Below are 72089 nucleotides of genomic sequence, written 5' to 3'. Positions count from 1 at the left end.
CTGGACTCCAAGCCTCTCGCGGCAAGCCATCGACGAAGCTTTGACCAGATCTTGGCCCGCAATTTTTTGTGTGTGGCGAATAGCAAAGCTTTGACCAGTTCCTCTCGGGATGCAGCACGCCGGTGAGCTTGCACGGTTGCCATGAGCACTTTCCGGCGGAACTTCCTCTTCAGCGCCCTCAAGCCGCTGCTGCGAGACAGCACGCAGTGCCTCGAGGTGGACGGAATTCTGGATCTTAGGGCGGGGGGTCTGCATCGTCCGGGAACGATCTCCAGCGGGTTAACGAGGACATGCATGGCGGCCAGGGGATTTGTTTTTTTTTTTGGTTTGAGCTTGGGATTTGGGGTTTTTTTGGATAGGGGAGGAGGAACCGAGGAAGAGGAAGGAACAGCCGCGTGCTTGGCGCGTGGCGGTGTGCTTGAATTTCGAATTTTTGTGAAATGTTTCATTTCCCCGCTACAATTCGGGGGTTTCTTGACGCGCCAATGCGTCCCGCCGGGCAGCTTCAAGTGAATTTGGGGTGCCACGCTATGGGCCCTAGTTTCAGTGAGACATGTAATGACTAGTCACATCAGTAAGTTCACTATGTAATAAAATACGTTACCCCTGCCCTTTATGTAGCACCCCTTCTCTCCCGATCGAGTGCCGATTGCCGACGGATGCAAGCCGCTAGCTCGATCCCCTCCTTTCGCCTCCACCGTCCAGGCATCCAGCTTGGAGGGGCAAGCTGCATCTAGACCAAGCGGATTAGGTAGGACTAGTAATGTTCTTTCCTTTCTCGAGATCGGTTCTTTTTTCCTCTCCTCGATATCTTGCGCATCTCTTTCCTATTCTCGGGCGAAGGGGTGTCTTTCTCGGTCACCCTCGAGCTGGGAGTGATTGATGGGGGTGGGGGCGGGGGCTACCTTTGCTTGGATTGGGGTGTTCTTCCTTTATTTGTCGACATTTGCAACCTTTGTAGTTTCGCTGATCCTCACCGTATCTTTTGTCGCCTTGTACAGAAAGGTAAGACCTCGGCGGTGGGGGCAATGGAGCGTAAGGCCACCACGCATGTGGGCAGCTGGCTGAGCCTCGAGCTGCGTCCCCAGCCCCGCGGCTGTGTACTCCGTTTGCTTATCCACTCTTTACCTTTTAAGTGTCTCTCTCGCATCCTCAATCTGTTCCTGTTCCGGAATATGCTTAAAGTAGCACATGTCTTCGTGTGTTTGTGCGTAAAGCCTCTGTGACACCATGCTCTATATTCTCTCGTATCAGGTTGGTACCTCCAGGTTCCGTGGCCGAGGCTATGGGGAACGAGAATAGCGCCCCACCTGCCTGCAGGAGCATGGCCCGATCTGCAGCACAAGAAGCGAAATGCCATCGCCGAGCTGGGCGGGGACCGCCCGGGGGTAATTTTTTTAAACCAACTTACCATGATGTAGTCCGAATCTGATACTCCCTCGCATCCAAATTAATTGACTCAACTATCTCAGAGATACGGATGTATCTAGATGTGTTTTAGCTCTAGATACTACTGCCTCCATCCCAAAGCTTTGGGCTTATATTATTTTTAGAAAGTCAAACTATACCATGTTTGACTAAGCTTTTACCAAAAATCAGTAACATGCAAAATACAAAATTAATATCATTAAATAGATAATAAAATATATTTTCCTACGGTATCTACACGTATTATATTTGTTGATAGAATGTTCTAAAATTTTGGTCAAACTTTGCTTGTTTTGATTTCTCAAAAATAAATAAGGCTTAAGCTTTTGGATGGTGGTAGTACATTCATATCTAGACAAAGCTGAGTTAACTAGTTTTTTGTCTGTCCATAGCTAGTGTTCACGCTGCAAAAGGCTAAGAGCATCCACTATATGCATCACTATCTCATACAGTAATTCAATATCACCGCCGAGGTCTGCCTTTTGTTTTGCTATTCATATGCAGACTGAAACTTTAGGGCCTTTACTCAAAAGGAAGATCAAAACTGCGGCTGATCAGGCTGCCGCATGTTGATGCCGCCCCATCTTCCAAATGCCTCTACAAGCACAAGGCCACGCGCCACTGGGTGGTGATCTTTTAATGAATATGGTATATTTTCTTAATCCACAAAACATGCCTTGATTTTTCTCTGTTTATTGTCGGTTTTTTCTATGCTTGCCAAAAGTTTACAACAACAACAACAACCAAGCCTTTCAGTCCCAAACAAGTTGGGGTAGGCTAGAGTTGAAACCCATAAGATCTCGAAGCCAAAAGTTTAGAAACACCAAATTCGTTTGCTTACAATCATCATACAGGAATGTTCATCTACTCCAGTTCCCCTAACCCAACAAAAAATGATGTTAATTACGATTTTTAGATTAAAAGAGCACCATTAGGCGCTGTTAATTACGACTTTGAGATTAAAATATCATTTGCAATTGTTAATTACAATTTTGAGACAAATGGTTAGTTTAACCTCGATCTCTTCTGCTCTCCATTTATCCCAACCGAACAAAAATTTAACCATTCCATTCCTATGAAATGGAACCATTCCATTCCATTCCACGCGGTTTCGTAACCGAACACACCCTTGCATTGTTGTGAACTGTTGTCCATACACGGCCATACCCTTCCACTTACATCCAAAGACTATATGCATCGATCTGTCTCAGAGTCATTCAATATCACTGCTGAGATCTGTTCCCATTCTTATGCAGGCTGAAACTGCTGCGCCTTTACTCAAGTGGATGCAAAATGTGGCTAATGAGGCTGCTGTGAGGACGATGGTGCCGGCACCATCTTCCGAAAACCTCTACAAGCACGAGGCCATGGGCCAGCTGGGTGGTGACCTTTTAATGAATCTGGTATATTTTCTTAATCCACATACATGATTTCATTATTATATGTTTAATTACTGTTGGCTTTGTCTAATGCTTACCAAAAGTTCAGAAACACTGCGTTTGCTTACAATCATCATACACTAATTTTTCACTTTTCAGTCTGTCTCATCCAGTATATAAACTGTTGATTTCCATTGGCTTCTTTTGTAATCATTTGCATTGTTGTCAACTGTTCTCTATGCACAACCCTATTCTTCCACTTACACCCGCACTATTTGCATCAGTCTATCTCATAGATTTATTAAATATCAATGATGAGTTCTGTTGCTATTCATATGCAGGATGAAACTTCTGTGCCTCTACTCAAATGGATAAAAATGATCCTGATGAGGCTGCTGTGAAGACGATGGTGCCGCCACCATCTTCTGAAAACCTCCTCAAGCACAAGGCCACGGGCCACTGGTGGTACCCTTTTCAAGCAGGTATATTTTCTTAATCCTCATACATGATTTGATTTTTGTCTGTTTATTGCCGGCTTTGTCTAATGCTTACCAATAGTTCGTAAACACACACACCTATTCTTACACTTACATCCAGCACTATATGCATCGTTGTCTCATAGATTCATTTTATATATCACCGCTGATGTCCGTTGCTCTTCAATTTTCATATGCAGATCAAACTGCTAACCCTTCATTGGTCAAAAGGATTGCAACTGCTGCTGATGAGGCATCTGCAGAGGCTGCCACCAAGTTACTATCAGCCCCACCTTCTGGATGCTTATATAAGCTCAAGTCCAAGGACCAGCAGGGCCGTAACCATCCAAGGGTTCGGGTATATTTTCTTAAGCCACATATACATTCCATGATTTATGTCTGATATTATCACCGGCTCTGTCTAATGCTTTTTGGAATTCGGAAACACCAAATTAGCATACTTATATTCATCATACACTAATTTTTCACTGTTCAGTTTGTAACATAGTGTTATGCACTCGCTTGTCAACATTTGCATTGCTCTGAACTATGCACTTTACACAACCTAATTCTTCCACTTACATTCAGCGCTACGCACCAGTAGTACCTCCCATGTTTCCTTCACCATCCCGATGCCGAGCTTGCGGGAATATGGTGGGCCCATGTACATACCCCGCATATAACACCTCCTATGGCTCTATCTACCTTTCTAGTAGCTCCTTCACAGAGTTACAGGTATGTATTCTCAGTGGTTTAGCATGAATTGGCATATAGTAAAGTCTTGTTTTTAGTCTTCCTGCTTCTTACATTTGTATCAATTTTCACATGCAGACTGTACCTTGTGAACTTCGTCCAATGATTAACCAGATGTGTCCGCATGAAGGGTCTTTCACTATGCATGGCAATGGCAAATTGATGAACACCTACACGGTCTATGAGGTGTATGTCTACAAGACGCAGGCCATCACATATTTGTATGGACATGATTGGAGAAAGTTTGCTTTTGACTACGGTCTGAAGAAGGGCGACGAGCTGAGGATCAGAAACTCAAACGGGCAGATATACGTAACTTCTTACAGAGTTGGAGACACTTCCAAATATCTAATATGTAACTTTTTTCTACTCATATCTTTTGATAACTGTTCTGAGCAGTTGTTCTAAACCATTCCCTCTGTTCTAGCTTGCTGGGTTTAACATGATCAAAGCTGCAGATCCCCCGATGGAACATGAGCGGATGTCACAAAGGGCAACCACACCAGCACCGGCACCGGCTTCCCACTCTCCCTGCATCAGCACCGGTTCCCGTACCAGCTCCGTTCTTGCATCTACCCAGCAGTCCCCTACATCAAGATTGGTTCCTGTAGAGGCCCCATATACTACACCTGCCCAGAGCTCCTGCATCAGCACCGGTTCCTCTAGCTGCACCATTTACTCGCACCTCGCCTCCAACAGTCTCGTATCAGACCGGTTCCTCTAGAGGCACCGTTTATCGCACCTCGCCCAGCAGTCTCCTCGCATCGGCACTCACTCGTGTACCAGCTCGGGCTCTGCACCTGCCCAGCCAGATCACCGAGGTCTCAGCTCATTGCCGTGGCCACCCGTGTGGTGACCAGACGCATCTGAAGGCTATGTTCGTGAGTATATGATTATGACAGCATAACTGCTCTTATCTTGATGTCTTCTCTGCTCAAAGTCTCACATGGTTTAGTGCATTGGTGCCATTGACTAATTTTTGGTGGTATCTCTTGCTTTGAATCAGAAATTGCCTAAAAGTATCTCCAAGGATCTCAATGCTGGCCGAAGGGGCAAGATATCCCTCGTCATGGAGAGTGAAGGTCTCACCGTGGAGGGACGGTACTCCGTCAGTCCCACAGATGGCCGCTTGGCTGTTACTTCCAGGTGGAAAAAGTTCATTGACGGTGCCAAACTTCGCATTGGATCAAAGTTGAAGGTCAAGATCTTTCGATGCCGCCTGTGACATGCTGGTCATAAAGTTCGCGGTTGTCTAGTTCGTTGCCCCATGAGCCCTTAGCAAATGCATTTGTAGTTATACTTATATAAGGTTATCTTATCTCGAATCGCTAATTAATTGTATGGGTGGTAAAACTCTAGCAAGCTTTTGCTCTTAGCAAGTATTTATGTATGATCAGCTATTATGATAACTAATGTTTGTGTTCATCTTAATTTGCATTTCCGTTTTAGAAAAAAACTTAATTTCTATTTTGGCTGACCTGTTAGAGAACTATCGTATTGAACCCACAACATGATTCAAATAGATTCATTACACCGAGCCACATGTCTTGACCTTGCTATACACTACTTCCATTAATCAGTGCAAGAAGGCTTACCTGAGCTGCCTGAACCATGGCAGATTCGAATCCACCTTATCTATCTAGAAATACAACCTTTGCGTAAAGAGGATTTGCAAAGATGGGGAGGCTGACATTGGGGACCCATGAGCCAGCAGCGTCGTCAACGTTTTAAAGGTGGCAGGAGATCGAAAGAAAAAATAAGCCAAAAATCAGTTGGTAAACAAATTCAAGAAAAGAAACATTTACCTTTCTGAGAGGATGACATGCAGGACCCATGAGGCAGCAGCATCCTCAACTATTTCAAGGCGGCAGGGGATCAAAAGAAAAAAGGAAATAGCCAGAAATTAATTAGGGTCAAAAATAAATCCATCAAAGGAAACTTTTATTGTTCATAGAGGATGACATGTGGGACCGACTTGCCAGCTGCGTCGTCATCGTTTCAAAGGGGGCATGGGATCAAAAGAAAAAGGCAAATAGCCAGAAATTAGGGGAAAAAAATAAATCCAACAAAGGAAACTTTTATTGTTCATAGAGGATGATATGCGGGACCCATGAGCCAGCAGCTTCCTCAACGTTTCAAAGTCGGCATGAGATTGAAAGAAAAAGGCAAGTGACATAATATCAGGAGCCAAAAATAATCCAAGAAAAGAAACTTTATTGTACATAGAGGATGACATGCGGGTCCCATTTTGTAGCAGCGGTCTCAACGCTTCCAAGGCGGCACAGACCGAAAGAAAAATGAAGTAGCCGTAAATCGTGGTGTGAAAAAAAATCCAAGAAAAGAAAGATTTCAATTGGGCTGTATCTCGGACATCCGGGCCTTCGAACTATCCCGCCGGGCCTTTTGACTCGTACAATTTCAGCCCACTCCAAAATAGGAAAGGTCGGATTTTTCTCAAAAAAAAAACAGAAAGTCCTATGCTTCGCAAAAACAAAAACAAGGAGATTCAACATATAAGTTTGTTTATGTAGATATAAAGATTTAATTTATCCGTTTGCAATAGCTCGCAGTGAAATACAACGTTTATTGTCCGCAAAATAAAATATCACATGTTTCTTGTACGAGGCTGACATCGGGGACCCATGAGCTAGCAGCGTCGTCAACGTTTCAAAGGCGGCAGGGATCGAAAATAAAAAAAGCCAAAAATCAGTTGGTAAAAAAATACAAGAAAAGAAAACATTTATCGTTCGAGAGGATGACATGCGGGACCCATGGGGCAGCAGCATCCTCAACGTTTCAAAGTCGGCATGAGATCGAAAGAAAAAGCCAAGTGACATAATATCAGAGCCAAAAATAATCCAAGAAAAGAAACTTTATTGTACATAGAGGATGACATGCGGGTCCCATTTTGTAGCAGCGGTCTCAACGTTTCCAAGGCGGCACAGACCAAAAGAAAAATGAGGCAAGCAGCATTCTCAACAATTCCAAGGCGGCAGGGATCAAAAGAAAAAAGGAAATAGCCGTAAATTAATTAGGGGTCAAAAATAAATCCACCAAAGGAAACTTTTATTGTTCATAGAGGATGACATGTGGGACCGACCTACCAACAATGTCCTCATCGTTTCAAAGGGGGCAGGGATCAAAAGAAAAAGGCAAATAGCCGTAAATTAGGGTCAAAAATAACTCCAAGAAAGGAAACTTTTATTGTTCGTAGAGGATGACATGCGGGACCCATGAGCCAGCAGGTTCCTCAACGTTTCAAACGTGGCATGAGATCGAAAGAAAAAGGCAAGTGACCAAATATCGTGAGCCAAAAATAATCCAAGATTTATTGTACATAGAGGATGACATGTGGGTCCCATTTTGCAGCAGCGGTCTCAATGTTTGTAATGCGGCTTGAGATCAAAAGAAAAAGAAAGTAGCTAGTAATTAGGGGGTGAAAAAAATCCAAGAAAAGAAAGTTGATGGACATAGAGGATGACATGCGGGTCCCATTAGCCAACAGCTTACTCAACGTTTGAGAGGCGGCAGGGGATCGAAAGAAAAAGGCAAGCCACAAAACAGAGGGTGAAAAAATCCAACAAAGGAAACTTTTATAGCACATAGAGGATGACATGCGGGTCCCATGAGCCAGCAGGTTCCTCAACGTTTCAAACGTGGCATGAGATCGAAAGAAAAAGGCAAGTGACCAAATATGAGGTGCCAAAAAAACTCCAAGAAAAGAAAGTTGATTGCTCATAGAGGATGACATGCGGGTCCCATTTAGCAGCAGCGGTCTCACGGTTTGAGAGGCGGCAGGGGATCGAAAGAAAAAGGCAAGTGACCAAATTACGTGGGACAAAAATAATACAACAAATGAAAGTTTTATAGACCATAGAGGATGACATGCGGGTCCCATTTAGCAAAGCAGCGGTATCACCGTTTGAGAGGCGGCAGGGATCGAAAGAAAAAGGCAAGTGACCAAATATGAGGTGCCAAAAAAAATCCAAGAAAAGAAAGTTTTATAGTACATAGAGGATGACATGCGGGTCCCATTTAGCAGCAGCGGTATCACCGTTTGAGAGGCGGCAGGGGATCGAAAGAAAAAGGCAAGTGACCAAATATGAGGTGCCAAAAAAATCCAAGAAAAGAAAGTTTTATAGTACATAGAGGATGACATGCGGGTCCCATTTAGCAGCAGCGGTATCACCGTTTGAGAGGCGGAAGGGGATCGAAAAAAAAGGCAAGTGACCAAATATGAGGTGCCAAAAAAAACTCCAAGAAAAGAAAGTTGATTGCACATAGAGGATGACATGCGGGTCCCATTTAGCAGCAGCGGTCTCAACGTTTCCAAGGCGGCAAGGGATCAAAAGAAAAAGGAAGTAGCCGTAAATCGTGGGTCAAAAAATCCAAGAATAGAAAGAATTTTGGTTCATAGAGGATGACATGCGGGACCCATGATCCAGCAGCGTAAACGGCTCGATCGGAGAACGTTGAACGAGATGGCGCGATCTAGAAAAAAAACAATGCCAGAGAGGCTGCCATCTGGGCCCTACATCCCTCGGCGGTGCGGATTTGCGTTGACTCGGCCGGCGAACCCGAGATTTCGAGATGCACCACGTCCCGGGCCACCATACGCGACGTTTTGGCCGCTTTCGTCGGGCTAGGTGGCCTCAAAAACGAGAAAAAAAAAGTTTTGACATGCACCACGGAGGGACCCAAAATCGTCGGCCATGGTACACCAGCAACCACGGCGCGACTTCAACTTCGTCGGCCATGGCAACTTTTCTTGTAGTGAGTCTACCGCAGTCGCTTCAGCTGCAGTATCGTCCACCCCACCGGAGCCGCTTCGCCGGATCCGTCGTGCACCGCATCGGATCTTGCTCACCGACACCGCTGTGCATGAATCGGATCTGCTTCACCGGCGCCGTGCATGATCTAAACTCTTCTACTGTCGCTTTTCTATTGCTTGCCTGCAAGTTCTTGTTTAATCTTGCGGGAACCTGTCTGTGCTAACGACGCGCTGTTACGTTTTTGCAGATGAGATGAGTAACCATGAAGTGTAATGGCCGTCTCTCCAACCCCAAGTAGCACATGTAGCGTACTTCATCACCGGATCTATCAACCCCAGGAAGATCTGCTGTGACTCCCACAGAGTGCTTCTCCTAATGTAAGTCCCTTGTTTTAGCGCCATGTTCTGGGTTCAGATGCTTGTTTGTCTGAAGCTCTTTTAGTTCATTCCTAGCTATGACCGTAACACCTTGCTATTTTCTAGTTCATTGCTAACTTTAAGCGATTGAACATTTTGGTTTGCATTCCCTGCTCTGTAGATGTAGCCATCATAACATCTATCTTGCTCAGTCGTTGTTACAAAAATTATAGGTATTATAGTAACATCCTGCTATTATTTAGTTCATGGCCAATTTTAAGTAATTGCACATGTTGCTTCGCATTCCCTGCTCTATAGCTTTTGGCATCGTAACTTCTATATTTGGTTTACATTCCCTGCTATGTAGATCTAGCCATCATAACTTTATCTTGCTCAGTCGTTGTTACAAAACTTATGGCCTGCTACTATGTTGTTTGCGCCAATTTTTTACTCCATGAACATGTTGGCTTGCATTCCCTGTACTACAGGTGATGCCATTGTTTTGTATCTAGTTCATTGTAAGCTAACAAAGTAAGGACTTAGTTTGGCATGCTATCACTCTGCTATCTAGCCTGTAGTACAAATAAACTTGTCATACTACTAGATAATAATTTTGCGTGCCATCTTGTTCTTCAAAAGCTGCATTATTGACTTGTTTCTCTGACTTGGCATGATGCTCACATATGGAATGCTGAACATATTGGTTTGCATTCCCTCTTATACAAGTTCACAGGTGATCCCACTATATTCTCAGATCCGGTCCATCCTAAGCTCCAGCATTAACTATCCTCTATGTGTTACTCATTACAAGTTTATATCCCGAAACATCTTGATTTGCATCCCCTTCACTATAAGTTCAGGAGTATTATTTAGTTCACGGCCAAAATGAAGTAATTACACTTGGCACATGTTGGTTCACATTCCCTCCTCTTTAGCTTTTGCCATCGTAACTTCTATTTTTGGTTTACATTCCCTGCTCTGTAGATGTAGCCATCATAACTTCATCTTGCTCAGTCGTTGTTACAAAATTTATAGCCTGCTACTATGTTGTTCATGCCAATTTTGTACTCCCTGAACATGTTGGTTTGCATGGGATTCGACAGTAGTAAGTCTGCTGTTTCATTCTAACATGCTCTGTTATATTGGCTGTTGGTATGCGGCATGCACTCTTTGTTTGCTTATTGTGCGCATTACAATGATCTTGTTATTACGAAGAAATGATGAGTTCCAAATTCTTTGGCAAACAATATTGTAGTGTCTTTGCCTTTCCATTGTTGCTGTCTTAACTTGTAATGTCTTTGTTTCAGATATAGGTGCTGCATGGACAACTTAAAAGATTGCCGGATCGCTTCATTATATTGCTAGGTTTAATTACCATTCAATTTCCCTGGGTTCTGTAATATTTTTTCAAAGCCGTGCAGCTGATGTAATATTTAGTTAGTTTTTATAGTTCTTTCGCGCATTTTTTCTTTGTTGCTTGTGGTAAGTGAGGCTATCCGACAGAAATCATTGTTGCGTAATTATTCTCAGTATCTAAAACACGAATTCCCATCCCTTAAACGGCCAATTAACCGAAATCACATATGTGCCGGCCCGCAAAATCCTAAAGCGCCTATTATGCCAGCATATAAACAACAACTAAACGGGCTGGCCCACTTACTTATTGGGCCAGCCCACTTGATTTACCGTGGACCCCACACGCTAATTGGGCCGGCCCATTTGCTTTAAGGTGGACCCCACCCACTACTGGGTCGGCCCACTAACTAGCTGGGCCAGCCCAATTGCTTTTGAGGTGGACCCCACATACTAAATAGGCCGACCTTTTAAGTGGAAAGTGGGACCCACCTGTATTTTTGGCCCGGCCCACTTGCTATATGGTGGACCCCACATACTAAATGGGCTGGCCCTTTAAGAGGAAAGTGGGACCCACCTGTGCTTTTGGCCCGGCCCACTATCTTGTTGGGCCGGCCCACTTGCTATATGGTGGACCCTACGTTCTAAATGGGCCGGCCCTTTAACAGGAAAGTGGGACCCACCTGTGCTTTTGGCCCGGCCCACTATCTTGTTGGGCCGGCCCACTTGCTATATGGCGGACCCCACACACTAAATGGGCCGGCCCTTTAAGACGAAAGTGGGACCCACCTGTGTTTTTTGGCCCGGCCCACTATCTTGTTGGGCCGGCCCACTTGCTATATGGTGGACCCCACATACTAAATGGGCCGGCCCTTTAACAGGAAAGTGGGACCCACCTGCGCTTTTGGCCCGGCCCACTGTCTTGTTGGGCCGGCCCACTTGCTACCCCACATACTAAATGGGCCGGCCCTTTAACAGGGAAGTGGGACCCACCTGTGTTTTGGCCCGGCCCACTTTCTTGTTGGGCCAGCCCATTTGATCTATTGTGGACCCCACGTACTAAATGGGCCGGCCCGATAGCAGGAAAGTGGGACCCACATGCTAATTGGGCCGGCCCAATAACTTCTTGGGCCGGCCCACTTGCTTTAAGGTGGACCCCACTAGGTAAATGGGCCGGCCCGATAACAGGAAAGTGGGTCCCACATGTCTTGTGGGCCGGCCCTTTTGCCTGTTGACCGGTCAAACGAGTGCATTCGGCCCGGCCCACATGCTTAGTGGGCTGGCCCATTAATGTTTTGACCAGTCAACCTTAGAGGTTAGGCCCGGCCCACGTAACTAATGGACCAGCCCAGCTATATAGTTGACCGGTCAAACTAAGTCAGCTGGCCCAGCCCGCAAACTTAATGGGCCGGCCCGGTTAAGACGTGGCAGGCCTCGTGTGGGCCTACCATCTACCACGGGGTTTCATCGGTTAACGCCGTTAATCGCGCTAACGGCCGCCACGTGTCGCTTTGCATGATGTCGCGAATCAATGGGCTCCCGGAAACACTTCAGCAACGGTCCGATTTTCCGTGGCGGAAGGGCACCCAAGCGCGACGGACCGAAAAAAACGTGGTAGGACTTTGCCTGACGCAGTTTCGACAACAGAACCCATATCATCGGGTTAGGCCCATAGGCGACGAAAAACACCCCTTAGCGGACGATTTTGAGACGTTGTCTATCAGAACTTTTCTTGTAGTGGTTATATTCAAAATTTTACTTGAAACTTGTTGGTCATGCCATTCTACTACTTGGCTAACACATTTTTCAGCTCGGGAAGGTAGGGGAAGGGGGCATGCATGATGCTACCCTGAATTTGTGGGACCCCAAAAACTTGCAAATACGAGCGATGCATCCAAAAGAAACACTCGTCCCCTCCCCGCATGATTTTGCCCTACCTAAATTTGAAGTCAAGCCAAAGGTGGTTCAAAAAAGGCAATCAAAAGGCATGGATTGTTCATCATTTTCTACATAGCTAGGGAAAATACCATACTGCCATACTAGTGTTTTAGAAAATAGCCCTTCAAATAGTTTGGCAACATGTTTATCAACTTTAATGCTTACTATGTGACATAAGAAAACTATTTGATTTGGTTTTTCATTTTTCTGTTTTTTTTTATTTTTCTGCCCATTTGAATCTTGGTCAAATCCTTGGTTTGACCAAGATTTAGACAAGTTTAACACGTGAAAACGAATAAGTAAGCATGGATGCTTCTTAGTCACTCCAAAATGTACCAACTGATAGATATGTTAACTTTGCTTCATGGATGTAAATGAGTTAACTTGGATTTCCTGCCCTTTGAATCCATAGGAAACTTTGTTCTAATGCACTATAATAATCAATCGAGTTTTTACACCAACAGGTCTGTCACTTACGTGTGGTGCCCATGCGTGAGGTCCCACACTTCAGTGAGCACAAGTCACGTGCAATAGGTACGCAAACCCCCAGCCATCTTCTTTGTCAAGAGAAGACGCATCAGGATGCGTACTGGACGTCTCTGCGTCCTTCAGGATCCTTCGGTTGTCCCTCTCATAAAAAACAATCTCTCTCATTCTCGGCCTCGCTCGAGCGCTCGCTCGCTCGCACCTCCTGCTCACTGACAAACCCTGCACAACAGTCAACATCATCACCCGAAAAAGGGGAGACACCATAATGCTCTCCCTTCTTCTCTCCTTCCGAGCGATCCCTCTTCCTCCGAGTTTCACTCGACGGGCAAACACACATGTGCTGCATAGTAATAATAAAAAGGTACTGTAGAAAAATTGATATACGAATCTATAATTAAATAGGTTAAACTAGGGTTTTGCCCAGTTCTATAGATCAAGGTTCAAAAAAAATCCAACTACGGGGTTCGAACAACACGATTCTAATCCAAGATTTTTTCGACCTCATCCAAATGGCCTCAAACTATAGGGTTAGCATCAAGTGCAGTATGTGTGAAAATGTATGCACTATGTGTGCTATAACTTGTATGTCTTTCAAATTTGAACCAAATTTGAATAAGTTTGAAATATTTGAAAAGGGGCTTTTGGCTTAAACGTTTGAAACCAAAAACCACTTCTCTTCATGCATGCTTGACTTCATAAGACATAGTTTAGCTAGGGTTAGGGGGTAGATACATGATTTTCCTGGTTTGAATATGTCTAGACCTTGTTTATCAACTTAATTGAATGCTTACTATATGACATAAGAAGACTATGTGCCTTCGTTTTTCATTTTTTGAGTTTTTTTAAATTATGCCCATTTGAATCTTGGTCAAATCCTAGGTTTGACCATGGTTTAAACAAGTTTAAATCATGAATATGAAAAATTAAGCATCTATCCTTCTTAGTCACTCCAAAATGTAGCTCTAGGGAGGGTTTTTGAAATTTCCATGTTTGAAACCAAAAACCACTTCTCTTCATGCATGCTTGACTTCATAAGACAGAGTTTAGGGTTAGGGGTAGATATATACATGATTTTCTGGTTTGAATATGTCTAGACCTTGTTTATCAACTTGAATGCTTACTATATATATGACATAAGAATGCTATGTCCTTTGGTTTTTCATTCTTTTGATTTTTTTCTGAATTTCTATGCCCATTTGAATCTTTTGGTCAAATCCTAGGTTAATTTGACCCAGATTTAAACAAGTTTAATATGTGCTTTGCCTATTATGTCATGTAGCTAGTAAGCATTCAGTTTGATAAACAAGGTCTAGACATATTCAAACTAGACAAACCATGTATCTACCCCCTAACCCCTAAACTCTGTCTTATGAAGTCTAGCATGAAGAGAAGTGGTTTTGGGTTTCAAACATGGAAATTTCAAAAACCTCCCAAAAAACTTCATTTTCGAGTGACTAAGAAGGATACAAGCTTCCCTTTTCATTTTCATGTTTTCTACTTGTTTAAATTATCTTGGTCAAATCACATAGTCTTCTTATGTCATATAGTAAGCAAAGCACATATAGTCTTCTTATGTCATATAGTAAGCATTAAAATTGGTAAACAAGGTCTAGACATATTCAAACTAGACAAATCATGTATCTACCCCTAACCGCTAAATTCTGTCTTATGAAGTCAAGCATGAAGAGAAGTCGTTTTGGGTTTCAAACATGTAAATTTCAAGAACATCCCAAAAGCTTCATTTTAGAGTGACTAAGAAGGATCCATGATTACCTTTTCATTTTCTTGTTTTAAACTTGTTTAAATATTGGTCAAACCTATGATTTGACCAAAAGATTCAAATGGGCATAACAATTCAGAAAAAATCAAGAGAATGAAAAAAAAGGACATAGCATTCTTATGTCATATATATAGTAAGCATTCAAGTTGATAAACAAGGCCTATACATATTCAAACCAGAAAATCATGTATATATCTACCGCTAACTTAACCCTAATTAAACTCTGTCTTATGAAGTCAAGCATGCATGAAGAGAAGTGGTTTTGGTCTCAAACATGGAAATTTCAAAAACCCTCCCAAGAGTTTTGGAGTGACTAAGAAGGATAGATGCTTAATTTTTCATATTCATGATTTAAACTTGTTCAAATCTTGGCCAAACCTAGAATTTGACCAAGATTCAAATTGGCATAAAAATTCAAAAAATCAAAAAAAATATGAAAAACCAAGGTCTTATTATGTCATATATATAGTAATCATAAACAAGGTCTCTAGACATATTCAAAACATACAAATCATGTATCTACCACCTCTAACTCTAATCTCTGTCTTATGAACTCAAGCATGAAGAGAAGTGGTTTTGGGTTTCAAACTTGGAAATTTCAAAAACCTCCCAAAAACTTCATTTTAGAGTGACTAAGAAGGATACAAGCTTCCCTTTTCATTTTCATGTTTTAAACTTGTTTAAATCTGGGTCAAACCTAGGATTTGACCAAAAGATTCAAATGGGCATAAAAATTCGAAAAAATCAAAAGAATGAAAAACAAAGGACATAGCATTCTTATGTCATATATATAGTAAGCATTATTCAAGTTGATAAACAAGGTCTAGACATATTCAAACCATAAAATCATATATATATATATCTACCCCTAACCCTAAACTCTCTCTTATGAAGGCAAGCATGCAGGAAGAGAAGTTGTTTTTGGTTTCAAACATGGAAATTCAAAAACCTCCCACGAGCTTCATTTTGGAGTGACTAATTAAGAAGGATACATGCTTACTTTTTCATATTCATGTTTTAAACGTGTTTAACTCTTGGTCAAATTAACCTAGGATTTGACCAAAATTCAAATGGGCATAAAAATAAAAAAAATGAAAAATGAAAAACCAAAGCACATAGTCTTCTTATGTTATACATTAAGCATTCAAGTTGATAAACGTACAAAGGTCGATCTAGACATATTCAAACCAGAAAAATCATGTATCTACCCCCTAACCGTAAACTCTGTCTTAATTAATTATGAAGTCAAGCATGAAGAGAAGTGGTATTGGGTTTCAAACATGTAAATTCCAAAAACCTCCCGACCACGAGCTTCATTTTGGAGTGACTAAGAATGATCGATTTTACTTAGGTATGTAGTATTGTACATCACAAATGTGAAATGAAACAGATGATGTCAATATCTATAAACCCTAAACCCTAATTATATTAAACCCCTAGACCCTAACACAAAACCTTGTATATAAACCATAAACCTATATATCACTACCAAAAAATGAGTCATGCGATTCAAATGTTTGGCATTGTTTTCTCGTAGCATGCAATGCTCCCACACACACTTCTGGGTAAGCGAGGCCTCAAACACATGGTGCAAAAAAATATGCAGGGTTCTAGTCTTAAAAATAGAAGTGTATATATGCCATGTTTATTTGGTATTATCCATAGAGGTATTATGAACCACAAATGATATGACTATGCATGCTTTGTTTCGATCATTTCTATCAAGCCCCACAATAACTTATTAATTCGGCTTGTTTTGAAATTTAGATACGTCGAGCAATCTCATGATGCTCTCGCCCTTCCTGTTTTAATTTGTTCTAGTAGGAGGGTGCAGTGCATGTGTTTGGCCATTATTATATAAAATGTACTTGGCTCGATCCACACATTCAGGTCACACACCCATGTATTTTTTAAATTATTAGTTTGATCTCATACTTCATCTACACACTGTATCAAATTTGCATTTTATCGGATTTAGCCCAAGAAATTGTATATATATGGATGCACATTGAGATAATTCATGAAACCTTGGAAATGGTCATCCTGTCATGCATGTTTCCCCGCGAATGAAAACTTGATTGGTGGTAGACAAGCAAAAACACATTTACGGGCGACAACCCAAAATGCACATATTTTGCAAAGTATTCATGCGTGCATGATGAAAAGTTCAAATATATACATAAAATTGGGCCATGATTCAAAAGTCTGGCATGGTTCTTGTGTAGTGGTATGAAGCTCACATGCATGTGGGAGGAAATTTAGTTGGACGAAGTCCAACATGGTGCCAATCTAATTGAGGGTTCTTCTCTAAAACACTGGTATGGCATGTTTCGTATTTTCCCTATATATATGTACAAAATGATGAATAATCCATGTTTTTAGATTGCCTTTTTTGAATCACGTGTGCCTTGATTTCAAATCTAGGTCAAATCACCTGAGGGGGATGAATGTGTTTCTTTTTGATGCATCGTCGTATTTCCGAGTTTTTTGGGTCCCGCAAATTCAGGTAGCATCACCCCCTCCCTTCCCGCAGAAAAGTTTTAAGCGAGTAGTAGAATGGCATGACCAACTAGTTTCAAGTAAAAGTTTGAATATAACCAAAATATACCAATTGATTGATGAGTTAACTTGGCTTCATGGAAAAAATAATGTCTTGTAAATGAGATAACTTGGCTTTCCTACCCTTGGATCCATAGGAAACTATGGAGTACTAATACATTATAATAATCACCCGAGTACACCAATCGGTCCTGTCACTTACGTGTGGTTCCCATGCGTGAGGTCGCACACTTCAGTGAGCACAGGTCATGTGTCCACCAGTCTAGAGGCTCCAGTTAAAAGAAGAGCCCTCTATAAAGAAACATCAATCTCCATAAACATCAATCTCCCATCTCAGTTCTCAGCTTTTCACTGCTCCCCCCTCGCTCGCACCGCCGCCGCCACAACCCCCCGCGCCCCTTTCCGATCCCTCATCAGATCTTAGACTATGGAGTTGCCTGTGCCGAAGAAGCAGCCTCTGAAGCCGACGATCCAGTGCATCAACGACTGGTGCGGGAGGGAGTTCCCTTACAACGAGGAAGACAAGCACATGATGGCGTGCCCGCACGGCTCTTGCTTCTGCACGCACCCCGGCTGCGACCCGCCGATTCGCAGGTACCGTTCATCCTACACCTCAGAGAAGCCCACTTGACCGTTGTGGATAGGTTCCCGTACGACGAGGACTTCGGATTGGTTCATCTGAAGGTGCCGGCACCGGGCTCGCCAAAACGACAGTTCATCGGCTACGGGACGGATGGCGCAGTGTTCGCCTTGCACATCCACCCTTGCGGCATGGACACCGCGGTATCCTTCGTGTGCGTCAGGCCGGTGGCGTGCAACTTGCCACGGTATAGGGTGACGATGTGTGCGAACGGCCCGCCGATGCCGGGGCCGCGTAAGCTTACCGGGGAACACTTGTTTGACGTGGTGAAGGCGGTAATAGAGCCGACGAGCAGCCCGACTCCGGGCACAATTTCTTTGGGAGATGTCACTTCGTTCCTATCGGTGCCGCCGCGGTACCTGTGCGGCAATGAATCATCGAAGCAGCTGACTATCTATTTGCGCATCGATAAGGAGTGAGTGAACATAACACTACCCTCAATCTTATTGGGACGATGCTAATGCGGATTTAAGTAATGCTGAATTAATTTGTTTTTCTTGTGACAGGGCGATTAGCAAGGAGAAGAGGATCTCCGTGCACAGCTAGCGACCTATATCTCGGTGTCCACCAAGTGTCCCTGAGTTGGAGATCTTGTTCTGCCTCTTCTTTTGATGTTTATATTGCTTCATCACCGTAACAGGAAGGGTGTGTCTGGGGCTTCCGGCTTCAAAGTACTCAGTACAAGGACTAAAAGAGACGTTTTGCTGATGGTTCTTGTCAGGACGGCCGTAGTGTTGGAGGTGGTCATCTACTTCGGTGGGGAAGGACCTGATTGATGTTCCAATCTTTACTACTTAGACCTTTATCTAAAAATGTTGAGGGATTGGATGTATTTTATGTTTACCATGAATTAGTCTATGTAATATGTAACCCAATTCACCGATTAATGCAACTCTGGATCCTTCACTGTCATACGACTACTAAAACAAAATAAATAAACAGGCATTTTAAGTTTAATGCACATTTAATCAAGCCACATAATGTTGGCGTACTTGGAAGCAATCAGGTTTACTATTGTTGGCATGTGTGGTACAATTTCATGGGGCAATACCCAATCTAGCTTGTTCAATTACATTACATGAAGTAATTAAAATATGGATGCCTAGAATCATTCACTTCCGTACATTGCGATGGCTTATAGCGGTTTCTATGACCAATCTACATCACAAATCTAGTTCAAATTTGATCTATTTTTATGAACAAAATTGGAAACTCTACTTGGCATTTTCATTTATTATGACCAGATGCACATATGTAGAGATTCATTTTCTTTTCAAATCGCCATACCATTTCCTCGTCAACTCTTCATCTTTTTTTTAGTTTTAATTAATTTCCTTTGGTTGCATTCAATTTGCTTCAAATTCACCGGCTTCGCCATTTGTACAAATTGTTCATCTTTTCTTTGTAGTTTTGTCATGCATGGAGCATAACACCCTCCCATGGTAAAATCTGCATATTTTCTACCAAAACTCATGCCGAACTTTAAAGAACATGCAATTTTAAATTGACCAAAATTGGTTAAAACTCAACATAAGCCCACATATATTACAAACTCGAGAAATAATCAACATATATATCACCTAAATGGTCATCTTATGAAGTATGCCATGTTTCGAAATTGTTACCTTGAAAATTTGGCCCTTCTCTCAAGTAGCCACTTCACAATAAAGCTCACATAAAGCTCTTATTTTACACTAATAAAGTAGAATGTATTTTTGTGTGAAATGAAGTTGAATAAAATATATTTGAACGGTAAGATGGACATTGCTGCCAAAATTGAGGATAATTATTAGTAAGTTCATACTAATATACAATGCAATCAACATGACCACACATGTGTAAGTAAGAAAATAAATCTTTTTTAAATTACCTTAAGGTTGTAAGTTTGTTATTTGTATAGCAATTTTATCTCATACGATGACTCAAGCTAGCACATTTTTTTTGAATTAGCTTCAGTATTCTAGGACCCACCACATTCGTAAAATGGTAGTGCACAAAACACACACACACACACACACACACACACATATATATATATATATGCACACTTATTTCAATATTTAAACTATATTTTCTTCATTCACATTTTCCGACCTGGCAATTTGAACATGTAGTTGAATTTTGAGTAAAACCGCTCACACGTCAAACATGAATCCAAATATGGTACAATTCGAGAAAATCTAGACATCACATTTTGGCCAATATATATGGTATAATGCTTGTGAAAATGTAGACTATGAAACAGTCAACGTCATTTTTTTAGGTCATGGATGTCTTGGGCAACGACCAAAGTCTGGTAGGATGGTGAGGCCAGAGTTACGAACATCCTTCTTCTCCTCTCACCCCCATTTGAGAGAGAGAGAGTGTGTGTGTGTGGGTGGGGTGGTGGGGGGGGGTAGAAAGCCATGTTAATAAATTAACTCATACATGAAAGCAAGAAATCAAACTTGATTTATATAAATCACCCTTAGGATTGTAGTTTATTATTTTTATAGCATCTATATCTCATATGACGACACAAGCTATTCCACATTTTTATTTTCATTGAAGTTCTTTTTGTTGCAGTCAAATTACTTCAACTTTTAGGACCCACCATCCGTACAAGGGTAATGGAAATTTCTATGATCTTAGTGCAAGGCTTCACACAGAGACACTCAAAGTATTTCAATATTTAAAATTCATTTTCTTCCCTCAAAATTGCCGACCGTCCATTTGTAACATGTAGTTCAATTTTGAGTAACATCACACATATGTCAAACATAAATCTATTTTTTTGATATTTCGAGAAAATCGTCATATCCCATTTTGGCCATCATATATGGTGTACTGCGTGTGAAAACATAGACAGTGAAACATTCAGCGTCACCTTTTTTAGCCAAACTGGTGGGACGGTGAGGCCTGAATTAATAAAGCCACCACCATCCTTCTTCTCCACTCACCCCTCCCCTCCCCTCCCCATCAATATCCTCTTCAAAGCAGATTAAAGAGGATGGAGTGCCCCCACGATGGGTGCGGGAGCGTGGTCGCCTACAACAGGCTCCACGACCACGAGCTCGCGTGCCCGCACGGCCCGTGCGACTGCACAGAGGCTGGCTGCGACTTCGCCGCCTCGCCAGCAGCGCTCATCGCCCACCTCAGAGAAATCCATTCGATTTGTGTGGACATGATCCCGTACGGCACCGCGATGGCGTTCATCATCCCGGTGCTGGCACCGCCAGAGCCAAGACGTCCGGTCATCTTCTACGGGAACGATGGTATCGTGTTCGTCTGGCACACATATACGCAAGTCCATCCGGAGAATGGATGCGTACTGGCCAGCCTATCCGTTGAGTGCGTTAGGTCGGCGGCGTGCGTGTGGCCGGAGTACAAGGTGAGTATGTCGTCGCACGGCAAGCCATCACCTAATCGCTCTGAGATCGGTTTAATGCGCCCCAACCATACGGCCACTATTCTGGGGAACAGCACGACCACGTCGGGCGCCGCCAAAGCGTCGGAACTAGAGTGGTCGTTGCAATGGTTTCAACCGTGCACGGAGCTGACTATCTGGGTTCGCATCGACAGGTGATACATGCGCCTATCTTAATCTTCGTGTTTATCTAATTGAAATTGCGGTTTATGCAAGATCGAATTAATTAATTTTTGTTGTCAAAAGGTTCTCATCGGACGGAAGTTCCTATTCGGACTAGAGCGGCGGGTTTAGGTTGCCAACTATGGGCTTTTTTCATTCAGAGGATTCACCAGGGCGGCCCTAACGACGATATATGATCTTATTTGGCGGAGAGGGACTTGCTTGCGTTTCCTATCTTCAGTTAGGGCCCTTTATGTAAACACTAAGCGCTTGATTGTATTCTGTGTTTATGTTCACATACTCTATGGTGTAATAAAATATGGAATTCCATGTCCGATTAAATGCACCTCTGGACCTCGTGCATTTCCCTTGTTATCTTTTCTTTTTACACATACTGTAACCATTGTTCAACGCGCAGTCCATCGGCTTGGGTGCTAGATGCTTCCTCGGGAAGGTACCCTGTCTTGCCCATTTGAGAACACACGTCTCTATAATTGCTCAGAAGCCCCGCGAGGGCACGATGGTCTTTTCTGGGTGTATGTAAGATTTAGCCTTGACCAGCCCTCCACGCTCCACCCTTCTTCTCTTTCTGTTGTCCTGGTAGCTAGTAACTAGCCTTCACCAGCCCTCCACCCTAACTAGTAAAGTACCTCGCAAGCCATGGCTCCATTGAGTCGGGCGGCCCGGCGGCAGGATATCCTAGGGAAGACGATGAGGACTAGGACCGCCGAGAAAATCTTGACATCTAGCCAGCTAGCGCGTCGTTGTATGGCCACTTATGATCACCTGAGCATTCTCGCAGAGCAGTCTATCCTCTATTCGATGGAGAGCGAGCCAGTGGGCGAGGGTTCGTCCGGGTAGGTTTCTAGCGGCGTGTCCTCCAGTTCATTCTTATTTTCTAACTTTTTCCATTTATTTACATCTCACAGGGCCGGCGGTTCAAACGTCTCCCCGGTAACCACCACGACGGTGGCGCCCCAAGTCCGGTCGTTGGAAGCTGAGTTCGGCCCCGTTTCACGGCCAAGCCAGGTAGGCTGTATACTCCGGATAGAGATCAGGTGACATGCACCTTTTGCATGTCACCTGGTGACATGCGGCCTAAATCCAAATTTAAATATTGCGAAAAAATTTGAAAAAAATCATGCATGTTCACAGCACATATTAACGCGACCCCTAAAAATTTCAGATCAAAATTCGAAACATACATCGAGAAACAAAAAAGAGAAACTCGGATGTGAATAGTCTACAGAGAAACTCATATTTGAATTCGAGAACTATTCATGACAGATTTCTCTTTTTTGCTTCTCGATGTGTGTTTCAAATTTTGATCAGAAATTTTTAGGGGTTATCTTAATATGTGCTTTGAACATGCATGATTTTTTTCAGATTTTTTCGCAATGTTTAAATTTGGATTTAGGCCGCATGTCACCAGGTGACATGCAAAAGGTGCATGTCACCTGATCTCTATCCGTATACTCCCAGCTTGTTTTTTTTATACTCCCTCCAATCCATTTTAATAGACTCAGATTTAGTACTCCCTCCGATCCATTTTATTTGACTCAAATTTAGTACTAGTACAACTTTGAAATAAATCCGAGTCAACTAAAAGGGATCAGAGGGAGAATACAACTTTACTAAATCCGTGTTAACTACTACTACGGAGTACTAAAAGGGATCGGATGGAGTAGTTTATGTAATCACGGCTTTCCTTTTAATTATGTGTTGATGAACACTGTGCTATTTGTGGAGCGTCCAAGTGATGTCCATTCCTGTATCAAGATCTGTGCTAGAAATTAGTAGTACTCCTATTTTTTTGCGTGCAATTACTCATATATGAATTGGTTGGATTCTTTTTTTTCCATACAATGATCGTGCCAGCAAATGGAGGTGAACATGGCCCACAAAGGCAGCCAGCTGGGGAATGAACTCTCCCTCACCCCGGAGTTTGAGCCTGTTCATGTAGATTTGGCGTCCGAGAACAAGATCTGCCTTTATCTTCAGCAAGGCATCAATACCTTTACTGCCGAGCTTGACAGGCTTAATGAGCAGAACCGCGTTTGTGTGGAACTGCATAACCAGAGCGTCACATTGATGAATGATGATGATGCAAACACCACCATCAAGGGCGAGAGTTCGTCCGGGTAAGTTTCTAGCGGGGTGTCCTTCAGTTGATTCTTATTTTCTAACCGTTTTTTTCATTTATTTACATCTCACAGGGCCGGCGGTTCAAATGTCTCCCCGGTAACCACAACGATGGTGGCGCCCCAAGTCCGGCCGTCTGAAGCTAAGTTCGGCCCCGTTTCCCGGCCAAGCCAGGTAGGCTGTATGCCTCTGTCCACTTGTTTTTTTATAGTTTATGTAATCACTGCTTTCCGATTAATTATGTGTTGATGAACCCTGTGGTATTTTTGGAGCGTCCGAGTGTTGTCAATTCCTTTATCAATATCCATGCTAGAAATTAGTACTCCTATTGTTTGCGGGTAATTAATACTCATATATGAATGGGTTGATTTCTTTTTTTTCATACAATGATTGTTGTAGCAAAAGGAGGAGAACAAGGCCCACATAGGCAGCCAGCTAGAGAATGAACACCCCCTCACCCTGGAGTGTGATCGTCTTCACAGAGTTTTGGCGTTGGAGAAGGAGATCTCCTTTTATCTTGCGCGATACGTCGACATGCTTAAGCAGCAGAACGCCTACTGGGTGGAACTGAACAACAAGAGCGTCACATGGATGGATACTGGAAGCAACCTCATCAAGTATCTCATGGAACAGAGGTTGAAATTAAAGCTCAAGAGGCAGATCTCGAGGGTGCTAATGCGCGGACAAACCGCCGTCCTTAAGGAGATTATCAAGGAGAAGGAGGATCTCCATGCACAGCTAGCGACCTATATCTCGGCGTCCAGCAAGAGTTCCCCTGAGTAGGAGATCTTGTTCTGTCTCTTCTTTTGATGTTTATATTGCTTCATCACCTTAATATCGCCATGTGCTCGTAAAACTGCGAGTTAACTTTCTGTTGGTATGTTACACATTTGATTTGAACTTTGTGTTTTGCAATGCACAATTGATCAACTACTAATAAGTGTATATTAAAATGGAGGGATACTCTTTTTAGTGGCGAAAATTTTCCATTTGTTGCTATTGTAGCGAAGCTAAGCCCTTCAGAATCTTCCCTAACGTCAAGAAAACTTTCCAAAAACATAAGCATTTTGGAGGGCAACCTTGATGATATAGGCTATGAGGATGATCCTGGGTTGTGGTTCTTAGCGTGATCTGTAAATGGAAATGCTTCTTGTTCATACCTGAGGCTTTACTGAGGCTGCAAGATGTTCTCTAAGGACACTGTCAGTTATGTTCAGATAAGCTAGGGAAGAGATTACTGGTCTTGGAGCATATTGTCTTTTCGTGGGATTGAATTATCCGCACAACATTGCAGTAAATCATGCATATTTCGATTTAAATTTTGGTGGAGTTTCATTCGATTTGAATCATAGGTTTGTGAGCAAATATATATTTAGTTTAAACTAGTGCTCGAATACGTAAGAAGCTATTTAATCACAAGCTAGTCATCCGAATGGGATGAAATATTCATACTGTAGATTTTAAAACAAGGCATCAACATATTACTGGATTTTTTTAAAATTTTCTGAATAGTTTTTCTTTTTTAGCTTCGAAATAATAGATAGTTTGGAACGTTGGATCATGAATGGATGGTAGATAGTGGCACCAAGTCACAATGAGACTTGGAAGCATCAAGTCACTGAAGCTCCGTCCGGTTTCCAAACCAAGCTAGGAATGCATTGAAAATGAAGTTCTGCTCTAAAACATCTCTAATTTCATTTTGGTGCTCGCGCGGTTGCATGCTACCCACGTGTTAAGGTACGTGTCTCTGGCATAGAGTAATACGATTATCGGCGCGCTAAATATATCGTATTGGAAACTGTAAAAAAAAACCTTTCTGCTCAAGCTGATGTGACGAGACATCACTGCACCAAAAGTCGTCGCAAATTTATAGATGGGTGGCGTGCTAGTCTACCATCTACCAATCACAATCGGCGCCACGCAGCAGCAGCAGCCTAGAGTACTGCCTAGGTTTTGCCCCTTGCATGTCTATCATCTTTTTCTTCACCCTCCCAGAATCACGCGCACGCGTAGGATCTCGATCCCCACCACGCCGCAGGTTAACAGCCTCGGCGACCACTCTCTGTTCCTCGGACTCAATTACCCGATCATTGCCAACCTGAAGAAGCGTGAATCCAAAGCTCCTGATGGCACATTGGTTCCATTCATGAGGAAAAACTGCGTCTACACAGCATACCGGAAGTATCTTCATAATCAATACCCTAAAATTTTGCGCTGCAACCTCCAGCCAGATGAAGGTGAGACTGTGGGAGTTATCAGCCTTCCTAGAGATAGTTGGGGTAGTGTCCGACAAGCGGCTATGTGGTTTAAGCCTGCTTTAAACATTGCCCGTTCGGTGTTACCTTTAAAAAAACACTGACACACTTTTTTATTATGCTTGAAGTGTTGAGAAGTAGTACACTGTTTTTAGTATGTACTAGTTTGAATCAGTTTATTTGAACACTGCCCTGCTTTTGTATTTCGTGTTGCCTTCATATTATAACCCATGCATGGTTGTTTTAGGATTGACTTTATTTCAGCACTATAATTACAATGTGTGTACGTCCTTTATAATATAGCCACCTCTTGTTGATCATAGTCATGAGAGGACCATTCCTATTTTTTTCGCCGCTAAAGGGTAAAGTACATCCACAGGGGCAGCGATTCTTGCCGCAAAGCCACTAAACATCCATCAACTAAGAGCAAAGAAGATGATGTGCGACCTAGGTGACTGTGCGGACCCCACATGTTAACCAAAGAAACAAACATGTCAATACGGAACTAATGTACATACGACAACTCCTATATGATATGTGTACGATTGAGCATCTGGAGGTGTGCTGCCACCTGCTTCCTCACACGTTGGGTTTGATCTTGTGTTGCGTACACGGATCAGACTGAAATTGTCGTGTGCATAGCAAGGTTCATGTCAATAAGGCTGAGTGCCTGAGTTTGGCATCTAAGTCTAGGCAACAAATACTTTTGGGTTCCAACGGCCATCTACATGGTATTTTCTATAGGCCTACTTGCTCAGGCTGTCGAAGCCCAATAACTAGAAATGGGCTTTTCTGCTCATGCAATTTTGGCCCTTTTCTAATGAACCATAGATCCTATGATGGCAAAAAACAAAAACACGGAGATTCTGCATAAAAGTTGTTTTTATTTATTTAGAATTATCCGGTTGCAATTTTTGAAACTGCTCATGGCCAATATGAAAATCCTTGATCGCTCCATACCCACACGGATCACGGTATTTTTAAAAAATTCATAAAGTGGATTTGAAATTTAAAACATATCCTAATAATTCCATGATTTATTCTATTAACTTGCAAGATCTTGGAGCGAAAGAGCTTGTATTAGACTGCAAAAATAATACAGAAAAACCTGTCATTAACAAGAAATGAAGGTTTATCGTCCAAAGAGGATGCCATGTGGGACCCATGAGCCAGCAGCGTCCTCAACATTTCAAAGGCGGTAGGAGATCCAAAAAAAAGGCAAGTATCTCGAAAATAGGGGTCAAAAATAAATCATAGAAAGGAATCATTTATAGTTCAGAGTGGCTGACATGTGGGACAGATCTGTCAGCAGCATCCTCATCATTTCAAAGTTGGCAGAGGATCAAAAGAAAAAAAAGGCAAATAGCCAGAAATTGGGGGTCGAAAGTAAATCCAACAAAGGAAACTTTTATTATTCATAGAAGAAGACATGTGGGACCGACCTGCCAGCATCGTCCTCATCGTTTTAAAGGCCCTGTGGGATCAAAAGAAAAAGGCAAATAGCCGTAAATTAGGGGTAAAAATAAATCCAACAAAGGTAAGGTTTATTGTTCATAGAGGCTGACCTGTGGGACCCATGAGCCAGCAGCCTACTCAATTTCAAAGGCGGCATAGGATCGAAAGAAAAAGGCAAGTGACCAAAAATCAGGGGGGAAAAATCCAAGAAAAGAAACTTTATTGTACATAGAAGATGACATGCGGGTCCCATGAGCCTGCACCTTACTCCACGTTTCAGAGGCGGCATGAGATCGAAAGAAAAAGGAAAGTGACCAAATATCAGGAGCAAAAAATAATCCAAGAAAAGAAACTTTTAATGTACATAGAGGATGACATATGGGTCCCATGTTGTAGCAGCGGTTTGAACGTTTCAAAGACGGCATGAGATCGAAAGAAAAAGGCAAGTGACCAAATATCAGGAGCCAAAAATAATACAAGAAAAGAAACTTTCATTGTACATAGAGGATGACATATGGGTCCCATGTTGTAGCAGCGGTCTGAACGTTTCAAAGACGGCATGAGAACGAAAGAAAAATGCAAGTGACCAAATATCAGGAGCCAAAAATAATCCAAGAAAAGAAAATTTATTGTACATAGTTAATGACATGCGGGTCCCATGAGCCAGCAGCTTACTCAACGTTTGAGAGGCGGCATGAGATTGAAAGAAAAAGGCAAGTCACCAAATATCAGGAGCCAAAAATAATCCAAAAAAGAAACTTTTATTGTACATAGAGTATGACATGCGGGTCCCATTAGGAAGCAGCATCCTCAACGTTTCCAAGGCGGCATGGGATCAAAAGAAAAAGGAAATAGCCAAAAAAGCAGAGGGTGAAAAAATCAAAGAAAAGAAACTTTTATTGTTCATAGTGGATGACATGTGGGACCCATGAGACAGCAGCATCCTCAACGTTTCCAAGGCAGCAGGGGATCGAAAGAAAAAAGGAAATAGCCAAAAATCAGAGGGTGAAAATAATCCAAGAAAAGAAACTTTTATTTTACATTGAGGATGACATGTGGGTCCTATTTTGCAGCAGCGGTCTCAACGTTTCAAATACGGCTTGAGAGTTGAGATCAAAAGAAAAAGAAAGTAGCCACGAAAAGAAAGTTGATTGTACATAGAGGATGACATGCGGGTCCCATTTTGTAGCAGCTTACTCGTCGTTTCCAAGGCGGCAGGGGATCAAAAGAAAAAGGAAATAGCAAAAAATCAGAGGGTGAAAAAAACCCAAGAAAATGAACTTTTATAGTACATAGAGGATGACATGCGGGTCCCATGAGCCTGCAGGTTCCTCAACGTTTCAAACATGGCATGAGATCGAAAGAAAAAGACAAGTGACCAAATATCAGGGGCCAAAAATAATAATCCAAGAAAAGTAATTTTTATTGTACATAGAGGATGACATGCGGGTCCCATTTTGCAGCAGCGGTCTGAACGTTTCAAAGACGGCATGAGATCAAAAGAAAAATGCAAGTGACCAAATATCAGGAGCCAAAAATAATCCAAGAAAAAAATTTATTGTACATAGAGGATGACATGCGGGTCCTATTTTGCAAAGCGTTCTCAACGTTTCCAAAAAAAGGAAGTAGCCGTAAATCATGGGCTCAAAAAAATCCAAGAAAAGAAAGATTTCAATTGGGCTGCATCTGGCCGTCTGGGCTTTCGAACTATCCTGCTGGACGCTTTTGGACTCGTACAATTTGAGCCCACACCAAAACAGGAAAGTCCTATGCTTCGCGAAAACAAAAAACAAGGAGATTCAACATATAAGTTTGTTTATTTAAAAGTAAAGATTTATTTTTTTGCCGTTTGCAATAGCTCAGAGCGAAATACACTGTTTATTGTCTGCAAAATAATCAAGATATCACATGTTTCTTGTACGGGGAGGCTGACATCGGGTACCCATGAGCCAGCAGCGTCGTCAACATTTTTAAAAACGGCAGAGGATCGGAAAAAAAAAATCAGTTGGTAAAAAAATCCAAAAAAACGAAACATTTATCGTTCTGAGAGGATGACATGCGGGACCCATGAGGCAGCAGCATTCTCAACGTTTCCAAGGCGACACAGGATTTTAAAAAAGGCGAAATAGCCAGAAATTAGAGGTCAAAATAACTCCAAGAAAGGAAAGGTTTATTGTTCATAGAGGCTGACATGTGGGACCCATGAGCCAGCAGAATCCTCAACGTTTCAAAGGCGGCAGGGGATCAAAAGAAAAAGGAAGTAGCCAAAAATTAGGGGTAAAAAATAATTCCAAGAAAGGAAACTTTTATTGTTCGTAGATGATGACATGCGGGACCCATGAGCCAGCAGGTTACTCAACGTTTCAAAGGCGGCATGAGATCGAAAGCAAAAGGCAAGTGACAAAATATCAGGAGCCAAAGATAATCCAAGAAAAGAAACTTTATTGTGCATAGAGGATGACATGCGGGTCCCATTTAGCAGCAGCGGTCTCAACGTTTCAAATGCGGCTTGAGATCAAAAGAAAAAAAAAGTTGATTGTACATAGAGGATGACATGAGGGTCCCATGAGTCAGCAGCTTACTCAACGTTTCCAAGGCGGTAGGGGATCAAAAGAAAAAGGCAAGTGACCAAAAATGAGGGTGAAAAATAATCCAAGAAAAGAAACTTTTGTTGTACATGGAGAATTGCATGCGGGTCCCATTTTGCAGCAGCGGTCCCAACGTTTCAAATGCGGCTTGAGATCAAAAGAAAAAAGAAAGTAGCCAGAAATTAGGGGGTAAAAAACTCCAAGAAAAGAAAGTTGATGGACATAGAGGATGACATGCGGGTCCCATGAGCCAGCAGATTAGTCAACGTTTCCAAGGCGGCAGGGGATCAAAAGAAAAAAGAAATAGCCAAAAATCAGAGGGTGAAAAAAACCCAAGAAAATGAACTTTTATAGTACATAGAGGATGACATGCGGGTCCCATGAGCCTGCAGGTTCCTCAACGTTTCAAACATGGCATGAGATCGAAAGAAAAAGACAAGTGACCAAATATCAGGGGCCAAAAATAATAATCCAAGAAAAGTAATTTTTATTGTACATAGAGGATGACATGCGGGTCCCATTTTGCAGCAGCGGTCTGAACGTTTCAAAGACGGCATGAGATCAAAAGAAAAATGCAAGTGACCAAATATCAGGAGCCAAAAATAATCCAAGAAAAAAATTTATTGTACATAGAGGATGACATGCGGGTCCTATTTTGCAGCAGCGTTCTCAACGTTTCCAAAAAAGGAAGTAGCCGTAAATCATGGGCTCAAAAAAATCCAAGAAAAGAAAGATTTCAATTGGGTGCATCTCGGCCGTCGGGCTTTCGAACTATCCTTTGGACGCTTTTGGACTCGTACAATTTGAGCCCACACCAAAACAGAAAGTCCTATGCTTCGCGAAACAAAAAACAAGGAGATTCAACATATAAGTTTGTTTATTTAAAAGTAAAGATTTATTTTTTTGCCGTTTGCAATAGCTCGAGCGAAATACACCGTTTATTGTCCTGCAAAATAATCAAGATATCACATGTTTCTTGTACGGGAGGCCGACATCGGGTACCCATGAGCCAATAGCGTCGTCAACATTTTTAAAAACGGCAGAGGATCGGAAAAAAAATCAGTTGGTAAAAATCCAAAAAACGAAACATTTATCGTTCGAGAGGATGACATGCGGGACCCATGAGGCAGCAGCATTCTCAACGTTTCCAAGGCGACACAGATTTTAAAAAAGGCGAAATAGCCGTAAATTAGAGGTCAAAATAACTCCAAGAAAGGAAAGGTTTATTGTTCATAGAGGCTGACATGTGGGACCCATGAGCCGCCAGAATCCTCAACGTTTCAAAGGCGGCAGGGATCAAAAGAAAAAGGAAGTAGCCAAAAGTTAGGGTAAAAAATAATTCCAAGAAAGGAAACTTTTATTGTTCGTAGATGATGACATGCGGGACCCATGAGCCAGCAGGTTCCTCAACGTTTCAAAGGAGGCATGAGATCGAAAGAAATAGGCAAGTGACAAAATATCAGAGCCAAAGATAATCCAAGAAAAGAAACTTTATTGTGCATAGAGGATGACATGCGGGTCCCATTTAGCAAGAGCGGTCTCAACGTTTCAAATGCGGCTTGAGATCAAAAGAAAAAAAGTTGATTGTACATAGAGGATGACATGAGGGTCCCATGAGTCAGCAGCTTACTCAACGTTTCCAAGGCGGTAGGGGATCAAAAGAAAAAGGCAAGTGACCAAAAATGAGGGTGAAAAATAATCCAAGAAAAGAAACTTTTGTTGTACATGGAGAATTGCATGCGGGTCCCATTTTGCAGCAGCGGTCCCAACGTTTCAAATGCGGCTTGAGATCAAAAGAAAAAGAAAGTAGCCAGAAATTAGGGGGTAAAAAACTCCAAGAAAAGAAAGTTGATGGACATAGAGGATGACATGCGGGTCCCATGAGCCAGCAGATTAGTCAACGTTTCCAAGGCGGCAGGGGATCAAAAGAAAAAAGAAATAGCCAAAAATCAGAGGGTGAAAAAAATCCAAGAAAAGAAATTTTATAGTACATAGAGGATGACATGCGGGACCCATTTTGCAGCAGCTGTCCCAACGTTTTAAATGCGGCTTGAGATCAAAAGAAAAAGAAAGTAGCCAGAAATTAGGGGGTAAAAAAAACTCCAAGAAAGAAAAGCTTTATCGTTCATACAGGCTGACATGTGGGACCTATCAGGCAGCAGAGTCCTCAACTTTCAAAGGCGGCAGGGGATCAAAAGAAATAGGAAATAGCCAAAAATCAGAGGGTGAAAAAAACAAAGAAAATGAACTTTTGTAGTACATAGAGGATGACATGCGGGTCCCATGAGCCAGCAGGTTCCTCAATGTTTCAAATGTGGCATGAGATCGAAAGAAATAGGCAAGTGACCAAATATCAGGATCCAAAAATAATTCAAGAAAAGAAACTTGATTGTACATAGAGAATGACATGCGGGTCCCATTTAAGGAGCAGCGGAATCACCGTTTGAGCGGCGGCAAGGGATCGAAAGAAAAAGGCAAGTGACCAAATATGAGGTGCCAAAAAATCCAAGAAAAGAAATTTTTATTGTACATAGAGGATGACATGCGGGTCCCATGAGCCTGCAGGTTCCTCAACATTTCAAACGTGGCATGAGATCGCAAAAAAAAGGCAAGTGACCAAATATCAGGAGCCATGTGAGAAACTTTTAATGTTCATAGAGGATGACATGTGGGACCGACCTGCCAACAGCATCCTCATCGTTTCAAAGGGGGCAGGAGATCAAAAGAAAAAGGCAAATAGCTAGAAATTAGGGGTCAAAAATAACTCCAAGAAAGAAAACTTTTATTGTTCGTAGAGGATGACATGCGGGACCCATGAGCCAGCAGCTTACTCAACGTTTCAAGGGCGGCATGAGATCGAAAGAAAAAGGCAAGTGACAAAATATCAGGAGCCAAAGATAATCCAAGAAAAGAAACTTTATTGTACATAGAGGATGACATGCGGGGCCCATTTAGCAGCAGCGGTCTCAACGTTTCAAATGCGTCTTGAGATCAAAAGAAAAAGAAAGTTGATTGTACATAGAGGATGACATGCGGGTCCCATGAGTCAGCAGCTTACCCAACGTTTCCAAGGCAACAGGGGATCAAAAGAAAAAGGAAATAGCAAAAAATCAGAGGGTGAAAAAAAATAAAGAAAATAAACTTGTATAGCACATAGAGGATGACATGCGGGTCCCATGAGCCAGCAGGTTCCTCAATGTTTCAAATGTGGCATGAGATCGAAACAAAAAGGCAAGTGACCAAATATCAGGATCCAAAAATAATTCAAGAAAAGAAACTTGATTGTACATAGAGGATGACATGCGGGTCCCATGAGTCAGCAGCTTACTCAACGTTTCCAAGGCGGCAGGGGATCAAAAGAAAAAGGAAATAGCCAAAAATCAGAGGGTGAAAAAAATCCAAGAAAATAAACTTTTATAGCACATAGATGATGACATGCGGGTCCCATGAGCCAGCAGGTTCCTCAACGTTTCAAACGTGGCATGAGATCGAAAGAAAAAGGCAAGTGACAAAATATCAGGAGCCAAAAATAATTCAAGAAAAGAAACTTGATTGTACATAGAGGATGACATGCGGGTCCCATTTAGCAGCCGCGGTCTCACCGTTTGAGAGGCTGCACGGGATCGAAAGAAAAAGGCAAGTGACCAAATATCAGGAGCCAAAAATAATCCAAGAAAAGAAAGTTTTATAGTACATAGAGGATGACATGCGGGTCCCATTTTGCAGCAGCGGTCTCAACGTTTCCAAGGCGGCACAGGACCAAAAGAAAAATGAAGTAGCCAGAAATCAGGGGGTGAAAAAAAATCCAAGAAGAAAGATTTCAATTGGGCTGCATCTGGGCATCTTGGCCTTCGAACTATCCTGCTTGGCCTTTTGACTCGTACAATTTCAGCCCACTCCAAAACAGGAAAGTTCGGAATTTTCTAAAAAAACAAGAAAGTCCTATGCTTCGCAAAAACAAAAAAAACAAGGAGATTCAACATATAAGTTTGTTTATGTAAAAATAAAGATTTATTTTATCCGTTTGAAATAGCTCAGAGCGCAATACACTGTTTATTGTCTTCAAAATAATCAAGATATCACATGTTTGTTGTACGGGGAGGCTGACATCGGGGACCCATGAGCCAGCAGCGTCGTCAACGATTTAAAGACGGCAGGGGATGGAAAGAAAAATTAAACCAAAAATATGTTGGTAAAAAATCCAAGAAAAGAAACATTTTCGTTCTAAGAGGATGACATGCGGGACCCATGAGGCAGCAGCATCCTCAGCGTTTATTGTTCATAGAGGCTGACATGTGGGACCCGTGAGCTAGCAGCATCCTCAATGTTTTAAAGGCTGCAGGAGATCGAAAGAAAAAATAACCCAAAAATCGTTTGGTCAACAAAATCCAAGAAAAGAAAACATTTACCGTTCTGAGAGGATGACATGCGGGACCCATGAGGCAGCAGCATCCTCAGCGATTTCAAGGCGGCAGGGGATCAAAAGAAAAAAAGGAAATATCCAGAAATTGATTAGGGGTTCAAAATAAACCCATCAAAGGAAACTTTTATTGTTCATAGAGGATGACATGTGGGACTGACCTGCCAACAGCGTCCTCATCGTTGCAGAGGGGGCAGGAGATCAAAAGAAAAAGGAAAATAGCCAGAAATTAGGGGTCAAAAATAACTCCAAGAAAGAAAACTTTTATTGTCGTAGAGGATGACATGCGGGACCCATGAGCCAGCAGCTTAGTCAACGTTTCAAAGGCGGCATGAGATCGAAAGAAAAAGGCAAGTGACCAAATATCAGGTGCCAAAAAAATCCAAGAAAAGAAAGTTTTATTGTACATAGAGGATGACATGCGGGTCCCATGAGCCAGCAGGTTCCTCAACGTTTCAAACGTGGCATGAGATCGAAAGAAAAAGGCAAGTAACCAAATATGAGGAGCCAAAAATAATTCAAGAAAAGAAAGTTTTATAGTACATAGAGGATGACATGCGGGCCCCATTTAGCAGCAGCGGTATCACCGTTTGAGAGGCTGCACGGGATCGAAAGAAAAAGGCAAGTGACCAAATATGAGGTTCCAAAAAAAATCCAAGAAAAGAAAGTTTTATAGTACATAGAGGATGACATGCGGGTCCCATTTAGCAGCAGCGGTCTCACCGTTTGAGAGGCGGCAAGGGATCGAAAGAAAAAGGTAAGTGACCAAATATGAGGTGCCAAAAAAATCCAAGAAAAGAAAGTTTTATAGTACATAGAGGATGACATGCGGGTCCCATTTAGCAGCAGCGGTATCACCGTTTGAGAGGCGGCAGGGGATCGAAAGAAAAAGGCAAGTGACCAAATTTGAGGTGCCAAAAAAAACTCCAAGAAAAGAAAGTTGATTGCTCATAGAGGATGACATGCGGGTCCCAATTAGCAGCAGCGGTGTCAACGTTTACAAGGCGGCAAGGGATCAAAAGAAAAAGGAAGTAGCCAGAAATCAGGGCGTCAAAAAAATCCAAGAATAGAAAGAATTTTGGTTCATAGAGGATGACATGCGGGACCCATGATCCTGCATCGTAAACGGCTCGATCGAAGAGCGTTGAATGAGATGGCGCGATCGAGAAAAAAAACAATGCTAGAGAGGCTACCATCTGGGCCCTACATCCCTCGGCGGTGCGGATTTGCGTTGACTCGGCCGGCGAACCCGAGAATTCGAGATGCACCACGTCCCGGGCCACCATACGCAACGTTTTGGCCGGTTTCGTCGGGCTAGGTGGCCTCAAAAACGAGAAAAAAACGTTTTGACATGCACAACGGACAGACCCAAAATCGTCAGCCATGGTACACCAGCAACCACGGCGCGACTTCAACTTCGTCGGCCATGGCAACTTTTCTTGTAGTGTTAGCAAATATAGATCGTTGCCTTGAGTCACTTCATTCATCTCATATACTTTACAATAGTATGATCAAGGTTATGTAAGTAGCATGTCACTACAGAATTTTTTTTTTGAAGGTTAAACAGTGGGGAAAATCCCCACTGCAATTTTTATTAATATATAAAAGATGTTACAAATGTACAAGTTGTACAGAGAAACAAAAGAAAAAGAAAAAGAAAAGGAAGAGGAAAAATAAAATAAAAGAAATCTAATCTAAGCTATCAAAACCATGCTCATCATCTGAGAAGTTGAACCCAGACTTTGAATTGATCAGCCCATTTCTTTTTCATTCTAAATGATAGCAAATGTAACTCTTGTTGGAATGCTGTTTTCCAAGCAACAATCGAAGGTACTTGTCCTTCAAAGATCTTCCTGTTTCTGACAATCCATATGGACCAGGATGCCAAAATGATAACCTCAATAGCGAAAGGTACTTGCAGCTTTTCCTTAATATCATAAAATGCTTCAAACACTGATTGTTGGAAAGAAATTTGAGGACATAGGATAAGCCAACATTCTTGAGCAAAAGGGCAGCTCCAAAAGAGATGTGCAAGTGTTTCCTCTTGATTACACTGAAGTGTGGCACATGTATATGGCTGTAAGACACAATTTTTCCTCCTCAATAGATTCCTTGTATTCAGACGATCATGCAAAAGCAGCCAAAAAAAGAATTGATGCTTAGGTTGGCAAGAAGATTCCCATATCCAAGTGAAGAATTTAGGTGCACTCTGGACTCCAATCAAGAATTTGTATGCATTTATTGTTGAAAATTTATCACAGCCCCAAATGTAACACCACGAATCAGAGACATGTTCATTATTCTCAAACTGAACAGAATCACATAAAATCTCAAGTTGTTCAAACTCAGCAAAAGCTTGTTGGGATAGAGGAAGATGAAACATGTCTTGAAGATATTCCATGTGCATCACCTTGCTGACAGATAAATCTGTTTTTTTAGCAAAGGTTAAGAGGTGAGGGAACTTCTGATGAAGACAGCTATCTCCCCACAAATCTGTCCAAAACAAGGCAGTCTTTCCATTTCCCAGTTTGCATCTAGCCATAGCTTTATAAGAATCAATGAGTTTCAGGTGAGATTTCCACCAGAAGGATCCTTCTAGTTTGATACCTGGTGGTCTGTCTTCATTATAGTAAGTGTCCCTTATGAGATTTACCCAAGGAATGTCTACATTGTTGTAGAATTTATCCAGGTTCTTCAGAAGTAAAGCTTTATTTTGAACTTCTAAGTTGAGAACTCCCAGACCTCCTTGATCTTTAGGCCTGCATATCTTTTTCCATGAAACTAAAGCATTTCCTTTTGCTTGCACATCTCTAGATTTTTTCCTCCAAAGGCAGTGCCTCATATACTTAATGACCTGATCCTTGATTGTAACAGGTACATCCAAGCAACACATAAAAAATATGGGAAGTTAAGCTAACACTGATTTGACAAGCTGCAATTTGTCACTACAGAAATTATTCTTTTTCTCGTTTACCTACCCGAGGGCGAGCAGGAACTAAGCTTGGGATGCTTGATACGTCTCCAACGTATCTATAATTTCTGATGTTCCATGCTTGTTTATTGACAATACCTACATGTTTTGCTCACACTTTATAATGTTTTTATGCGTTTTCCGGAACTAACCTATTAACAAGATGCCGAAGTGCCAGTTCCTGTTTTCTGCTGTTTTTGGTTCCAGAAAGGCTGTTTGGGAAATATTCTCGGAATTCGACGAAACGAAGACCAAACATCATAATTCACCGAGACGGACCAGGACACCGAAGGGGAGTCAGAGGGGAGGCCTGGGGGCCCCAGACCATAGGCCGGCCTGGCCTGGAAGGGGGTGCGCCGCCCTATGGGGTGGGACCCCCAGGCGGGCCGCCTCTTCGCCTATATAAGCCCTTTCGACCTAAAAACGCGATATGAATTGATGAAACTCCTGAAAGACTCCAGGGGTGCCGCCGCCATCGCGAAACTCCAATTCGGGGGAAAGAATCTCTGTTCCAGCACGCCGCCGGGACGGGGAAGTGCCCCCGGAAGCCATCTCCCATCGCCTCCATCATGCTCCGTGAGTAGTTCCCCCATGGACTACGGGTTCTAGCTGTAGCTAGTTGGTACTCTCTCTCCCATGTACTTCAATACAATGATCTCATGAGCTGCCTTACATGATTGAGATTCATCTGATGTAATCAGTGTTGTGTTTGTTGGGATCTGATGGATTGTTACATTATGATTAGTCTATCTATAAAGTTTGTGAAGTTATTGTTGCTGCAATCTTGTTGTGTTTAATGCTTGTCACTAGTGCACGAGTGGCATGATCTTAGATTTAAGCTCTATAATTATTGCTTAGATTGTATCTACAAGTTGTTTGCACATATTGTTGTCCGGAACACGGGGCCCAAAGTGACAGAAATTGGGACAACCGGAGGGGAAGGCTGTGATATGAGGATCACATGTTTTCACCAAGTGTTAATGCTTTGCTCCGGTGCTCTATTAAAAGGAGTACCTTATTTGCCAGTAGATTCCCTTGAGGCCCGGCTGCCACCGGCTGGTAGGACAAAAGATGTTATGCAAGTTTCTCATTGCGAGCACGTATGACTATATATGGAAAACATGCCTACATGATTAATAATCTTGATGTTCTGTCTTAATGGTATTTCAATCCTATCAATTGCCCAACTGTAATTTGTTCACCCAACACTTGTCACTTTTTATTTCAGAGTTACCACTAGTGAAGATAGCTGGGAACCCCGGTCCATCTCTCATCATCATATACTCGTTTCTATATGTCATTGGAAGTAGTATCAACTATTTTCTGTTGTCATTGCCTCTGTGTTACTGTTACTGCTGCTGAGTTACTATTGCTATTGCTCTCATATTACTGCTACTTTCACATCACCCCTGTTACTAGTGTTTTTCCGGGTGCAGCTGAATTGACAACTCAGTTGTTAAGGCTTATAAGTATTCTTTACCTCCCCTTGTGTCGAATCAATAAATTTGGGTTTTACTTCCCTCGAAGACTGTTGCGATCCCCTATACTTGTGGGTTATCACCCCTTCATCCATGATTGAGGTACATTCTGTTCAACGCTTTAGTAGAGAAGATATTCCATATTCAAAACCTCCTGCTCAATGCTTAGATGAGTTTGATAATTATATTGTTAAGCAAGATAATTTTAATATGAGAGTAGAGAATCATTTAATGGAAAATTCTCACGCTATTAGTAAATTGCATGATATTGTGGAGAGAACCTCCAATGATGTTAAGATGCTTGTTAAACATTTTCATATGGTTCAAACTCAAATTGATCAACTTACTAAAGTGCAAAATGACTTGTTAAAAAATAGTTCTAAAGAAAAACATGCTTATGAAGTAACAACTAGAGGCGGTGTTTCTACTCAGGATCCTCTATTTCCTGAAGGGCATCCCAAAAGAGTTGAACAAGATTCTCAACGAACTGAAACTAGTGCTCCTTCTAAGAAAAAGAAAAAGAAACATAAAAATGTTGTAGAATCCTCTGAGCCTGTTAATGATCCTAATAGTATTTCTATTTCTGATGCTGAAACTGAAAGTGGTAATGAACATGATAAAGATAATGATAAGAATGATGCTTCTGATAAAGAAGAGGTTGAAGATGAACCTAAAAAAGCATGCTAAAATAAAAAGTACACTAAAGAATATTTTATTGCTAAGAAACATGGTAATGAAAGAGAACCTTGGGTTCAAAAGCAAATGCCTTTTCCTGCTAAGAAACTAAAATCAAAGGAAGAAGAACACTATAATAAATTTTGTGATTGGATGAAACCTTTGTTCTTGCAAATCCCTTTGACTGATGCTATTAAATTGCCTCCTTATTCAAAGTATATGAAAGATATTGTCTCTAACAAAAGGAAAATTCCTAATGAGGAGATTTCCACTATGCTTGCTAATTACTCTTTTAATGGCAAAGTTCTAAAGAAGCTGGGCGACCCAGGTATACCGACTATTCCTTGTTCCATTAAGAATAATTATGTTAGAACTGCTCTATGTGATTTGGGAGCAGGTGTTAGTGTTATGCCTTTTTCTCTTTACAAGAGACTTTATTTAGATAAGTTTATACCGACTGATATATCTTTGCAAATGGCTGATAAATCTACTGCTATTCCTGTTGGTATATGCGAGGATGTTCATGTTCAAGTTACTAATAATTGCTTAATATTAACTGATTTTGTTGTGTTGGAAATGCCTGAATATGATAATATGTCTATTATTCTTGGAAGACCTTTTCTTAACACTGCAGGGGCTGTTATTGATTGCAATAAAGGAAAAACTACTTTCAATGTTGATGACAAGGAGCATACGGTTTATTTTCCCAAGGGGATTGATAAAGTATGTGGAGTTAATACAATTTCTAATGTGAGAACTATCAAAGTGGGAGTTATTGATTGTCCTATATATGAGCCTAAACAAGGATATCAAAATATTATGATTGGATCCATATCAATACAATACAAGGTAACATGATTGATTTGAGGTTTATTTCTTCTTATGTCATGTAAAATTTATTTGGTGGCAAGACTTGATCAACCTTGTTAACAAGTACATTTTATATGCATAGAGGAGCTAAACAACATCTCTTTCTTCCTTCACTTGTCCTACTTGTTGTAGCACTACTTGTTTTGCAAGGTTCTTTAATTGTTTAGAGGTTTGAAAATCTTTTTCTGCCCTGTAATAATAATTTTAACACCCAGAAATGTGCATTTTTCAAAGTTTTCAAAAATTTACAAAAATTATACCGTTGGTCTTATTTTTCGAAGAGCTACCCGGGAGCACCTGGGGCTGACCAGTGGGGCACCCCAGGGCTGCCCCCCATGAGTCGGCGCGGCCAAGGAGGGGGGCGCGCCACCCTGTGGTGTGGGCCCCTCCTTGCCCCACTAAGTCATCTCTTCCTCCCATTCTACTCTCTCTCCCGAAAAAACTCGTACCAACTTTCTCTCACTCCCGTTTTTGCTCAAGAGCTCAGGATTTCTCGATCTCTTTGCTCAGCCCAGATTTCTGTCTGAAATTTGGCACATTTGCTCTCCGGTATGTGACTCCTCCGATTATCCAAATAGAATTTTGTTTGGTTGAGTATATCTTGAGTATTATGCTGTTGTAGGTAACATGTTAAGTGAGCTTGCATGCTTGTTCTAAGTTGTAAAAAGTTAATTTTGATGCATGTTTAGTACTCTACCAAGTTCCTATAGTAGTTTCCCTCAATTATATGTCTCCAAATAAAATTTTATAATGATTGTTGAAAACTTTCAGAAAATGGAGTGGAATAGGCACCAACTCAACCAACAATAATTGGAGGTGCAACAAGTTATGAGAGTTCACCGCGAAGAGGTTGTATACCCCTCCTATTACCCATGCACCGATTTTATGAGGAGCGCAGGAATCTTGCGAGATGTTCAAAATCTGATTTCCAATGCAGGGTTGGAAAGTTTTGTTGTTGGTGAACCTTACCAATACGCAAAACTAACCATGTCAGTGGTGCAGGATTTTGAATTCAATTGGTCCCAACCTAACCCCATGGTTCGATACAAAATTTATAATAAAACTGTCAACTTGCCCTTTGATGATTTTTATGCAGCAATTAGAGTGCCACAATGGGGATCATGCGAGAAGGTTAGGGGACTGCCGCAGGAGCTCTTGAGTCTATACAAGATGATCTGTCAAGGGATAAGCTTCTCAGATGAGAGTGGTAAAATTCCTAGTATTCAACTCCCAGCTATTCGCTATTTTGCTTACTTCATCACCAAGTGCGTTCTTGCTACAAAGAATGCAAATAAGTTATCTATCCAGGATTTGGCTTTCCTAGCTGCTGCATTGCAATGTGATAGAACTTATAATTTGGGTGCTTTGATAGCCTTTAGACTTCCTACTAACCATGATAAAGGAGGAATTTGTGGAGGTCTCATCGCCTCTCGTTTGTTAGCTATGCATGGTTTAGGACCTCATCCTCTTGGTGTTCAGCTCTCCATAGAGAAACTTGACGTTGTTTCCATGATAAAACATGACTTTGTTTCTGCTTGGTCTAATTTGAGTAACCTATCTTATAAGAGAACCTTTTACAAGAAAAATTGGAGAACAACTTAAAAAACTGAAAAGCTAGTAGGATTGCCTGCACCTGTTTTGTTTAACCTTGATTACAGGAGAAATTGGTCGGTCGGAGAAGACGAACTAGATGCATACACAGAGGGAGATGGCCATCATGCAGGGGACGGCACGGAGGAGGCCGAGGAACCCCTCGACTTGTCATCCGATGCAGCGAGCTCTTCGCATCAACATTTTGGGCATGTGGAGCCTTCACCCTTTTCTTCTGCACAGGGACCTTATTATGACCACACCATGTATGATCCACCGGCGTGGAACCCTGACCCTCGCTGGGGTTGATCTCCACTTAGGCCAAAAGCCTAAGCTTGGGGGGAGGTATGCCGGCATCACTCATTCATTGCATATTACAATTGTCGGATACTTGTACATACTTGTTTAGCTTCTTAAGGTGGTTTTTAATAAGAGGGAGATGATATTTGGGGAGGTGCTGTTTGAAAACAGATTCTGGACTGATACCAAACAAATTCCCAAAAACAGCCAGAACATTATTTTGTGAATCCAATTTTTGTGCCTGTTCCCCAGGTTATTATCTAACTTTCATTACTTGAGCACTTTTCGAGTTGAGCAGCGGAAGATTTTCTTAAAAATTGATTACTGTACTGCTGTCAAGTTTGACGAATTTCTGCTACTTTGTGTTTATGTGACTCTTTTAGTTTTTATTTTCTTGTTTCTGCTTTGTTTCTTTCCTAAAACACAAAAAGACCAAAAATATTTCTGTTGTTTCTCTTTACCATTTGTTTATTATGGTTTATTGCTCTTATTTTGCTTTATTTGCTATCGTTGGTTTGCTATAAGAAAATCCAAAAAGATTTTGCTTTGTTTGCTTGTTTCCTTTTGTTCTTGTTTCCAATTCGAAAACACCAAAAATATTTTTTGTTCTTATTTGGTTTTGTAAAGTTCATTATGGAGTTCAGCGGTCTCCGGTGGCTTTGGTTAACATTCCATATTATTCAAGCTACACAAGTGAAAGACAATAATGACGATCTACGACAACTCGACTGTGGTGAGAGGCTGGTATGAACTCTATTTGTTTTCATTTTTGTACATATACTCATCCATGTGAGCATGCTTAGTTGGTTCATGTGAGGTATATGTCATTTAAGAAAGTCTAGTAGTTCATGATCTCTCATGTTTAGCTCCAACTTATTAATATGAATAGCATGTCATAAATATTTGCTTGCATTGTTTTATTCATAAATAGGTATGACACTGTGGTATCCTCCTCTGAATAATTCACTTGAATTGACTTGGCACATGCTCACGCATGCATATGACTGAACAAAAGTCAATTAACCCTCAATGATTTACTTTGCCTCGGAGTTTTTGTATCACTTTTATGCCTCCGTTAATTTATTTTGTCGCAAGCATGATTATGACAGTCATTGCTCTCTTGATTGTCGCTTCCCGGTCTATTGCTAGCCTTCACTTGTACTGAGCGGGAACGCTGCTCGTGCTTCCAAACCCCTGAAAACCAAGTTATTCCAAAGTGTCTGATGGCGTGTATTTCACACGTTTGTTGGGCAACCCCAAGAGGAAGGTATGATGCGCACAGCAGCAAGTTTTCCCTCAGAAAGAAACCAAGGTTTATCGAACCAGGAGGAGCCAAGAAGCACGTTGAAGGTTGATGGCGGCGAGATGTAGTGCGGCGCAACACCAGGGATTCCGGCGCCAACGTGGAACCTGCACAACACAACCAAAGTACTTTGCCCCAACGAAACAGTGAGGTTGTCAATCTCACCGGCTTGCTGTAACAAAGAGTTAACCGTATTGTGTGGAAGATGATTGTTTGCAGAAAACAAGAGAACAAGTATTGCAAAGAGATTGTATTTCAGTAAAGAGAATTGGACCGGGGTCCACAGTTCACTAGAGGTGTCTCTCCCATAAGACGAACAGCATGTTGGGTGAACAAATTACAGTTGGGCAATTGACAAATAAAGAGAGCATGACAATGCACATACATATCATGATGAGTATAGTGAGATTTAATTGGGCATTACGACAAAGTACATAGACCGCCATCCAACTGCATCTATGCCTAAAAAGTCCACCTTCAGGTTATCATCCGAACCCTCCGTATTAAGTTGCAAGCAACAGACAATTGCATTAAGTATGGTGCGTAATGTAATCAACAACTACATCCTTAGACATAGCATCAATGTTTTATCCCTAGTGGCAACAGACAACACAACCTTAGAACTTTCTCACATCGTCCTGTGTCAATGCAGCCCTGAACCCACTCTCGAGCATAAGTACTCCCTCTTGGAGTTACAAGCATCTACTTGGCCAGAGCATCTACTAGTAACGGAGAGCATGCAAGATCATAAACAACACATAAGCATAACTTTGATAATCAACATAACAAGTATTCTCTATTCATCGGATCCCAACAAACGCAACATATAGAATTACAGATAGATGATCTTGATCATGTTAGGCAGCTCACAAGATCCGACAATGATAGCACAATGGGGAGAAGACGACCATCTAGCTACCGCTATGGACCCATAGTCCAGGGGTAGACTACTCACACATCACACCGGAGGCGACCATGGCGGCGTAGAGTCCTCCGGGAGATGATTCCCCTCTCCGGCAGGGTGCCGGAGGCGATCTCCTGGATCCCCCGAGATGGGATCGGCGGCGGCGGCGTCTCCGGGAAGGTTTTCCGTATCGTGGTTCTCGTGCTGGGGTTTTCGTCACGGAGGCTATTTGTAGGCGGAAGGGCAGAGTCGGGGGCCGCACGAGGGGGCCACACCATAGGGCGGCGCGGCCCCCGGGCCGCGCCGCCACGTGGTGTCGCCACCTCGTGGCCCCACTTCGTGTGTTCTTCGGTCTTCCGGAAGCTCCGTGGAAAAATAGGCCCCCGGGCTTTGATTTCGTCCAATTCCGAGAATATTTCCTTACTAGGATTTCTGAAACCAAAACAGCAGAAACAAAGAATCGGCACTTCGGCATCTTGTTAATAGGTTAGTTCCAGAAAATGCACGAATATGACATAAAGTGTGCATAAAACATGTAGATAACATCAATAATGTGGCATGGAACATAAGAAATTATCGATACGTCGGAGACGTATCAGCATCCCCAAGCTTAGTTCTGCTCGTCCCAGGTGTAAAACGATAACACAGATAATTTCTGGAGTGACATGCCATCATAATCTTGATCATACTATTTGTAAAGCATATGTAGTGAATGCAGCGATCAAAACAATGTGTATGACATGAGTAAGAAAGTGAATCATATAGCAAAGACTTTTCATGAATAGCACTTCAAGACAAGCATCAATAAGTCTTGCATAAGAGTTAACTCATAAAGCAATAATTCAAAGTAAAGGCATTGAAGCAACACAAAAGAAGATTAAGTTTCAGCGGTTGCTTTCAACTTGTAACATGTATATCTCATGGATATTGTCAACATAGAGTAATATAATAAGTGCAATAAGCAAGTATGTAGGAATCAATGCACAGTTCACACAAGTGTTTGCTTCTTGAGGTGGAGAGAAATAGGTGAACTGACTCAACATTGAAAGTAAAAGAATGGTCCTCATAGAGGAAAAGCATCGATTGCTATATTTGTGCTAGAGCTTTGATTTTGAAAACATGAAACAATTTTGTCAACGGTAGTAATAAAGCATATGCATCATGTAAATTATATCTTATAAGTTGCAAGCCTCATGCATAGTGTACTAATAGTGCCCGCACCTTGTCCTAATTAGCTTGGACTACCTGGATTATCACCGCAATACATATGCTTTAACCAAGTATCACAAAGGGGTACCTCTATGCCGCCTGTACAAAGGTCTAAGGAGAAAGCTCGCATTGGATTTCTCGCTTTTGATTATTCTCAACTTAGACATCCATACCGGGACAACATAGACAACAGATAATGGACTCCTCTTTTAATGCTTTAAGCATTCAACAACAATTAATTCTTTTCTCATTAGAGATTTGAGGATGTTTGTCCAAAACTGAAACTTCCACCATGGAACATGGCTTCGGTTAGCGGCCCAATGTTCTTCTCTCACAATATGCATGCTCAAACCATTCAACTCAGAGTAGATCGCCCTTACTTCGTACAAGACGAACATGCATAGCAACTCACATGAAATTCAACAATGAGTTGATGGCGTTCCCAAGAAACATGGTTATCGCACAACAAGCAACTTAATAAGAGATAAAGTGCATAATTACATATTCAATACCACAATAGTTTTTAAGCTATTTGTCCCATGAGCTATATATTGCAAAGGTGAATGATGGAATTTTAAAGGTAGCACTCAAGCAATTTACTTTGGAATGGCGGAAAATACCATGTAGCATAGGTAGGTATGGTGGACACAAATGGCATAGTGGTTGGCTCAAGTATTTTGGATGCATGAGAAGTATTCCCTCTCGATACAAGGTTTAGGCTAGCAAGGCTTATTTGAAACAAACACAAGGATGAACCGGTGCAGCAAAACTCACATAAAAGACATATTGAAAACATTATAAGACTCTACACCGTCTTCCTTGTTGTTCAAACTCAATACTAGAAATTATCTAGACCTTAGAGAAACCAAATATGCAAACCAAATTTTAGCATGCTCTATGTATTTCTTCATTAATGGGTGCAAAGCATATGATGCAAGAGCTTAAACATGAGCACAACAATTGCCAAGTATCACATTACCCAAGACATTTATAGCAATTACTACATGTATCATTTTCCAATTCCAACCATATAACAATTTAACGAAGGAGAAACTTCGCCATGAATACTATGAGTAGAAACCAAGGACATACTTGTCCATATGCTACAGCGGAGCGTGTATCTCTCCCATAAAGTGAATGCTAGGATCCATTTTATTCAAACAAAACAAAAAACAAAAACAAACCGAAGCTCCAAGAAAAAGCACATAAGATGTGATGGAATAAAAATATAGTTTCAGGGGAGGAACCTGATAATGTTGTCGATGAAGAAGGGGATGCCTTGGGCATCCCCAAGCTTAGACGCTTGAGTCTTCTTGATATATGCAGGGGTGAACCACCGGGTGCATCCCCAAGCTTAGAGCTTTCACTCTCCTTGATCATGTTGCATCATACTCCTCTCTTGATCCTTGAAAACTTCCTCCACACCAAACTCGAAACAACTCATTAGAGGGTTAGTGCACATTATAAATTGACATATTCAGAGGTGACACAATCATTCTTAACACTTCTGGACATTTCATAATGCTACTGGACATTAGTGGATCAAAGAAATTCATCCAACATAGCGAAAGAGGCAATGCGAAATAAAAGGCAGAATCTGTCAAAACAGAACAGTCCGTATTGACGAATTTTAAAATGGCACCAGACTTGCTCAAATGAAAATGCTCAAATTGAATGAAAGTTGCATACATATGTGAGGATCATGCACGTAAATTGGCTTAATTTTCTGATTTACCTACAGGGAGGTGGACCCAGATTCGTGACAGCAAAGAAATCTGGAACTGTGCAGTAATCCAAATCTAGTACTTACTTTTCTATCAACGGCTTAACTTGGCACAACAAAACACAAAACTAAGATAAGGAGAGGTTGCTACAGTAGTAAACAACTTCCAAGACACAAAATAAAAACAAAGTACTGTAGGTAAAAACATGGGTTGTCTCCCATAAGCGCTTTTCTTTAACGCCTTTCAGCTAGGCGCAGAAAGTGTGTATCAAGTATTATCAAGAGATGAAGTGTCAACATCATAATTTGTTCTCATAATAGAATCAAAAGGTACCTTCATTCTCTTTCTAGGGAAGTGTTCCATACCTTTCTTGAGAGGAAATTGATATTTTATATTACCTTCCTTCATATCAATGGTAGCACCAACAGTTCGAAGAAAAGGTCTTCCCAATATAATGGGACAAGATGCATTGCATTCAATATCCAAGACAACAAAATCAACGGGAACCAGGTTATTGTTAACGGTAATGCGAACATTATCAACTTTACCCAAAGGTTTCTTTGTAGAATGATCAGCAAGATTAACATCCAAATAACAATTTTTCAAATGTGGCAAGTCAAGCATATTATAAATTTTCTTAGGCATAATGTAAATACTTGCACCAAGATCACATAAAGCATTACAATCAAAATCTTTAACTTTCATCTTAATGATGGGCTCCCAACCATCCTCTAGCTTTTTAGGAATAGAGGCTTCACGCTCTAGTTTCTCTTCTCTAGCTTTTATGAGGGCATTTGTAATATGATGCGTGAAAGCCAAATTTATAGCACTAGCATTAGGACTTTTAGCAAGTTTTTGCAAGAACTTTATAACTTCAGAGATGTGGCAATCATCAAAATTCAAACCATTATAATCTAAAGCAATGGGATCATCATCCCCAATGTTGGAAAAAATTTCAGCAGCTTTATCACGTGCAGCTCAGCAGCTTTAGCAGCTTTCAGGCAGTTTTTCGCGCTTTGCATTCGAAGTGGAAACATCGCTAACACCAATTCTTTTATTAGTATGAGTAGAAGGTGCAGCAACATGTGTAGCATTAGCATTACTAGTGGTGGTAATAGTCCAAACTTTAGCTATATTCTTCTCTTTAGCTAGTTTTTCATTTTCTTCTCTATCCCACCTAGCACGCAGCTCAGCCATTAATCTTATATTCTCATTAATTCTAACTTGAATGGCATTTGCTGTAGTAACAATTTTATTATGATGATTCTCATTAGGAAAACTTTTGATTTCAAAAGATCAACATCAGCAACAAGACTATCGACTTTAGAAGCAAGTATATCAATTTTCCCAAGCTTTTCTTCAACAGATTTGTTAAAAGCAGTTTGTGTACTAATAAATTCTTTAAGCATGGCTTCAAGTCCAGGGGGTGAACTCCTATTATTGTTGTAAGAATTTCCATAAGAATTACCATAGCCGTTGCCATTATTATAAGGATATGGCCTATAGTTGTTACTAGAATTGTTCCGGTAAGCATTGTTGTTGAAATTATTATTTTTAATGAAGTTTACATCAACATGTTCTTCTTGTGCAACCAATGAAGCTAATGGAACATTATTAGGATCAATATTAGTCCTATCATTCACAAGCATAGACATAATAGCATCAATCTTATCACTCAAGGAAGAGGTTTCTTCGACAGAATTTACCTTCTTACCTTGTGGAGCTCTCTCCGTGTGCCATTCAGAGTAGTTGATCATCATATTATCAAGAAGCTTTGTTGCTTCACCAAGAGTGATGGACATAAAGGTACCTCCAGCAGCTGAATCCAATAAATTCCGTGAAGAAAAATTTAGTCCTGCATAGAAGGTTTGGATGATCATCCAAGTAGTCAGTCCATGGGTTGGGCAATTTTTAACCAGAGATTTCATTCTTTCCCAAGCTTGAGCAACATGTTCAGTATCTAATTGTTTAAAATTCATTATGCTACTCCTCAAAGATATAATTTTAGCAGGGGGATAATATCTACCAATAAAAGCATCCTTGCATTTAGTCCATGAATCAATACTATTCTTAGGCAGAGATAGCAACCAATCTTTAGCTCTTCCTCTTAATGAGAAAGGGAACAATTTTAGTTTAATAATATCACCATCTACATCTTTATATTTTTGCATTTCACATAGTTCAACAAAATTATTAAGATGGGCAGCAAGATCATCGTAACTAATTCCAGAAAATTGATCTTTCATGACAAGATTCAAGAAAGCAGTGTTTAATTTCAAAGAATTCTGCTGTAGTAGCAGGTGGAGCAATAGGTGTGCATAAGAAATCATTATTATTTGTGGTTGTGAAGTCACACAACTTAGTATTTTCAGCGTTGGCCATTTTAGCAACAGTAAATAAAGCAAACTAGATAAAGTAAATGCAAGTAACTAATTTTTTTTGTGTTTTTGATATAGCAAACAAGATAACAAATAAAGTAAAACTAGCAACTAATTTTTTTGTATTTTGATTTAGTGCAGCAAACAAAGTAGTAAATAAAATAAAGCAAGACAAAAACAAAGTAAAGAGATTGAGAAGTGGAGACTCCCCTTGCAGCGTGTCTTGATCTCCCCGACAACGGCGCCAGAAAAAGAGCTGTTGCCGTGGGAGGTAATTCTCTGTGGTGTAGCTTTTCTTCAGTTCCCCGGCAACGGCGCCAGAAAAAGAGCTTGATGGCGTGTATTTCACACGTTCGTTGGGCAACCCCAAGAGGAAGGTATGATGCGCACAGCAGCAAGTTTTCCCTCAGAAAGAAACCAAGGTTTATCGAACCAGGAGGAGCCAAGAAGCACGTTGAAGGTTGATGGCGGCGAGATGTAGTGCGGCGCAACACCAGGGATTCCGGCGCCAACGTGGAACCTGCACAACACAACCAAAGTACTTTGCCCCAACGAAACAAAGGAGGTTGTCAATCTCACCGGCTTGCTGTAACAAAGAGTTAACCGTATTGTGTGGAAGATGATTGTTTGCAGAAACAAGAGAACAAGTATTGCGTAGATTGTATTTTTAGTAAAGAGAATTGGACCGGGGTCCACAGTTCACTAGAGGTGTCTCTCCCATAAGACGAACAGCATGTTGGGTGAACAAATTACAGTTGGGCAATTGTCAAATAAAGAGAGCATGACAATGCACATACATATCATGATGAGTATAGTGAGATTTAATTGGGCATTACGACAAAGTACATAGACCGCCCTCCAACTGCATCTATGCCTAAAAAGTCCACCTTCAAAGTTATCATCCGAACCCCTCCAAATATTAAGTTGCAAGCAACAGTACAATTGCATTAAGTATGGTGCGTAATGTAATCAACAACTACATCCTTAGACATAGCATCAATGTTTTATCCCTAGTGGCAACAGCACAACACAACCTTAGAACTTTCTCACATCGTCCTGTGTCAATGCAGGCATGAACCCACTATCGAGCATAAGTACTCCCTCTTGGAGTTACAAGCATCTACTTGGCTAGAGCATCTACTAGTAACGGAGAGCATGCAAGATCATAAACAACACATAAGCATAACTTTGATAATCAACATAACAAGTATTCTCTATTCATCGGATCCCAACAAACGCAACATATAGAATTACAGATAGATGATCTTGATCATGTTAGGCAGCTCACAAGATCCGACAATGATAGCACAATGGGGAGAAGACAACCATCTAGCTACTGCTATGGACCCATAGTCCAGGGGTAGACTACTCACACATCACACCGGAGGCGACCATGGCGGCGTAGAGTCCTCCGGGAGATGATTCCCCTCTCCGGCAGGGTGCCGGAGGCGATCTCCTGGATCCCCCGAGATGGGATCGGCGGCGGCGTCTCTCGGAAGGTTTTCCGTATCGTGGTTCTCGCATCGGGGTTTTCATCACGGAGGCTATTTGTAGGCGGAAGGGCAGAGTCGGGGCCGCACGAGGGGCCCACACCACAGGGCGGCGCGGGCCCCCCCTGGGCCGCGCCGCCACGTGGTGTCGCCACCTCGTGGCCCCACTTCGTGTGTTCTTCGGTCTTCTGGAAGCTCCGTGGAAAAATAGGCCCCTGGGCTTTGATTTCGTCCAATTCCGAGAATATTTCCTTACTAGGATTTCTGAAACCAAAAACAGCAGAAACAAAGAATCGGCACTTCGGCATCTTGTTAATAGGTTAGTTCCAGAAAATGCACGAATATGACATAAAGTGTGCATAAAACATGTAGATAACATCAATAATGTGGCATGGAACATAAGAAATTATCGATACGTCGGAGACGTATCAGTGTCCACCATAAATACCTATGCATGACATTTCAAACCATTCCAAGTAAATTCTCATGTGCTACCTTTAAACCTTCAAAATACTTCTCAATTTGTGTCAATGTTTTATAGCTCATGAGGAAGTATGTGGTGTTTATCTTTCAACCTTGTCATTTACTCCTGACAGACTTTCATCAATGGACTAGTGGCACATCCGCTTATCCAATAATTTTGCAAAAAGAGCTGGTAACAGGGTTCCCAGCCCCAATTAATTAAATTTCATCAATAATTCTCTTCACATGTTTTGCCCTGATTTATCAATAAGCAACTTAATTTGCAAATAGACACTCCTCCATGGTATATGAATGTTGGAAGGCACCCGAGGATTCGGCTAGCCATGGCTTGTGTAAGCAAAGGTTGGGGGGTGTCATCCATAATAAAACTAAAGTACGTGTGTAAACAAAAGAGAAGAGGGATGATTTACCTTGCGGGTAGAGATAACGTCCTTCATGGGAGCCTGATGCGTGTGGTTGGCACGTCCGTTGGGAACCCCAAGAGGAAGGTGTGATGCGCACAGCGGCAAGTTTCCCTCAGTAAGAAACCAAGGTTTAATCGGACCAGTAGGAGTCAAGAAGCACGTTGAAGGTTGATGGCGGCGAGATGTAGTGCGGCGCAACACCAGTGATTCCGGCGCCAACGTGGAACCTGCAAAACACAACCAAAGTACTTTGCCCCAACGAAACAGTGAGGTTGTCAATCTCACCGGCTTGCTGTAACAAAGAGTTAACCGTATTGTGTGGAAGATGATTGTTTGCAGAAAACAGTAGAACAAGTATTGCAGTAGATTGTATTTCAGTAAAGAGAATTGGACCGGGGTCCACAGTTCACTAGAGGTGTCTCTCCCATAAGACGAACAGCATGTTGGGTGAACAAATTACAGTTGGGCAATTGACAAATAAAGAGAGCATGACCATGCACATACATATCATGATGAGTATAGTGAGATTTAATTGGGCATTACGACAAAGTACATAGACCGTCATCCAACTGCATCTATGCCTAAAAAGTCCACCTTCGTGTTATCATCCGAACCCCTCCGTATTAAGTTGCAAACAACAGACAATTGCATTAAGTATGGTGCGTAATGTAACTAGTGACTACATCCTTGAACATAGCACTAATGTTTTATCCCTAGTGGCAACAAGACAACACAACCTTAGAACTTTCTCACATCGTCCTGTGTCAATGCATGAACCCACTATCGAGCATAAGTACTCCCTCTTGGAGTTAATAGCAAAAACTTGGCCGTAGTATCTACTAGTAACTGAGAGAATGCAAGATCATAAACAACACATATCATAACTTTGATAATAAACATAACAAGTATTCTCTATTCATCGGATCCCAACAAACGCAACATATAGAATTACAGATAGATGATCTTGATCATGTTAGGCAGCTCACAAGATCCGACAATGATAGCACAATGGGGAGAAGACAACCATCTAGCTACTGCTATGGACCCATAGTCCAGGGGTAGACTACTCACACATCACACCGGAGGCGACCATGGCGGCGTAGAGTCCTCCGGGAGATGATTCCCCTCTCCGGCAGGTGCCGGAGGCGATCTCCGGATCCCCCGAGATGGGATCGGGGTTGGCGGCGTCTCGGAAGGTTTTCCGTATCGTGGCTCTCAGATCGGGGGTTTCGTCACACGGAGACTTTTTATAGGCGGAAGGGCAGGTCAAGAGGCGGCACGGGGGCCCCACACCACAGGGCCGCGCGGCCAAGGGGGGCCGCGCCGTCCTAGGGTGTGGCCCTCCGTGGCCCCTCTTCGTCTCTCCTTCGGACTTCTGGAAGCTTCGTGAGAAAATAGGCCCCCTGGGCTTTGATTTCGTCCAATTCCGAGAATATTTCCTTACTAGGATTTCTGAAACCAAAAACAGCAGAAAACAAGAATCGGCACTTCGGCATCTTGTTAATAGGTTAGTTCCGTAAAATGCACGAATATGACATAAAGTGTGCATAAAACATGTAGATAACATCAATAATGTGGCATGGAACATAAGAAATTATCGATACGTCTGAGACGTATCAGCATCCCCAAGCTTAGTTCTGCTTCGTCCAGCAGGTAAAACGATAAACACGTATAATTTCGGAGTGACATGCCATCATAATCTTGATCATACTATTTGTAAAGCATATGTAGTGAATGCAGCGATCAAAACAATGTATATGACATGAGTAAACAAGTGAATCATATAGCAAAGACTTTTCATGAATAGCACTTCAAGACAAGCATCAATAAGTCTTGCATAAGAGTTAACTCATAAAGCAATAATTCAAAGTAAAGGCATTGAAGCAACACAAAAGAAGATTAAGTTTCAGCGGTTGCTTTCAACTTGTAACATGTATATCTCATGGATATTGTCAACATAGAGTAATATAATAAGTGCAATAAGCAAGTATGTAGGAATCAATGCACGCTTCACACAAGTGTTTGCTTCTTGAGGTGGAGAGAAATAGGTGAACCGACTCAACATTGAAAGTAAAAGAATGGTCCTCCATAGAGGAAAAGCATCGATTGCTATATTTGTGCTAGAGCTTTGATTTTGAAAACATGAAACAATTTTGTCAACGGTAGTAATAAAGCATATGCATCATGTAAATTATATCTTATAAGTTGCAGGCCTCATGCATAGTGTACTAATAGTGCCCGCACCTTGTCCTAATTAGCTTGGACTACCGGATCATCACAATGCATTGTTTTTACCAAGTGTCACAAAGGGGTACCTCTATGCCGCCTGTACAAAGGTCTAAGGAGAAAGCTCGCATTGGATTTCTCGCTATTGATTATTCTTCAACTTAGACATCCATACCGGGACAACATAGACAACAGATAATGGACTCCTCTTTTATGCATAAGCATATACCAACAATTAATAATTTTCTCATTTGAGATTTGAGGATTGTTGTCCAAAACTGAAACTTCCACCATGGAGCATGGCTTTAGTTAGCGGCCCAATGTTCTTCTCTAACATATGCATGCTTAACCATATGGTGGTAGATCTCTCTTACTTCAGACAAGACGGACATGCATAGCAACTCACATGAAATTCAACAATGAATAGTTGATGGCGTCCCCAGTGAACATGGTTATCGCACAACAAGCAACTTAATAAGAGATAAAGTGCATAATTACATATTCAATACCACAATAGTTTTTAAGCTATTTGTCCCATGAGCTATATATTGCAAAGGTGAATGATGGAATTTTAAAGGTAGCACTCAAGCAATTTACTTTGGAATGGCGGAAAATACCATGTAGTATAGGTAGGTATGGTGGACACAAATGGCATAGTGGTTGGCTCAAGTATTTGGATGCATGAGAAGTATTCCCTCTCGATACAAGGTTTAGGCTAGCAAGGCTTATTTGAAACAAACACAAGGATGAACCGGTGCAGCAAAACTCACATAAAAGACATATTGAAAACATTATAAGACTCTACACCGTCTTCCTTGTTGTTCAAACTCAATACTAGAAATTATCTAGACCTTAGAGAAACCAAATATGCAAACCAAATTTTTAGCATGCTCTATGTATTTCTTCATTAATGGGTGCAAAGCATATGATGCAAGAGCTTAATCATGAGCACAACAATTGCCAAGTATCACATTACCCAAGACATTTATAGCAATTACTACATGTATCATTTTCCAATTCCAACCATATAACAATTTAACGAAGGAGAAACTTCGCCATGAATACTATAAGTAGAAACACAGGACATACTTGTCCATATGCTACAGCGGAGCGTGTCTCTCTCCCATAAAGTGAATGCTAGGATCCATTTTATTCAAACAAAACAAAAAACAAAAACAAACCGACGCTCCAAGAAAAAGCACATAAGATGTGATGGAATAAAAATATAGTTTCAGGGGAGGAACCTGATAATGTTGTCGATGAAGAAGGGGATGCCTTGGGCATCCCCAAGCTTAGACGCTTGAGTCTTCTTGATATATGCAGGGGTGAACCACCGGGTGCATCCCCAAGCTTAGAGCTTTCACTCTCCTTGATCATGTTGCATCATACTCCTCTCTTGATCCTTGAAAACTTCCTCCACACCAAACTCGAAACAACTCATTAGAGGGTTAGTGCACAATATAAATTGACATATTCAGAGGTGACACAATCATTCTTAACAATTCTGGACATTGCATAATGCTACTGGACATTAATGGATCAAAGAAATTAATCCAACATAGCGAAAGAGGCAATGCGAAATAAAAGGCAGAATCTGTCAAAACAGAACAGTTCGTATTGACGAATTTTAATATGGCACCAGACTTGCTCAAATGAAAATGCTCAAATTGAATGAAAGTTGCGTACATATCTGAGGATCATGCACGTAAATTGGCTTAATTTTCTGAGCTACCTACAGGGAGGTGGACTCAGATTCGTGACAGCAAAGAAATCTGGAACTGTGCAGTAATCCAAATCTAGTACTTACTTTTCTATCAACGGCTTAACTTGGCACAACAAAACACAAAACTAAGATAAGGAGAGGTTGCTACAGTAGTAAACAACTTCCAAGACACAAAATAAAAACAAAGTACTGTAGGTAAAAACATGGGTTGTCTCCCATAAGCGCTTTTCTTTAACGCCTTTCAGCTAGGCGCAGAAAGTGTGTATCAAGTATTATCAAGAGACGAAGTGTCAACATCATAATTTGTTCTCATAATGGAATCAAAAGGTACCTTCATTCTCTTTCTAGGGAAGTGTTCCATACCTTTCTTGAGAGGAAATTGATATTTTATATTACCTTCCTTCATATCAATAACAGCACCAACAGTTCGAAGAAAAGGTCTTCCCAATATAATGGGACAAGATGCATTGCATTCAATATCCAAGACAACAAAATCAACGGGAACAAGGTTATTGTTAACGGTAATGCTAACATTATCAACTTTACCCAAAGGTTTCTTTGTAGAATGATCAGCAAGATTAACATCCAAATAACAATTTTTTAGCGGTGGCAAGTCAAGCATATTATAAATTTTCTTAGGCATAACAAATACTTGCACCAAGATCACATAAAGCATTACAATCAAAATCTTTAACCTTCATCTTAATGATGGGCTCCCAACCATCCTCTAGCTTTTTAGGAATAGAGGCTTCGCGCTCTAGTTTCTCTTCTCTAGCTTTTATAAGAGCATTTGTAATATGATGTGTAAAAGCCAAATTTATAGCACTAGCATTAGGACTTTTAGCAAGTTTTTGCAAGAACTTTATAACTTCAGAGATGTGGCAATCATCAACATTCAAACCATTATAATCTAAAGCAATGGGATCATCATCCCCAATGTTGGAAAAAATTTCAGCAGCTTTATCAAAGGCAGTTTCAAGTAGCTTTAGCAGCTTTCAGCAGTTTTTCGCGCTTTGCATTAGAAGTGGAAACATTGCTAACACCAATTCTTTTATTAGTATGAGTAGGAGGTGCAGCAACATGTGTAGCATTAGCATTACTAGTGGTGGTAATAGTCCAAACTTTAGCTATATTCTTCTCTTTAGCTAGTTTTTCATTTTCTTCTCTATCCCACCTAGCACGCAGTTCAGCCATTAATCTTATATTCTCATTAATTCTAACTTGAATGGCATTTGCTGTAGTAGTAATTTTATTATGATGATTCTCATTAGGCAAAACTTTTGATTTCAAAAGATCAACATCAGCAAGAAGACTATCGACTTTAGAAGCAAGTATATCAATTTTCCCAAGCTTTTCTTCAACAGATTTGTTAAAAGCAGTTTGTGTACTAATAAATTCTTTAAGCATGGCTTCAAGTCCAGGGGTGAACTCCTATTATTGTTGTAAGAATTCCCATAAGAATTACCATAGCCGTTGCCATTATTATAAGGATATGGTCTATAGTTGTTACTAGAATTGTTCCGGTAAGCGTTGTTGTTGAAATTATTATTTTTAATGAAGTTTACATCAACATGTTCTTCTTGTGCAACCAATGAAGCTAACGGAACATTATTAGGATCAATATTAGTCCTATCATTCACAAGCATACACATAATAGCATCAATCTTATCACTCAAGGAAGAGGTTTCTTCGACAGAATTTACCTTCTTACCTTGTGGAGCTCTTTCCGTGTGCCATTCAGAGTAGTTGATCATCATATTATCAAGAAGCTTTGTTGCTTCACCAAGAGTGATGGACATAAAGGTACCTCCAGCAGCTGAATCCAATAAATTCCGCGAAGAAAAATTTAGTCCTGCATAGAAGGTTTGGATGATCATCCAAGTAGTCAGTCCATGGGTTGGGCAATTTTTAACCAAAGATTTCATTCTTTCCCAAGCTTGAGCAACATGTTCAGTATCTAATTGTTTAAAATTCATTATGCTACTCCTCAAAGATATAATTTTAGCAGGGGATAATATCTACCAATAAAAGCATCCTTGCATTTAGTCCATGAATCAATACTATTCTTAGGCAGAGATAGCAACCAATCTTTAGCTCTTCCTCTTAATGAGAAAGGGAACAATTTTAGTTTAATAATATCACCATCTACATCTTTATATTTTTGCATTTCACATAATTCAACAAAATTATTAAGATGGGCAGCAAGATCATCGTAACTAACACTGCAAAATTGCTCTCGCATAACAAGATTCAGAAAGCAGGTTTAATTTCAAAGAATTCTGCTGTAGTAGCAGGTGGAGCAATAGGTGTGCATAAGAAATCATTATTATTTGTGGTTGTGAAGTCACACAACTTAGTGTTTTCAGCGTTGGCCATTTTAGCAACAAGAAATAAAACAAACTAGATAAAGTAAATGCAAGTAAACTAATTTTTTTGTGTTTTCGATATAGCAAACAAGATAGCAAATAAAGTAAAACTAGCAACTAATTTTTTTGTATTTTGATTTAGTGCAGCAAACAAAGTAGTAAATAAAACTAAGCAAGACAAAAACAAAGTAAAGAGATTGAGAAGTGGAGACTCCCCTTGCAGCGTGTCTTGATCTCACGCAACGGCGCCGTAAATTTGCTTGATGCGTGTGGTTGGCACGTCCGTTGGGAACCCCAAGAGGAAGGTGTGATGCGCACAATGCAAGTTTCTCAAGAAGAAACCAAGGTTTAATCGGACCAGTAGGAGTCAAGAAGCACGTTGAAGGTTGATGGCGGTGAGATGTAGTGCGGCGCAACACCGTGATTCCGGCGCCAACGTGGAACCCGCAAAACACAACCAAAGTACTTTGCCCCAACGAAACAAAGGTGAGGTTGTCAATCTCACCGGCTTGTCAGTAACAAAGAGTTAACCGTATTGTGTGGAAGATGATTGTTTGCAGAAACAAGAGAACAAGTATTGGCAAAGATTGTATTTCAAGAAAGAGAATTGGACCGGGGTCCACAGCTCACTAGAGGTGTCTCTCCCATAAGACGAACAAAGCATGTTGAGTGAACAAATTACAGTTGGGCAATTGACAAATAAAGAGAGCATGACCATGCACATACATATCATGATGAGTATAGTGAGATTTAATTGGGCATTACGACAAAGTACATAGACCGTCATCCAACTGCATCTATGCCTAAAAAGTCCACCTTCAAAGTTATCATCCGAACCCCTCCAAGATTAAGTTGCAAACAATGCACAATTGCATTAAGTATGGTGCGTAATGTAACTAGTGACTACATCCTTGAACATAGCACTAATGTTTTATCCCTAGTGGCAACAGCACAACACAACCTTAGAACTTTCTCACATCGTCCTGTGTCAATGCAGGCATGAACCCACTATCGAGCATAAGTACTCCCTCTTGGAGTTAATAGCAAAAACTAGGCCAGAGTATCAACTAGAAACGGAGAGCATGCAAGATCAAAAACAACACATAGCATAACTTTGATAATCAACATAACAAGTATTCTCTATTCATCGGATCCCAACAAACGCAACATATAGAATTACAGATAGATGATCTTGATCATGTTAGGCAGCTCACAAGATCCGACAATGATAGCACAATGGGGAGAAGACAACCATCTAGCTACTGATATGGACCCATAGTCCAGGGGTAGACTACTCACACATCACACCGGAGGCGACCATGGCGGCGTAGAGTCCTCCGGGAGATGATTCCCCTCTCCGGCAGGGTGCCGGAGGTGATCTCCTGGATCCCCCGAGATGGGATCGGCGTTGGCGGCGTCTCTGGAAGGTTATCCGTATCGTGGATCTCGGACCGGGCGCTTTCGTCACGGAGACTTGTAAGAGGCGGAAGGGCCGGTCAAGAGTCGGCAGGGGGGCCCCACACCACAGGCCGCGCGGCCAAGGGGGCCGCGCCGCCCTAGGGTGTGGCCCCTCCGTGGCCCCTCTTCGTCTCTCCTTCGGACTTGAAGCTTCGTGAGAAAATAGGCCCCCGGGCTTTGATTTCGTCCAATTCCGAGAATATTTCCTTACTAGGATTTCTGAAACCAAAAACAGCAGAAAACAAGAATCGGCACTTCGGCATCTTGTTAATAGGTTAGTTCCAGAAAATGCACGAATATGACATAAAGTGTGCATAAAACATGTAGATAACATCAATAATGTGGCATGGAACATAAGAAATTATCGATACGTCGGAGACGTATCAGAGCCGCTCTTGAAAGTCTGGTTGACGAGGTAGTTGGAGTACCCACTACCATTCGTTGACAACAACAAACACCTCTCAAAATAATTTTGCTTCTGTTTTAAAAATGAAAAGCTCTAGCGCATGTTAATCCCTGCTTCCCTCTGCGAAGGGCCAATCTTTTACTTTTACATTGAGTCACCATCCTTTCTTTGAGCACCTTCTTGAGAGCACAACTGTCATTCTTAGTATAATATGCTTGTCCCAAAATGTGATTAACTGCGGTATAACTTTGATGCTTTTATCTTTGATAATCTCTACTTCCAGTCTTTCCATGAACTTCAAAGGTGCCCGAGCATTTATGTTTTGCTGTACAAATACGGGCAAGCGAGATACCACTTTATCATATCCTTTTATGAACATTGCAATCCTGCTAATAGACATGATTCATGATGCTTATTATTAATTTTTTGGTACCTTTCCCATGATTGACATAGCTATTAGATGACTTTATTTGCATGTATCTTATTGTGAATTGCCTAAGTACTTGTCCATATCATGATAATATCTACATCATATGAACAAATGTGTTCGTGAAAGTTCTTTTATCGCACTCAGTTGTTAACTGAATTGCTTGAGGACAAGCAATAAGCTAAGCTTGGGGGGAGTTGATACGTCCAAAACGTATCTACTTTCCCGAACACTTTTGCTATTGTTTTGCCTCTAATTTGTGTATTTTGGATACAACTAACACGGACTAACGCTGTTTTCAGCAGAATTGCCCTGGTGTCTCGTTTTTGTGCAGAAACTCAACTTTCAGGAAAATCCCCGGGATTAATTCCGGTGGGCCTATTTTCACATAATATTGACGGAGCCAGAAGACCAGAAGGAGGGGGGCCACGAGGCGCCCACCCCACCAGGCGGCGCGGCAGGCCCCTGGGCCGGGCCGGCCTATGGTGGCGGCGCCTCGGCCAGCCTCTAACGCCCCCTCTGGACTACTTAAGGGTTTCGACCTAAAAACGCACGGGGGTTAGACGAAATCGCCAGAAGACATCCAGAACACCGCCGCCATCGCGAAACTCCGTCTCGGGACCAGAAACTCTGTTCTGGCACTCCACCGGGACGGGGAATTGGAGGAGATCATCGCCATCATCACCACCGACGCCTCTCCATCGACCAGCCATGTTTCCCCCATCCATGTGTGAGTAATTCCCCCGCTGTAGGCTGAAGGGGATGGTAGGGATTGGATGAGATTGGTCATGTAATAGCATAAGATTGTTAGGGCATAGTGCCTAGTATCCGTAATTGGTACTTTTATGATATTGTTGCAACTTGTTATGCTTAATGCTTGTCACTAGGGCCCGAGTGCCATGATCTCAGATCTGAACATGTTATCAATTCATGATGATATTCATTGCTTTATGATCTTACCTGCGAGTTGTATACACATATTGCTATCCGAAACCCGAGGCCCCAAAGTGACCGAAATTGGGACAACCGGAGGGGAAGGCGGTGATATGAGGATCACATGTGTTCACGGAGTGTTAATGCTTTGCTCCGGTGCTCTATTAAAAGGAGTACCTTAATTACTAGTAGATTCCCTAGAGGCCCAGCTGCCACCGGCTGGTAGGACAAAAGATGTTGTTCAAGTTTCTCATTGCGAGTACGTACGACTATATATGGAACACATGCCTATGGTTGTTTAGTACTTGGATACTGTTTTATTACTATCTGCAAATGTCCTACCTTGATTGTTACATGAGTTCTCTCATCCATGCAGCGCCCGTTCATCCATCCATGTGCCTACAGTATTTTAATCCTGTTGTTTACTATAATCACTACTGCTGTCTTTGTTACACTGTTGCTGATATTTTACTACTGCTACTGCTATAAAACTGTTGCTACTGATAAACTCTTGCGAGCAAGTCTATTTTCTAGGTGCAGCTGAATTGACAACTCCGTTGTTAAGGCTTACAAATATTCTTTGGCTCCCCTTGTGTCAAATCAATAAATTGGGTTTTACTTCCCTCGAAGACTGTTGCGATCCCCTATACTTGTGGGTCATCACATCACCATGCCCACCTCCGGACTGATGCGTGAGTAGTTCATCCTTGGACTATGGGTCCATAGCAGTAGCTAGATGGTTGTCTTCTCCTCTTGTGCTATCATGTTTAGATCTTGTGAGCTGCCTATCATGATCAAGATCATCTATTTGTAATGCTACATGTTGTGTTTGTTGGGATCCGATGAATATGGAATACTATGTCAAGTTGATTATTCATCTGTCATATATGTGTTGTTTATGATCTTGTATGCTCTCCGTTGCTAGTAGAGGCTCTGGCCAAGTTGATACTTGTAACTCCAAGAGGGAGTATTTATGCTCGATAGTGGGTTCATGCCTCCATTGAATCTGAGACAGTGACAGAAAGTTCTAAGGTTGTGGATGTGTTGTTGCCACTAGGGATAAAACATCAATGCTTTGTCTAAAGATATTTGTATTGTTTATATTACGCACAGTACTTAATGCAACTGTCTGTTGTTTGCAACTTAATACTGGAAGGGGTGCGAATGCTAACCCGAAGGTGGACTTTTTAGGCATAGATGCATGCTGGATAGGGTCTATTTTCTTTGTTGTAATGCCCTAAGTAAATCTCATATTAGTCATCATGATATATATGTGCATTGTTATGCCCTCTCTATTTGTCAATTGCCCAACTGTAATTTATTCACCCAACATGCTATTAGTTAACAGTAAAATGGGTCTAGCTAGGAGCCTCCATAGCGGTTTCGCGTCCCGGACCGTCCGATACACTCATCCGATGGTGTAGGTAGTCCCAATCAGTAGCTAATCCCGTTTTGCTTGGTTGGTTAGCGTTAAATAGTTCAGTCCCGTTACTGGGCTGCTTCTCCAGAGATTAAGTTGGGACGCTGCTGGTTCATCGGGCCACGGAATGCATATATGGGCCTTTGTGTCTTTGCTCGGTGGCCCGCTGAGGGTCAGGTGGAACGACAAGCCTCCTATTCCTCTCCCGGTAACACGACCCCATCTTCCTTCCTTCCGACGGCGACCTCCCTGCACCCCACTCCTCCCGATCTCGGCCTAGGGGCGAAACCAGGTGTGTCGCTGTTGATTCTGTCGTCTCCGGAGAGAGAATACCCCTATTCGTTCATGCCCTTATCGTTTCGGCGCTGACCTGTAGGTCTCGCTGGCTGGTGTCTGTATCCACTTGTGGTCGTTGATGTCAAGCCCTCCTCTCTGGCAACTAGCCACCAGGTTTCGTAGACTCAATCTTTGTTTCTCCCTTTGTCAAAACGATGTGGATAGTGTTCAGGTATGCAAAGCATTTTCACAATTTCTCAACGGGGTCATGTTAATTAGGTAGCTGGTTTGTACAGAAATGATGTGTGCGTGTGATCTATTTAGTTTTAGGCACATCGTGCAATCATCCCCGTAGATGTGCACTTCTGCTTGATTATGTTAATTTCAGTTAATATGTGTTAAAGAAACCAACTAGAAAAGCTAAGGCAGAGTAAAGATCTTAGGGATAATTTTTGGTGTCCACGTGCTTCTGTTGTTTAAAATCGTAGCCACCCATTTGGGTCAGAGGTTTAACTTTTTTATAATAATATTTGCACCAAGGTTTACATTTATCATGTATTTGGATCACCTTTTATCATTATTCAAACGACGCAGGAGGACTGCGCTTTTCATTGATAGAAGAAGAGAGCTACAAGGAGCTCGGGTTACAGGTTACACTTTACACAAAACACCAGTCGGGGCGAGCCCAACCGAACACACACGGGACTACTCGCGGCATCGGATATGCCGACACCCCGCAAGGGTCCAAGAGGCCGCCTCATCAAACAACTCCTGTGCGGCGGCGTCCGGTGATCGGCACAGATCCCGGAAGATGCGCGCATTGCGCTCACGCCAAATCATCCAGATCACGAGCAGGGCGAGGGACTTGGCAGTTTTGGCCGGAACACCTACCAAGGCGGAGAGCGAAGCGAGCCAAGTCGGAAGCGACGCCACTGGGAGGCTCCAAGCATCCGGCCGCATGGAAGCAATGCCATACTTGGCCGCCACCCTGAACCATAGCGCCGCGGACCAAGGGCACTCCACCAACAAATGCTCCGCCGTCTCCAAGTTGCGCATACACAGGGGGCAGAAGTAGGAGTTTGGCCAGCGCCTAGCCATGAGGCGGTCCGCCGTGAGGACCCTGTTCTAGACAAACAACCATGCCAGCAGCCTACACTTGGCCGGGGCCCAGGCCTGCCAAATAGTGGACAGCAGCGGCGAGCGCGTAGATCCCAGGAACTGCATCCGATAAGCGGAGGAAGCCGAGTAGGAGCCTGACTCGGTACAACGCCACAGGAAGGTGTCCGCGGTGCCTGGGAGAGGGCGCAGCTCAGCAACAGCGAGCCAAAGGCTCACAAACGCTGGCAGCAGCTGAGAGGTAACGCGACCCCTCAAGTCAGCTAAGAGGATCACCTTTTATCGGAGTACCTAGGATGGAAATTAACTTTCCCATTGTCATGGCACTGTCTATCAGTATCAAGGTGTCGCCATGCCTCATCTCCCACAAAAGGGACCATGCATGTGTGTCGCTTCAGGAATCATAGAAAAAATAAACGAGAATATTATGTTGTAGTTTTCCTATATCCCTAATGACTTCTCTTGGTGTGCATATGGATGAACTAATAGGTACTCACTGTATTTCTGATTCCACTTATGTGTGTTTGATACAGAAAGGCTAAGTAAGTTACAACTCTAAAGGCAAACAGTTATTTTATATTATTGTTCCAAATCTCAATGTTTAACTCATAATTCTGAAATTAAATATTAAAAATTCTTTCCATTTTATAAATCAAATAACTTCCATACGTACACTCCATTGAATTCAGAGGGATGCTAAGGTAGCAACGATGCACCAACTTCCAGCAATCCAGGGTAAGTACATGATTCTGGTTTCCCTCAGCTGCAAACTTTGTAATATTACATTTTGACCTCTAAGTAGTATTTCTCATGTCCTTTTTATTATTTATCATTTGTTCTCTTCCAATTTTCCTATCTCTCTTCTTCAGATTAAGTGACTGAAAATAAAGTATTTGCTATATACTATAGACTTTAAGCATCTTAAATTTATGTTGAATATGTGTCAGCATACAAAAATTAATTTTGCTCATCATTGTAGATTATCTTTGTCTAGATAATGTGGTCCATTTCCAGGTACGAGTAACGGTAGTACTACATGAAAGTTATAAATTATGTATACTATTTTTGCTTTCAAGTTATTTTGTGGTACAAATTAGTCTATTTTACACCATGTGATTCCTGGCGACCTTGCGGCAAACAAGATTAAACCTCATAAAACATCTGGCCTCGAGAATGTCAAGTCATGTTTTCTTTGATTTTCTCTGTTTGTATAAGCTCATGCTTCTTAAATTTACCTGCATGTCATGGCCCAAAGATTTGCTTCATTTTCTCTCTATTATTTATCCTTCATAAAAATATCTAAGCTCTGTGCGTGATGCCTTGTCATATTGCGTTGTTCTGAAGTGCTTATGGTAGTCTCGCAGGAACAAGCGGTTGCTCGACGAACTCCAAGTGGTGGTGAAAGGAGGAGCTTGCTTCCTGAATGTGGGGTCATATTACACAGTCATCTATGGCTTCTATGAGGAAGTGAAGTACATAAGGCATGTAGTCACAAGACAAATGTTATGCTTAGTGTATTGACATAAAACTCCATTATTGTTGTGTTGTGCAAAGCCAGGGTAATGGACAAGACATAGTTGTTTGACCGGATAACATCATAGTGACAAGACATAGTTGTTTGACCGGATAAAGTCATATAGTGGCATGATCCATGGATATTCCACCTCCATACGGGTAAATTGTGTAATGACAAGTAAGTCTTTTTTACCAATTAGGCAATTACGGTTATACAGATGCAAGGAAGTTTTGGTTTATAGAAGTAGGTTAACAGTCAATAGTTGAACTCATTTCCGCCCCCTCTAGACTGGTTTGTATACTTGTTCAATACTTGGAAGGTATGACGCATACAAAAAAAACATTTATGAATTCCAGGGAACACCTGATGGAGTGTGCACACTATTTTCTGAAGTTTGTCGCTGCTCCAACACGTACAGACTGGAATAGAACTATCGTAACCTGAAAATACTCTGATATTTACACATGTTCATTCATATTCCAAATATAGATAAATGATCTTATACGAGGATATTATGAACTATTGCCGGTCACATGCTCTCCTCCTCGGACATAGTAATTACTTACTTTTATTAGTATTAATTGGAAAATGCATCTAATGTGATCCTGAACCTCCTAGATAGCTACATTTCCTGGAGGTCCATCCCCAGTTTTCCTGGAAAACAAAAAGATTCCCAATTTCCTGTTACAATTGTATGCCCTTGTCACTATCCTTGTGATCATGTTAAATTAGATATTTATGGTTTGTTTTTGTTCTTGTTCCTTTTTTTTGTTGCAGATCGTAGGCTCATTATATTGATATGAAGATTCAAGTCAAATGTCCAATTCATCTGTATAATGGCTTAGGAAAATTAGCCTAGCCAACATATATGGATTGCAGGATTAGCATGGAATATCTCGATGCTTTCAGCATTGTTTAAGTACACCAACATGCAGGGAGTTCATACCATCAACATCACAAGGGAAAGATTTAAATGCAATTTGAAATCGATAAACTAACAGAGTTGTTGTAGGCTTGGGCTAGAAGAAGTAAAAAATGAAACTTAAACAGCTTGGTGCGGGAAGCTACATTAGAATTGAACTGCAAAATGTTGCGTCGTTGATACTAAATTTATTTAGGTGAGAATATTAAACTTGATAAAATTTCAATTAGAAATGTCTTCAATTTATAGTTGTGATAATCATTAGTAAGCACAGAGGCACCATGGTGACGTATGGTGGAAACCTGATACTGTTTCAAGTTCATCTTTCTTTTTTAAGTTCAGCATATAATATCATGTTCATTACTCTTCGTAGTTCCCACTACATTCAGATACTTGACAAGCTAAACTGAATCACAGTTACCGTGTTTGGAGTCTGAAGCTTGAGCTCTGCTGTGTTGCGTTTAAATGAAAAGAATCCAACCACCCTTCTTTTACAAGCAAGAATAAACCTTTTAAGGTATTTATGATTTCTTTTATTTTTTAAATTTCACAGGAAATACAAGATGTTAATGGTGAGGAATAAGTCCCGAAAGATGGTATTTCAGTGAAAGATCTCAAATCTGGTATTACAGAACTGAAGACTATACTTGAAAGTTTTGAGAAGAACCTACCGAACTGAAGAAAACAAAATCGCTCCAAATCGCTCTCCTTAAATAGTCTTTATTTGTCCACATTTTCTTGTGTTGTGATTTTCTCAATTGTATATTATATTTTTCTATGAATTCTATCATTTCATATATGTGGGCGGGCGCAGCAACGCGCGCTTTTTTGGTCTAGTTTATCTTATTGGAGAGACACCACTAGTGAACTGTGGATCCCGGTCTATTCTTTTACATCTGAAATACAATCTACTGCAATCACTGTTCTCTGTTGTTCTTTGCAAACAAACATCATTCTCCACACCATACGTTTAATCCTTTGTTTACAGCAAGTCGGTGAGATTTACAAACTCACTGTTAAGTTGTGGCAAAATATTTTGATTGTGTTGTGCAGGTTTCACGTTGGCGCCGGAATCCCTGGTGTTGCGCCGCACTACACTCCTTCACCAACAACCTTCACGTGACCTTCATCTCCTACTGGTTCGATAACCTTGGTTTCTTACTGAGGGAAAACTTGCTGTTGTACGCATCACACCTTCCTCTTGAGATTCCCAACGGACGTGTGCTTTACTGTCACAATCAGTGGTCGTCGAGTTGTTCGAGTCGCAGAAGAAGCTGCAGGACTACGCCTATGCCCGCGAATAGGAGCAGATTCGCCGTGCCGTCGAACTGTCCCTCCAGGCGAAGCAGCTGGGAGAGCAGACGATGACGCGCTGAACGAGCACCGGCGTCTTCTCCTCACGCTCCATATGGAGAGGCGGCGTGCTGCGTAGGAGCTGCGGCGGAGGGGAGGCGACGACGGGGCGGGGCCATTGAACGCACCGTCGGGCGACTGGTAGACCAAATCTGGCCGTTTTCATTCAAACTTGTAAAATATAATTAAATTTAAATAAAAATCTTTATTTTGGTGCACTTTTACTTATTTGAGGCACGTGTTTGGGAGACGCTGCTGGGAGCAACGTCCTCCAAACGTGGCATGGAAAAAACGCATCCCCAAACGCTCAATCTCGCGCCGTTTGGGGATGATTTAGGGGTCGCGGTTGGAGATGATTTAGGGGTCGCGGCTGAAGATGCTCTAAGCCGGCGGGGGCGCGGGGATCGTCGTTCCCAACTGAGATGGCGCACCTTTGCACGGGGATTTACTGCACCGGCACCGGCGATGCGTACACTTCCAGGCTGCTCACCGACGTCCTGTCCTACCAGACATGGCGGCTACGACGGTGCGCATGACGGTGGACTGGGGAATTCATGGGGACTACAAGAAGAAGGTATATGTGGGTCTAATGCTACGTGTCATCTGTTAAGCTTCATGCACTAGCCACTTGAACCAAAAGTCCGAACTGATGGAAAGGGCTAGGCAATACACATATACACTTCACAACACCCCCACTCGCGTGTGACGAGAGAAGAGAAAGTCAACACGTGAAAGAAGAACAGCACACCGAAACAGCGGTGGCTAAAGAGGGGGGCAACAGCAATTTTTAGGCTTAATTGCGAAACCATGTGAAAGCCAGGATTTGAACTCGAGACCTGGGGCTCTGATACCATGTTAAGCTTCATGCACTAGCCACTTAAACCAAAAGTCCGAACTGATGGAAAGGGCTAGGCAATCCACTTATACACTTCACAACATCATCCAAACAATGGTTTTGTACTAATTTGCACCCGCATGCCAAGTTATTGTACTGCCTGGCTACAAGTTGCAAGTAGTTGTACCAAAATGCACCCGGCTAACAAGTTCTTGTACCTCCAATGCAATTACCCCTTCAGATTTGTTTCATAATTTCGTGCAAGGATTGGTCAGCATGGCTAATGTCACTCCTCTAGGTGTAGTTTTCTTTAGAAAGAGGTTTCCGGGGAGAAACCATGTTGATCTAAAATATGTTAGTCGAAGAGAATTCCTTCAACGATAGGTCGATGGCTGGTATGTTTCCTCTAATGCCCATTATGACAACATATCATTGGTAGTTGCTCCGGGGAGTGCCTGGGGGAGGGGGATTGGTGACAGTGGTACATTTCCGGCCTTCACAGGTCTAGAGCATAACAACAACTGCCACATAATTTTGTTCCTAAAACCAATGACATACTTATTTTGCAGATCGCCACAGCTTGCTGGAATAACGTTGGGGGGCTCCTAGTGTCATACGCGTTGATTTCTACTACTTAGTTGGGGCATTCGTATTATCGGTGAACTAAAAATGATGCACATGTTACTGATTTGTGTTAGCAAGTAGCGCACCGCCTCACCTTTATCAATCTACCCGGTCGTCCCGGCGCACGCTGTGTAGCACTTCATGTCGGCTCACCCCTTCCACACCTTCTCCACGCCACTGCCACCATGTCGCGCTGGAGCAATAAACATGAGGACGGCTTGGGTCATGGCAGAGGAGGCGGCTGCAACGACCTTACCCTCAAGTAGGACAGCGCTTGCCGACCTCGGGATCCTTGCACCGCCCTAGTAGGGGTTGTCGAGCGGCTTGGTGCGGAGTCCTGGTACACGCACAAAATCCCGTGGTGATATGACATGTTTGTCAAGGAGCACGCCACCCCCGCGTAACTGCTTCGGTGCCTAATGTTATGTCTCCAATGTCACTAAACAATAACATTGGGTTTAGGAAAGCTCTAATTGGTAACATAGAAGAAAGATGGCTCCATTTAAGTAGTTGATTGATGGATATACAGTTGTCCATGCAATTAGATGCTTTTGTTTGGAAGCTAACACCATCAGGTTCTTTCGCGGTTAAATAATATTATATATGTTACACAAATGATTATACAAATTCTTTCACAAGGAAAATAAAAGTACCACTCAAGATAAGAATCTTTATGTGGTTCTTACATCACAACGTATTGCTCACAAAATATTGTTTGTGTGATCAAGATGAACAGTACAATATTTATTCATATCATGTCGCTTAGCAAAAATAGTGTGACGTGTTATTCATATGATATTTAATATTATTTCTCCCGTTGATATCACGAATTTGTTTGGAAATTAGTTACGGGGGTTGCGAAAAAAGATAAAATGAAAATTCAAGTTGGAGTGAGCCTTACTTGGGTCATATATATGGAACATTCAGAATGAGTATATGTAAAATCAACTTTTTGTGTACGTAATTCCGTTGTCGTGAGGATTTAGCTACTAGCTTCAATTGGCGTTTTGATCATAGGTTAGGTGTAGAGCCACTTCATGTTTTTTTATAGATGTCTGATTCTTGTATCAACCATATATGATTCATGATGTAATTTTTTGTAAGAATTAATTTTTTTAATAGAAGAATAAAAAGAGTCGCATGCATCGATCCGTGCAAATGTTGGGGCACTGCCTTCTTAAAAAAAAACTTCACTGTTTCAGGCCATGCGGCATCGTGAGCCTATTCAAGCTCTATAGACTGGTACGAGTACGAGATGTCCTGAGGTTTGCCAATGGACTCTAGATGCATGGTTACGGCATCGTCTTATTTAAGGACCGTGGGATTTCAATGGCTTCTTCTAGCATAGTGTCTCAATGGCTATGACTCAGGGTTATCCCTATGTGTAGCCCGGAGCATTGCTTTTATGTGTCTGGCTGAGAGGAAAACATCACCGTTCAGCGAAAACGTACCATGGAACATTTACTCTATATAAGCATCATAAGTAGACTTCACTACATGGATTGCGTCGGCCCTATTTCTAGTTCCAGATCCTGTGATTACATTGATCAGATTCAATTGGTGCATATGAGTGCCATTTCATCAAATCTTTTATCCCTCAATGATCAATAAGAGCACATTTCCGACACTTATATCATTGATAAACTGGGACCCCAGTAATCGAGCTATGCCTTTGTAAGAGGTGTCAAGTGCGTGTGTATATATATACACGCGCTCACCCGATGCATCCAGTGCTTGCTTCGTGCGATGTAAATGAGCTATTAACAAGTAGAGTATCTTGGCTAGCACCATGAACCATTTGCAGCGGTCATTGACCAGATAGACATGTATTGGGCATGGGTGGTATCAGGAATACAACTTTCTCAAGTCGCCGTGCTGCCCTCGCTGCCCCAACGCCGTTAAACACAGGAGGGGTCACATCATCAACTTGTCTATCACACATAGGCAGTTTGGAGATGCAGCAGGATTCGGAACCCAACCTGGAACTTCGACGGAATCAAATTATTATTCGCATTTGCCAAAGCTTCCTTGTTGCAAAGTTCTGAGCTTCAGATATAGCGCCAGTGAGTGGCCCTTCTTTTTGGATTGTATCTCTTGAGTTTGTTCTTTGGGCATGATGTGTTGTGGCCCTAGCAGACCTTTGGTGTTTAGGTAGTTTCTAGGTGTGTTGTACTCGACCTTGTATGAATGCGGTTGCTTTATTTATAAAACGGGACGAAAGCCTATTTCGAGGAGAGATATAGCGCCAGCATATTCAGTTAGGGAGGGCAGAAGCAAGCAGCAACAAGAGTGCTCACTCATCCTCTTTTATGTACAGCCCAGTTCATTCATCCATCATTTTACAGCGGTCTGTCTGTC

The 72089-nt window shown here is 41.8% G+C and overlaps 1 long non-coding RNA gene across 1 annotated transcript; it reads left to right on the top strand.

Annotated features, from left to right (window-relative positions):
* The first annotated feature begins 64757 nt into the window (after nucleotides 1–64757).
* On the top strand, nucleotides 64758–67618 carry LOC127293172 (uncharacterized). The gene is made up of 4 exons (XR_007845645.2): nucleotides 64758–65216; nucleotides 65846–66174; nucleotides 66775–67115; nucleotides 67473–67618. It is a non-coding gene; the product is annotated as an uncharacterized lncRNA (long non-coding RNA).
* Nucleotides 67619–72089: the final 4471 nt, after the last annotated feature.

Source organism: Lolium perenne, chromosome 4 (genome assembly GCF_019359855.2).
Source record: "Lolium perenne isolate Kyuss_39 chromosome 4, Kyuss_2.0, whole genome shotgun sequence".
NCBI classification, from domain to species: domain Eukaryota; kingdom Viridiplantae; phylum Streptophyta; class Magnoliopsida; order Poales; family Poaceae; genus Lolium; species Lolium perenne.
The sequence above is the reverse complement of the archived record's forward strand: the minus strand, read 5'-3'. Positions and strand labels throughout refer to the sequence as shown.